Source organism: Lolium perenne, chromosome 1 (assembly GCF_019359855.2).
Source record: "Lolium perenne isolate Kyuss_39 chromosome 1, Kyuss_2.0, whole genome shotgun sequence".
Classification (NCBI taxonomy): domain Eukaryota; kingdom Viridiplantae; phylum Streptophyta; class Magnoliopsida; order Poales; family Poaceae; genus Lolium; species Lolium perenne.
Genome location: NC_067244.2, coordinates 49193836 through 49265924, shown reverse-complemented (window position 1 = coordinate 49265924; position 72089 = coordinate 49193836). Strand labels below are relative to the sequence as shown.

General features: G+C 43.2%; 3 protein-coding genes across 3 annotated transcripts; all 3 read right to left on the bottom strand.

Annotated features, from left to right (window-relative positions):
* Window positions 1-16208: 16208 nt before the first annotated feature.
* LOC127349221 (U1 small nuclear ribonucleoprotein A) lies at window positions 16209-20054 on the bottom strand. Its single transcript, XM_051374993.2, has 5 exons — window positions 19872-20054; window positions 19072-19244; window positions 18503-18596; window positions 17592-17683; window positions 16209-16725 (listed from the first exon to the last, which is right to left on the bottom strand). Exons 1-5 carry the CDS (start codon window positions 19972-19974, stop codon window positions 16438-16440), a joined length of 750 nt encoding a protein of 249 aa, XP_051230953.1. The 5' UTR covers window positions 19975-20054; the 3' UTR covers window positions 16209-16437.
* A 3599-nt stretch (window positions 20055-23653) lies between these two features.
* Window positions 23654-25441, bottom strand: LOC127349211 (WAT1-related protein At5g64700). Its single transcript, XM_051374989.2, has 3 exons — window positions 25173-25441; window positions 24952-25014; window positions 23654-24851 (listed from the first exon to the last, which is right to left on the bottom strand). Exons 1-3 carry the CDS (start codon window positions 25352-25354, stop codon window positions 23966-23968), a joined length of 1131 nt encoding a protein of 376 aa, XP_051230949.1. The 5' UTR covers window positions 25355-25441; the 3' UTR covers window positions 23654-23965.
* Window positions 25442-40163: 14722 nt separating this feature from the next.
* On the bottom strand, window positions 40164-46272 carry LOC127349201 (serine/threonine-protein phosphatase PP1). Its single transcript, XM_051374979.2, has 4 exons — window positions 45958-46272; window positions 43354-43913; window positions 43058-43249; window positions 40164-40608 (listed from the first exon to the last, which is right to left on the bottom strand). Exons 1-4 carry the CDS (start codon window positions 46157-46159, stop codon window positions 40585-40587), a joined length of 978 nt encoding a protein of 325 aa, XP_051230939.1. The 5' UTR covers window positions 46160-46272; the 3' UTR covers window positions 40164-40584.
* Window positions 46273-72089: the final 25817 nt, after the last annotated feature.

The window sequence follows — 72089 nt, the reverse complement described above, 5'->3', positions numbered from 1 at the left end:
AGCACGACGAGTGGACGGCGAAGACGCACGGCTAAACGGAACGGGGTAGAGTCCGCCATGACTTCTACCGTGAAGCAGAATTCTCCGGGAGACCTTGTCCTTAACACAGAAAAAATATCGGTGAAATTCAACAAAGACATCATTGTCACAGACAAGGCGATAAACAGAGAGAAGATTCTGACTAATATGTGGGACATGAAGGATATTATTCAGTTTTAGTTGTGAACCGGCTAAAGAAGAGTGACCAATGTGGGCAATAGACAAACCTGCACCGTTGGCCACCTGAACCTGATCCGTCCCGCCATAGCGCTCCTGCATGTGGAGACGCTGAAGATCATTTGTCAGATGATCCGTCGCCCCGGTGTCCATCATCCAGGGCGGAGAGCTGGTCGATGCCGAGTTGCCGGCACGCTGCTGGTTGTTGCCGGTGCGCTGCTGGTTGCTGCCGCGCACGAAGTCGGGGTTGAAGCGGTTCCGACAGTCATCGGCGCTGTGCCCCCAATAGCCGCAGATTTGACACTGCGGGCGCTGACGCCGGCGTCCTCCGTTCTGGCCGCGGTTGCCACCGCCGCCGTTACCACCGTAATTGCCGCCAGTTGGGCGACCGTTGCCGTTGCCGCCCGCTGGCGGTCCGTAGGGCTGGGCGTGGCCGCCCGCCGGCGACCCATAGCCGCCTCCACCGTTACCGCCGTAAGTCTGACGGCCGCTGTTGCCCCCGCCGTAACCGGGCTGAGAGCCTCCGCCAGAGAAGGCGGGCAAGGGCACGCGGGGCTGCCAGGGAGCACCACCACGAGCAGCAGCATTGGCAGACGAGGCCCACTCCTCGGTCTCAGCCAGCTGTGACAGCTGCAGGCCCTCGTAGTTCAGGACCATGGAATAGAACTCGGCAGCAGTAACCACCCTGGTGATCATGTTCAGGGACGCCGCGATCGGATTGAAAGCGGAGCCGAGGCCGGTAAGCATGTAATCGATGATTTCATCGTCACGAAGAGGAGACCCAGCGGTGGCCATGGCGTCAGCCAGAGCCTGCACCTTGTGCATATACTCGCTTGCGGTCGCATCGCCCTTCCGCAGTCCCTGAATTTGGCGACGGAGATGCCTGACTCCAGCGCGGCTCTGCGCGGAAAACATGGCTTGGATTGCCGTCCAAGCCGCGGCCGCCGTCTTGCAGCCGAGGAGCTGGCTCGCGATCTCCTCAGTCATGGAGGAGAGGAGCACACCCAGCACCTTCTGGTCCTGAGTCCACCACGTACCATACGCGGGGTTGTCAACCTGCCGAGCGGCGTCGCCGGTGCCCTCGGTGATGGTCTTGGCTGGCGCCGCCACCGTGCCGTCGAGATAACCATGGAGCGAAGCCCCGGAGAGGTTGGTGAGCGTAAGAGCACGCCACAGAGCGAAGTTGTTGCGATCGAGACGAATCCCAACAGTGGGAACCGTGGGAGCAGCCGTCGGCGCGGGCGGAGAGACAACCGGTCCGATGACGGAGAGCTGCATCGCTGCGCTAGAGGAACCCATCGGAGAGGGCGGCGGCGATGAGATCGGATCGGGAGAAAGGAGACCCGTGCGGCGGCTGTAGGCTCTGATACCAAGTAAAAACACACGTTTTAGGGTTTTCGTGGATGAAGCAACGTGCTCCCCACCTCTTCTATTTATATACTTGGCAGGTTACAATACAAGGCACATACGATACAAATACACACGTATGTGGACCGATCTCTTAACAAAATACTCTTATCTTTATGAAACTTTTCAAATAAGGCACACAACACATGTCGCAATTGGAGAGAAACAAACTAAACTTTGTAAAGAGTGATTTTTAAAAAGGTTTGCCAACTATTTTGAGCCTGGGCCTTGTAGCAATCGGTTGTGTACACCATGCCACACACAAAGTATGTATGACCCCTTCCCTAAAAAAAGAAAGTATGTATGACCCCTCGGGTGTTCCTATCTTTGGATGAGTATTCATGGATATTCTTATTTTCAACTAGCAAAATTATCCAATCCCACAAAGTATTGGTCATGGAACTACAAGCAATCATAGCTTGATGTTTGGTGTGATTGAGCTCTAGTTTTTGCTTCTTTTGTTGTCGAAGGCCAGAATCTTATTTGCTGAAAACGTGTTTAGGAATTCTTCCCTTCAAAGCTATGTTTGGTGTGACTGAGCTCCATTTTTTGCTTCTTTTGTTGCTGAAGGCCAGAATCTTATTTGCTGAAAACATGTCTTCTTGATAGGCGCTTCCGTAGTTTCTAATCACTTCTCTTTGACCAGGATAGCCATTCAGTGCGAACCAAAGTATTGTTTATTGATAAATACAAGCCGGAAGACAAATGAATCTATCGCACATACACATGTTGAAAAACAACTCAACATCGTACACACCTCAATTTTGCAATCCATGTGACTATTCATCTTATAGAAGTGATTCCCCTACCAGCCACTACTCCTATCTTGCTTCCCTCTGATTCATCCACATCAACAACAGTTTTCTTGCAAATTATTACTAGTTCAAAATCATCTCCCTCGTGTTAGACTAGTTCGGTTTATATATAGCTTTAGGTATGCATACCGCGCATTCACACAAAAAAGGTATGCATATCGCCAACCTCGTGGCTTGAGAAGAACCGACTATACCATGTATGCCATGTACCTACCAACTGGTACATCCAAAATCTTGGATATTATTTAAGATAATTTGCACACCCTAGCCAGCAGTACATCAACAAAGATGTGGGTACTATATCAGTATGCATAACAACGTTAAGCCTAACGAATGAAACCAGAAAAACTTCGCCAAAGTACTAATCGCATGTTGTGGTATAGAGTAGCGTATGCAGGGTTGAGAAGCATCGGTAATCTGGTGGACCTATATATCTCGTAGCACAATGGGTAACAAAATTACTCATGTAGCAGCTAGAATCATCGCGGTAGCAGAAGGATTGAAGGAAGCCATGTTGACACGATGTGATCAAGAAGAGTCAAGACTACTAGTCGCCAAAGTAATTCCACACGAGTTGCGTTCCACTAGTCTTGTATCCCAAATCGTATAAACAGAACAATCTGTATTTAGAGTACTCCAAGTGATGGATGGTTAGATTTGGAGAAAAAGACTATAGTCGACTATCTTTTCCATAGGAAAGACACTGAGCTTCCCATTGTTAGTATGACTATTTAATCATCATAATGGATTAATAGTTCTCGAGCTCATAGCACAGGTTATTAAAGCCGCAGTGTTGTTACATATTGTGCACATGCACGATCTACAGTAGTTCTGTCAGGATCCGAGAAAACTTAACTTTACCAAAGAGGAAAGGTGTTTTGAATCGGAAGATCCGAACACAAGCAATTTGGACGCTTGAGTGATTCCTTGGAAAAAATAATATGTCTAAATACCGAATAGTTCACCCACACCCATGTGTGGGTGTACAAAATCCACTCTCTTACATTTTTTTATGTCATCACAAATACTACCTCTAATTTGAAATGTAAACCTTTTTAGAAAGATAATTTAGCTTTCTATGAAAAGACTTACGTTTCGGGACGGAGGTAATATCTAACCCACACTGTTCTAACATAACTTAGTTTACGGCTGTGCTCAACTTGTGTGGGAAGCGACAGAAATGGAAAAGGTAGGTTAGATGAAATTGGCAAAAAAATATTTAGATAAGAAAGATTATCAAAATCTGTCATGATGCCATACCCAGCGTAACTGCGGTCAGCATAGCGACTTGGCCGCATTCGTGACCGCAATCTTCATCACACTCTTAGCATTGCGCCTTCGTCGTCGTGTACTTATGGCGCATGCAGTTTGCATCCCAAGCTTCTTGGGTCCACGTTTCCGGCTTCGTTTTTTGCGTCGGTGCCTTGCACGGCTTCGGTAAGGATGCCTTCGCGTCCTTCTTGGCTGGCGCTTTGATGTCCGCCTAGCCGTTTGCCTTCTTGGGATCTTTCGGCACCATGTCTACGAGGGGCGAGTGCGTGGCGGTGGCGGCGGCGACGAGGTCTGGGTGGGAAACTGTCACATCGGGATAAATGATAGGCGCATCACAGCGGACGGGATAAATGATAGGCGCGTCACAGCGGACGGGATAAATGATAGGCACGGTAGGAAGAATATGAAATGATATGAAAATTTGAAATATGATCCAGCAGTTATGTCACCGACGCGACGGGTCCGCCACTCGCCCCGCCTCTTCATGTTGCGTCTGACGCATCCTCAATGGTCACCTGGGACGGGCTCGGGACGCCGAACACTCTATTGAGCCACGTCGGACCGAAGTCGGCCTTTGTAACGTGCGGCTGGGGCGGTCAAATGTTTGATAATCGCTTTGACGAACGGTTTAAGGGACGCGACGGGAGACATAGGAAGATCTACCAATTGTGCCAAAACGAAACTAGTACAGTACAACATTACAGCCCAACCTATTACTTCTTCGCGTGTGTAACGAGCATTTGGTTCTCTTCAATTTTGTAGCCCTGAAGAGCGTTCATGGCTGTGGTCGCCAGCCCTTCGTCTCCATACTCCGCAAAAGCGATACCGGGCTTTGCTTCGATCATCCTCACTTCCTTGAACCCTGGGTACTGGCAAAAGAGCAACTGCACTAACACGGCGGCCATGTCGTGCGGGAGATTTTGGACGAAGAGAATGCTGTTTGGCACATTAATCTCTGGCATCAAGACCCTTGGTCATGACAAAACGAGAGAGCTGTACAAGAAAAGGTCAAGCGTGTAATGATGTGAAGAAAACTAAGAAAAAAATACGTGAAAACATGCCCCGTCTTAGACCATGTACTATGTAGATGCGATTCAAGAATAGAAACGATTCGACTTGATTCAGCTGCTATGTATGGAATCGATTGTGGCAGTAAATATGGGACCCAATTTTCTGCAGGAAATTGCTTTTCCTTTGTCTGTTTCTGCACATATGCTCTCCGTTGCTCCTCTTCCTATCCTGTGTCAGGCTGGACAGTATATTTTATTGCTTAGCATCGCTTTGAAACCGAACCAACAAAATGCGTCGCTTCTTTCTTCTGACAACAAACATCGATGCTCTACTATGTATTGAACCGCATCATATGCCTCTTTGGTTCGCTTTTGCTACACATAATACATGGCCTTACTACCTTTTTTTGGAATCCCGTTCTAGTTACTGGTCGTACATAGGACGCACAAATTTTGCACGAATTTTGAGTAGGAAAGTGCTGGGCGTCCTCCGGGGGATCTGATTCCCCAGCCCCCGGGTCCCCAGCCGTCGGATCAACATCATGTACGGTCAGATTTGCATGTAGCAAAAAGAACACCTCCGGTAGCAAAATAAACACCCCGGCAGCAACTGTATGTAGCAACAAACGGTTCACCCATGAAACAAAAGAAAAAGTCTGAGCTCGCCGTCGCCGGAGACCTCGTCGGAGACCCCGTAGCAAACATATTAGGCAGATGTAGCAAACCCACAAAATAAATTTGTAGCAAATTTTTTATTCATATGTTGCAAATCTTCTAAGACATCAACGGACACCTCGCCTGCAGCCGGCAACAGCACCATCCGAGCTTGCAGCAACTCCATCCGTCTAGGACGGCAATGCCAGAAGCCGCTAGTAGCAACGCCCTATGCCTAGGGTAGCAAAAGTAGGCCTACGCCCGTAGCAAAAATCCACCCTCCGCATGTAGCAATGTCGGACACCTTAAAAAGCAAAACCGGCATCCCCAAATAGAAATGCCGCAGGCCTAAGGCAGCAAAACTCCTAGCGAAGCAGAGGAGCGCGAGATGGAGGCGGCTTCGGGCAGGCCATGGAAACGATGGGCGTAGAAACTCGTGGCGAAGGAGCAGCTTGGGGGTGGGACGCGCCGGCGGAGGAGCAGCACAAAGGACGGACATGAGGAGCAGCTCGGTGGTGGGGCGCGCTGACGAACGAGCAGCACGGAGGACTGATAACCCACAACTATAGGGGATCGCAACAGTCTTCGAGGGAAGTAAAACCCAAATTTATTGATTCGACACAAGAGGAGGTAAAGAATACTTATAAGCCTTAACAACTGAGTTGTCAATTCAGCTGCACCTGGAAAAGCACTAGTAACAGGGGTGATGTGAAAGCAGCACTGATATGAGAGCAATAGTAACAGTAACACAGCAGCAGTAACAGTAACACAGAGGCAATGGCACCAGAAAATAGTTGATACTACTTCCAATGACATATAGAACGAGTATATGATGATAAGAGATGGACCGGGGTTCCCAGCTATCTACACTAGTGGTAACTCTCAAATAACAAGTAACCAGTGTTGGATGAACAAATTACAATTGGGCAATTGATAGGATTGAAATAGCATTAAGACAGAACATCAAGATTATTAGTCATGTAGGCATGCTTTCCATATATAGTCATACGTGCTCGCAATGAGAAACTTGCATAACATCTTTTGTCCTACCAGCCGGTGGCAGCCGGGCCTCTAGGGAATCTACTGCTAATTAAGGTACTCCTTTTAATAGAGCACCGGAGCAAAGCATTCACACTTGATGAAAACATGTGATCCTCATACCTACGCCTTTCCCTCTAGTTATCCCAGTTGCTGTCACTCTGGGGTCTCGGGTTCCGGACATAGACATGTGCAAACAACTTGTAGATACAATCTAAGCAATAATTATAGAGCTCAAATCTAAGATCATGCCACTCGTGCACTAGTGATAAGCATTAAACACAACAAGATTGCAACAACAATAACTTCACAAACTTTATAGATAGACTAATCATAATGTAACAATTCATCGGATCCCAACAAACACAACACCGATTACATCAGATGGATCTCAATCATGTAAGGCAGCTCATGAGATCATTGTATTGAAGCACATGGGAGAGAGAGTACCAACTAGCTACAGCTAGAACCCGTAGTCCATGGGGGAACTACTCACGGAGCATGATGGAGGCGGTGGCGTCGATGGAGATGACTTCCGGGGGCACTTCCCTGTCCCGACGGCGTGCCGGAACAGAGATTCTATCCCCCGAAACGGAGTTTCGCGATGGCGGCGGCGCCCCTGGAGTCTTTCTGGAGTTTCGTCAATTGGTATCGGGTTTTTAGGTCGCGAGGGATTTTATAGGCGAAGAGGCGGCGCAAGGGGGTGCCTGGGGGGCCCACCCCATAGGGCGGCGCGCCCCCCTCTTGGCCGCGCCAGCCTATGGTGTGGAGGCCCTGGGCCTCCTCTCCGTCTCCCCCTTCGGTGTTCTGGTCCATCTCGGTGAAATAAGATGTTTGGCTTTTGTTTCGTCGAATTCCGAGAATATTGCCCGAACAGCCTTTCTGGAACCAAAAACAGCAGAAAACAGGAACTGGCACTTCGGCATCTTGTTACTAGGTTAGTCCGGGAAAATGCATAAAATCATTATAAAGTGTGAGCAAAACATGTAGGTATTGTCATAAAACTAGCATGGAACATCAGAAATTATAGATACGTTGGAGACGTATCAAGCATCCCCAAGCTTAGTTCCTACTCGCCCTCGAGTAGGTAAACGATAAAAAGAATAATTTCTGTAGTGACATGCTACTTACATAATCTTGATCATACTATTGTAAAGCATATGAGATGAATGAAGTGACTCAAGGCAATGATCTATAGTTTGCTAATAAATAGATAACATATAGCAAAACTTTTCATGAATAGTACTTTCAAGACAAGCATCAAAAAGTCTTGCATAAGAGTTAACTCATAAAGCAATAAATTTTTAATAAGAGGTTTGAAGCAACACAAAGGAAGATTTAAGTTTCAGCAATTGCTTTCAACTTCAACATGCATATCTCATGGATATTTGTCAACACAAAGTAATATGATGAATGCAAATAAGCAAGTATGTAAGAATCAATACACAGTTGACACAAGTGTTTGCTTCTAAGATAGAAAGAAGTAGGTAAACTGACTCAACATAAAGTAAAAGAAGGCCCTTCGCAGAGGGAAGCAGGGATTAAATCATGTGCTAGAGCTTTTTAAGTTTTGAAATCATATAGAGAGCATAAAAGTAAAGTTTTGAGAGGTGTTTGTTGTTGTCAACGAATGGTAATGTGTACTCTAACTACCTCGTCAACCAGACTTCTAAGAGCGGCTCCCATGAATGACGTTATCTCTACCAGCAAGGTAGATCATCCCTCTTCTCTTTTGTTTACACATGTACTTTAGTTTCATTATTGATGACACTCCTCCCAACCTTTTGCTTACACAAGCCATGGCTAACCGAATCCTCGGGTGCCTTTCAATATTCACATACCATGGAGGAGTGTCTATTTGCAAAATTAAGTTGCTTACTGATGGATCAGGGCAAAACATGTGAAGAGAATTATTAATGCAAGTTAATTAATTGGGACTGGGCACCCCATTGCCAGCTCTTTTTGCAAAATTATTGGATAAGCGGATGTGCCACTAGTCCATTGGTGAAAGTCTGTCAAAAGTAAATGATAAGGTCGAAAGATAAAACACCACATACTTTCTTATGAGCTATAAAACATTGACACAAATAGGAGATAATAGCTTTTGAATTGTTTAAAGGTAGCACATGAAGTATTTACTTGGAATGGCAGGAAATACCACATAATAGGTAGATATGGTGGACACAAATGGCATAGGTTTTGGCTCAAGGTTTTGGATGCACGAGAAGCATTCCCTCTCAGTACAAGGCTTTGGCTAGAAAGGTTGTTTGAAGCAAACACAAGTATGAACCGGTACAGCAAAACTTACATAAGAACATATTGCAAGCATTATAAGACTCTACACTGTCTTCCTTGTTGCTCAAACACTTTTACCAGAAAATATCTAGACCTTAGAGAGACCAATCACGCAAACCAAATTTCAACAAGCTCTACGGTAGTTCTCCACTAATAGGTTTAAACTACATGGTGCATGAGCTTAAACATGATCTACTTGAGAGCTCAAAACAATTGCCAAGTATCAAATTATTCAAGACAATATGAAGCATTTTCTGTTTCCAACCAAATAGCAATAAATGCAGCAGCTTTTAGCTTCGCTATGAACATTAAAATAAAGCTAAGAACACCAGTGTTCATATGAAAAAGCGGAGCGTGTCCCTCTCCCACACAAGGATTGCTAGGATCCGAATTTATTCAAACACAAACAAAAATAAAAGCACACAGACGCTCCAAGTAAAGCACATAAGATGTGACTGAATAAAAATATAGTTTCAAGAGAAGAAACCTGATAAATTGTTGATGTAGAAGGGGATGCCTTGGGCATCCCCAAGCTTAGATGCTTGAGTCTTCTTGAAATATGCAGGGATGAACCACGGGGGCATCCCCAAGCTTAGACTTTTCACTCTTCTTGATCATAGTATATCATCCTCCTCTCTTGACCCTTGAAAAGTTCCTCCACACCAAACTCGAAACAAACTCATTAGAGAGTTAGTGCATAATCAAAAATTCACATGTTCAGAGGTAACACAATCATTCTTAACACTTCTGGACATTGCCCAAAGCTACTGGAAGTCAATGGAACAAAGAAATCCATCCAACACAGCAAAAGAGGCAATGCGAAATAAAAGGCAGAATCTGTCAAAACAGAACAGTCCGTAAAGACAAATTTTTTAGAGACACTGGACTTGCTCAGATGAAAATGCTCAAATTGAATGAAAGTTGCGTACATATCTGAGGATCACGCACGTAAATTGGCAGATTTTTCTGAGTTACCTACAGAGAACCCTGCCCAAATTCGTGACAGACAGAAATCTGTTTCTGCGCAGTAATCCAAATCTAGTATCAACCTTGCTATCAAAGACTTTACTTGGCACAACAATGCAATAAAATAAGATAAGCAGAGGTTGCTACAGTAGTAACAACTTCCAAGACACAACAAAACAGTAGCAAAATAAAACATGGGTTATCTTCCAAGAAGTGCTTTCTTTATAGCCATTAAGATGGGCTCAGCAATTTTAATGATGCTCACATAAGGATGAGAGTTGAAGCAAAGCGAGCATCAAAAAACAAGCTCAAAACACATTTAAGTCTAACCCACTTCCTATGCATAGGAATCTTGTACACAAATAAATTCATGAAGAACAAAGTGACAAGCATAGCAAGATAAAACAAGAGTAACTTCAAAATTTTCAGTATATAGAGAGGTGTTTTAGTACCATAAAAGTTTCTACAACCATATTTTCTTCTCTCATAATAATTTTCAGTAGCATCATGAACAAACTCAACAATATAACTATCACATACAGCATGCTTTTCATGATCTACAAACACATAATTTTTATCAAGCTAAAAAATAATGGGATTAAAACTTTCAAACCCACTTTTTAATAATCTATAACAAGATGATTGATCATTCTCAAAAGATATGGGACTCCTAGATAAATTCAAGACCTTTCCAATCCCATTTTCATTAGTGGTATAATTAATATTATCAAGTAACATAGGACCATCATCTAGAGCTTTATCATAAACATTTGCTAAGCAAAACTCTTTAGTATCATGCATTTCGATATCAGGCACAAACAAAGCATTATCATAACATTTATCAAAATAGCATGGATTATCATAGATAATAGTAGCATAATTATTCTCACAAGTTTTACTCATAGGGAATATTTCAAGAGAATCCACAGGAACATAACACTCATCCTCCTTTGGTAAGCATGGAGGACAATCAAATAGTGTAAGAGATAAAGAGTTACTCTCATTAGAAGGTTGGCATGGGTAGCTAATCCATTCTTCCTCCTTTTGTTCATCACTCTCCTCCTCTTTTTCATCCAATGAGCTTTCAGGTTCATCAATTTCTTCTTTCACAGGTTCCTGCAAATTGTGAGTGCATTCTTGTACATTAATTAATCTCTCTTTATAATCAATAATATAAGGATTATCACTGTAACTTTCTATGCAAAAAATTAAGGATAGAAGAGACATAATCTTTAAGGTTCTTACAAGCAACACAAGTTTCATAATTTTTAGACATGAAGGATTCGATCTCAGAAGCTCCCATAAATAAGATAAATTGTTCTACCTCTTCGAACCCAAAATGAATATAGTTAATCCAATTATAGTTCTTAATTAAAACTTCTTCACTAAAGCCACATTGGAATTTCAGATGTTTAGTATCCTGTTTAGAGCAACAATTTATATCATGGCATTTAAGCAAGATTTTAGCAATTGTATTCAATTTTTCTAACACGGCACTCATGACTTTACCCTTTCTTGATTCTCTATAATTCATATATAATTCTATAAGCTCCATACAGGTTGTGGGTTCTTCCATTGCAACAGTTTTTAATTTTTCGGTTTTTCAAATTTTTATGGATTTTCGGGTATATAAGAAAAAATAAAACAAGACAAAAACAAACTAGACAAAAGTAAACTAAGCAAAACAAAACAAAAACAGAGAGAGAGGTATAGTGTACTCCCCAGGTGAACTTATGAGTAGAGCTATGCCTCCCCGTCAACGGTGCCAGAAAATAGTCTTGATAACCCACAAGTACAGGGGATCGCAACAGTCTTCGAGGGAAGTAAAATCCAAATTTATTGATTCGACACAAGGGGAGGTAAAGAATACTTATAAGCCTTAACAATTGAGTTGTCAATTCAGCTGCACCTGGAAAAGCACTAGTAATAGGGGTGATGTGAAAGCAGCAGTGATATGAGAGCAATAATGTGATAACACACAGCGATACTTGATAACACAGAGGCAATGGCACCAAAAAATAGTTGATACTACTTCCAATGACATATAGAACGAGTATATGATGATAAGAGATGGACCGGGGTTCCCAGCTATCTACACTAGTGATAACTCTCAAATAACAAGTAACAAGTGTTGGGTGAACAAATTACAGTTGGGCAATTGATAGGATTGAAATAGCATTAAGACAGAACATCAAGATTATTAATCATGTAGGCATGCTTTCCATATATAGTCATACGTGCTCGCAATGAGAAACTTGCATAACATCTTTTGTCCTACCAGCCGGTGGCAGCCGGGCCTCTAGGGAATCTACTGGTAATTAAGGTACTCCTTTTAATAGAGCACCGGAGCAAAGCATTAACACTTGGTGAAAACATGTGATCCTCATACCTACGCCTTCCCCTCCAGTTATCCCGATTCTTTGTCACTCTGGGGCCTCGGGTTCCGGACATAGACATGTGCAAACAACTTGTAGATACAATCTAAGCAATAATTATAGAGCTCAAATCTAAGATCATGCCACTCGTGCACTAGTGACAAGCATTAAACACAACAAGATTGCAGCAACAATAACTTCACAAATTTTATAGATAGACTAATCATAATGTAACAATTCATCGGATCCCAACAAACACAACACCGATTACATCAGATGGATCTCAATCATGTAAGGCAGCTCATGAGATCATTGTATTGAAGTACATGGGAGAGAGAGTACCAACTAGCTACAGCTAGAACCCGTAGTCCATGGGGGAACTACTCACGGAGCATGATGGAGGCGGTGGCGTCGATGGAGATGACTTCCGGGGGCACTTCCCCATCCCGACGGCGTGCCGGAACAGAGATTCTGTCCCCCGAAACGGAGTTTCGCGATGGCGGCGGCGCCCCTGGAGTCTTTCTAGAGTTTCGTCAATTGGTATCGGGTTTTTAGGTCGCGAGGGATTTTATAGGCGAAGAGGCGGCGCAAGGGGGTGCCTGGGGGGCCCACCCCATAGGGCGGCGCGCCCCCCCTCTTGGCCGCGCCAGCCTATGGTGTGGAGGCCCTGGGCCTCCTCTCCGTCTCCCCTTCGGTGTTCTGGTCCGTCTCGGTGAAATAAGATGTTTGGCTTTTGTTTCGTCGAATTCCGAGAATATTGCCCGAACAGCCTTTCTGGAACCAAAAACAGCAGAAAACAGGAACTGGCACTTCGGCATCTTGTTAATAGGTTAGTCCAGGAAAATGCATAAAATCATTATAAAGTGTGAGCAAAACATGTAGGTATTGTCATAAAACTAGCATGGAACATCAGAAATTATATATACGTTGGAGACGTATCAAGGACGGACATGAGGAGCAGCTCCGGGTGGGGCGCGCGGGCGGAGGAGCAGCTCCGGGGTGGTGCGCGCAGGCGTAGGAGCAGCACGGGCGCCGGCGGAGGAGCAGCTCCGGGTGAGGCGCGCGGGCGAAGGAGCAGCTCCGGGGTGGGGCGCGCCGGCGGAGGAGCAAGCCGCATGCGGGCGCCGGCACAGGAGCAAGGCGCATGCGGGCGCGTCGGCGCATTGGTCAACGGTGTCGCCTCTCCTTCGAGGAGAACACGATGCAGGAATCTCGTGATGGAGGATAAGGATGGGAAATAAAGGTAGTGGACCCCACCTCGCCTATTTTTTCTCAGCCAGAGAGGACACGCGTCAGCTCCGCAAGGCGGAGGACGGGACGAGACCGATCCCCCGGGGGAATCAGATCATTTTCCTTTTGAGTAGTGTCTACTCCCAGTTCAATCTCAAGCTATCCTTAATATGTTGAATGCCAATTTTACTAAACCAAATTCTGCAAGTAGGGAACCACTAGCTTGATATATCCAAGCCGGAAGCTAAAAGAATCTATCGCACATACAGATGTTGAGAAACAACTCAACATTGTACAAACCCTCAAAATTTCTAACCCATGTGACAATTCACATTTTGAAGGCTTCAGAGACGTAGATCCTGTAGAAGTGATACCCCTACTAGAAATTACCCCTATTTTGCATCCCTCTGATTAATCCATATTACCAACAGTTTTTCTTGCCTAATTATCAATTCCCAAATCCTCTCCCCCTTGTTCAAGGAGTTGGGTTTATATATCCGACTCTCCCGAACCTTGTGGCTTGAGGAGAACCGACTACACAATGTATGCCATACTGCCATGTACCTACCAAATGATACATCCAAATCTTGGATATTAATTGAGACAACTTGCATAACTCTAGCCAGCAGTACATCGACAGAGATCTGAACTATATGGTAAACATAACAATGTCGGCCTACAGAGTCAAAGGGGAATGGAAAAAATGTTGCCAAAGTAATATGTATCAATATCACTCTGTGCATGTTGAGGTGGGTAGCTACACAGGATTGAGACCCATCTGTAATCTCGTGGAGGTATTTTTTTCTTGATAGCATCATCTCGTGGAGGTATATATCTTGTAGCACAATGTATGGCCAAATTACTCATGTAGCATCTGGATTCTGTTTGTAGAGGAAGCCTGTGGAGTTGGCAGTTGTGATGGAGCTACTAAGAGCATCTCCAGTCGCGTCCCCCAAAGCGTCCCCCAAAGGGATTTGGGGCGCGCCGGACAAAAAAAGCGTTCCAGCCGCGTTCCCCAAAGCCCATTTTTGTCCGGCGCGGCCCGATACGGTGTCCGGCGCCCCGAGCCCGTCCCCGTCCCACAGGGGACGCTCCGGGGACGCCGGACACAACGAAAAGCGAGGCGGGGAGTGGCGGGGCCGACCCGTCAGCCGCACAGGAAGGCTAAAACCCCGTCGCCTACCTTTGGTCAAGCGACGTTAATGGCGTCCCTGTTTTCCCAGGCGACGCAGGGACGCGTCTCGTCGTGCATGGCCGCGTGGCCGTCCGCGCCGGAGTTATTGTGTGCAACCACCCGCTGCCGCCGCTGTTTTAAGACGCCCTGCAGTTCTCGCCGCTCATAATCCCTTATCGTCGCCGCCGCCTCCCCCCCTCCCAGATCTTCTCCTCGCCGCTCAAAAAATGTCGACCTCGTCCTCCCGCAAGATCGCCGCGGCGAACGGCTTCGGCCGCGGCAGCCTCACCGTGGCGGAGGCGTGAAGCGCCACCACGCCCGGTATCCAGTCCCGCCGGACATGAGGCTGCCAAGCAGCGGCGGCTGGAAGATGGCCGTGAACGGCATTGGCGTTCCGCCGCCGCCGAAGCCGCGCACGGACCAATGGAGGGACGCCATCAAGGCCCGTCGGGCTCAACTCACCGCCGAGGAGCGGAGGGATCCGACATGGGCGGTCAACGACAACGACGCCTGGTGGACGTCGTACTTCCAGGCGAAGTGCGACGTCGAGATGCACAGCACCGACAACCTCGTCGGCGGCCCCAACAGCTGGAACAGGGAAGGCCGCGCCCCTGCAGGGCGTTCGGGCGCACCCTCGAGAACGTCATCCGCGGCCTCCGCACCGGCGCTCCCCGGCTGGAGATGCCGTCGTCGCCGCCGCCGTCTCCTCAATGGCAGCCGAGGAGGACGACGTACTCGTCCTCCTCGCACTCTTCTTCCTCGGGATCGGCGCGATCGACGCCGTCCTCGTCGTACCGGTCGGCGCCCTACACCGTCCCCAAACGGGAGGTCAAGGAGGAGCCGGCGACGCCCGTCAACACGAGGCGTGGCGGCAGCGGCAGCGGGCGGCAGCAAGGGAGGCGCGGCGGCGCCCTCCTCATCCCGAAGCCGGAGGTGAAGGAGGAGCCGGAGGAACCGTCGCAGGCGGCGCTGCTGGCGGAGTACGAGCGGCGGCCGGCTCATCGCCGCCAGCGACGACCCCGAGGACTGCCCAGGGCTGCGGGCGGCGTTCTTGGCGTCCATGGACGACAAGGACGCCTGGAGGGGCGACCTGGACGCGGCGATCGCCATGTCCATCCGCGACTCCGGCAAGCCGCTGGTGGACCTCACCGACGACGGCGAGGCAGGGCCAAGCGGCTTGGTGAAGGACGAGCCCGTGGACGAGCCCGTCGACGAGCGCGTCAAGCAGGAGGTCGTCACCGACGAGATGTATAACTTCCAGCAGTACTACGACGCCTCCGGCCGCCGCAAGTGGTTCTAGATTAGGTTTAGTTTTAAAGTTAGTCAAATTTCGTTCGAATCTATGTAAGTTTGGACGAATCTAATCGAATCTAGTTAAGTTTAAAATTTGCGAAATTTTGTTTGGGGGACGCGACTGGGGAGCGACGTCCCCCAAACGCGGCACAAACGAAACACGTCCCCCAAACGCTCAATCCGGCGCGGTTTGGGGGACGCGACTGGAGATGCTCTAACTTCCTCTATTCCTAAATATAGGACATGTTGGTAAGTTAAAACAGAGGGGTAGTTGCCGATACTACTTACACAAGAATTCGGTCCACTAGTCTTGTTGCCGATACTACTTACTCCTACTCAAGAATTCGTTCCACTAGTCTTGTGACCTAAATCGCAGTGCACATGCACATTTAGTAGTTCACAGCTGTGCTCAACTTGTGTGGGAAAATAGCTGACAGAAATGGATAAGGTATCTTAGATGAAATTGGCAAAAGATATAACTAGATAAACAAGATTATCACAATCCACAGCGTAACTACAAGAATACATGATCACGAAAATAGCTTCCAACCATGGGCACATAAGCACAGGTGAGCAGTAAATTAATTTACTTGATTATATCCATGGAGCGAAAATATCTTCATAGTCTACCTTACATATGAAGATCTACCAATTATGCAAAAAACAGAACTACAACATTACAGCCCAGCCCATTACTTCTTCGCGTATGTGACAAGCATTTGGTTCTCTTTAATTTTGTAGCCCTGAAGAGCGTTCATGGCTGCGGTCGCCTGCCCCTCGTCTCCATACTCCACAAAAGCAATACCAGGCTTTGCTTCGATCATCCTCACTTCCTTGAACCCTGGGTACTGGCAGAAGAGCATCTGCACCAGCACGGCGGTTGTGTCGTGCGGGAGATTTTGGACGAAGAGAATACTGTTTGGCACAATAATCTCTGGCATCATGACCCTCGGCCCCGCACCAAATGGTAGCTGAGAGAGCTGTAAAAAATGGTCAAGCAAGTAATGAATGATGTAAAGAAAACTACAAAAATTACATATGTGAAGAAAAGATGTCCTGTCCTAATTACTGGGTGTATATATATTGGGTCATGGCTATTCGCAGCTAAATCTCAAGATGTTTCTTGAAGCCAAATAGATATCCTCAGTAGGTGCAATGCATATTTTACTGAACCAAATTCTGCAAGCAGGGAACCACTAGCTTGGGCACAGACATAAAAACTCCATCCCCCAGAAAGATTGACAAAACAGCAGGTAAAGACGATAAAACAAGGAAATTTGTGTCCCGGAAAGTGTCTTTGGGTCCCGAGCTCTAGTGATCCCTTTGTTTACAAAAAAATAAAGAATCATATTTATAGGTTTCAAAAAATCTGAAAATAAATCTGGACATAGTCAATGATGAAACCTAAAAGCCTGCAACATTGCATTGCATAATTCCTAGTACTGCGGGATACACAAAAATGAAAAAATCTGATAAATTTGGAGATTTGAAATATACATACTCAGATCCACACATTTGTCATTTTTGTGTAGCTCAGAATACGAAGTATTTAAAATTAATATTTTGCACTTTTGTGGGATAAATCATTGGCTACATCCATATTTTCAAATAAATTGAACTTGTATATGTGATTTTCGATATTTTTTAAAACAGGTTCACTGGTGCCAGGGAGGCAAAAATCTCCACTCATGTGAATATGGTCAGCCACCTCCCATATGAAGTAGCAAGGTAGGGTACAAGAACAATTTCAAACATTCACTATAGAGGGTTTCTGAGAGAAATCACATAAGAAACGCAAAACAAATAAATAAGAAAAAACATTGCTAATCAGTTCCACAACACCTACCGGAGGTGCCCCATAAGCACCAGGATAGGCATTCATGCCTAAGCCAGCCTGGTTAACATCATGATGCTGCTCACGCTTCTGCTTCTTTTCAGCTGCATTATTCCAGAATAAAGTAAACTAGTGAGCTCTGTTCATGAATATAAAAGATAGCCAAAGTTGCCATAAGTCCATAACTAAAACTAGCTAAGGAAGTTCCTCCCAGCACATAGCTTATCAACAAAGAGTCCAAGTATGTAAAGCTAAATCTAGTGAATTGAGCAGAAAACTGATATCAGATTGCACGACAGCAGCTCACTGACCTTTGCTTCTATTCATATTTTAAAAATGTAGTAGAAGTAACAATAAGTGCAAGAGAAGAGTAAAGCAGGATTACAAAAAGAAATGTTGAACAAGAATTTTAGACAATCTGAATTCTCTAAGAAAGTAAGTGCATCTATTGAGCTGGGTTGGAAATTTGCATTCACAAATGTAACCTATTTTTTTGTCAAAATGGGGTACTGAGGACTACCATCAGCTGGTAACTTGGAATCAGGAACCAAAATAAGAAACTGTCTCATTCTGGCAGTTTTTTATTTTTTTTTTACATTTTGGTAGTAGTGTATGTCCCACAAACATGTGCAAAGTTTAAAACTATGACAGTGACACCGATACCTCCTCAAGCCAATCTATTAGTCTGGTTAAACATCCATCCATGACTACATGCAAGGGTGTCTATCTTCAGCACATCTTTCAGTTAAGTTTTACGAAATAACAGAACATACAATGTTAAGAATTGACAGGCTATGTATCAAATAAAAGAAAGTAGAGCAGATCAAGATAGTGCTGAGGGGCTAAAGTAGTGCTACACCTAAGTACAACATATCAGGACAGCTGCGAATATGGAAATATAAGTGCATTAACCGGAGTCTTACGTTTTTCATCACTCCTCTTCCTTTTCTCTCGAGGCACAAAGGTGCCATCAGCTTTTGCTATAACGTCCGACTTTGTCTTGGCATATTGAATCCTCTGAAAAGAAACAGACAAGAACTCATGAGCAACAAAAAAAAGTACAGCTTCAGAAGCCAAAATACAATGCAGAGGAGCAGATTAGATAAAAGGTGTGTATCATAACGAAATGAGAGATTAGAACAAGTCAGGAGTGGTTTGGTATTGAATAGATGCATCCACTAAGAGACTTGGTTCGTATAAATGATATATAATCTAAGTACAACAAGCTAGCTTATTAGACCACCCAGACATAAAGTTGGTCAGAGCAAAGCTTGCTTGCTGCCTTAGAAACCATAATCCTATAAATGCTAGTTTATATTAGATAAATCATAATCCTATAAATGCTAGTTTATTACATATGTTTTTTTTTCTCTTTGCATGGCATTCATAAGCTCTAACTATGCTAAGAACAATACGGTACTGTAACAATCATATCAAATTACAGGATAACCAAAGCTGCTAAAACAATTCCGCTCTTAACTCACTGTCTCACCATAGGTTTGTCATAAAAGGGAAAATCTTGCATCCCCTTCAAAGCCTTGGTTGCTGATTCCACATCTTCGAACACAACCCATGCCTGCCCTTTATGCTTCAAAGTCTTAAAAGCAAGCACATCGAGAATTTTGCCAAACTGAGAGAAAACAGCCTTGAGGGACTTCTTAAGCTCTGCAAGGAATTCAGAACAACATATTTAGCTACGCCAGGAGGCTGCATTGGTTTACAGAAGTGAAACTAACCAAGACAGAAGAGAAAATAGCAGCATGAGAGAGCAGCCATAAGTCATAACAACTTCCAAATTTAGAGATTTAGTACATTGCTTGCAAAGTTGCAAATTCTTGTATTCGTTTGTGAACTGGAACGGAATCTTGCTTTCATAATCCATACAAAGATTCAATTCTGCTAGCTCCGTAGATCGAAGAAAGAGAATTATCCTCGGATTAAGCAGGTTCCAGATCTCTAACGCCAGCGCACGCAAAATCACTAATCCACAACATAGGGCATGTGCAGCACTGCTTCATGAGACGAAGACTGTCCCCGCCGCAAACCAGCCGGTCACGAGAGACAGAATTACATCAACCGGCACCAGCATGTCTGGCAAAACGCCTCTAGGGTTTTTAGGTCCACGAGGAGCACCACGGGAAGGTGAAATTTTCACTTGCCCGGAACAAAGGAGAACCAGAGCTATCAGATGCATTACACGGTAAACAAGAAATTCGAAAGAGAATCTCCCTAGGGTTTACACAGCAGGGGGATGCGGAGGAAGACAAGAAGGCTCCAGCAGGGGAGCGGTACCTTCGAGTTTGGTCTTCTCGTTGAGGTTGTTGATGTAGATGGTCACGTTCGGCTGGACGCCGTTCGCTTCACCGCCGCCGCCGGCCCCCGCCTCGCCGCTCATATCGTCGTGGAGCACGCGCCGCCGCTCTGGAGCCTCCTTCTTTCTCTAGCCTCTTCTCTCTTGTCTGCTCTTGATTCAGTTTGGGCCTTCCCAGTGCCTTCATAAGGCCTCTCTTTTCAGCCGGTTGGTTGGGCCGCAATTTCCCAAATAGTAACATCTTTAGTTTTATAATCCTCTGAACTTTTTTTTTTAGCTTATAGTCCTTTGAAGTCTCTCAAGCAAAAATAGTTATTTCCCTCACAAAATAATTACTTTATCCATCCATAGGGAATAGTGATAGTCCTCTACGAAAATATTGAGCGGAATAATATTGTTTTATTTACCGCTACGAAAAATTCTTTGCAATACATCGACATTCCTTTAATCTGGATCAGCCCCTTGTTCTGAGGCCCTAGGGAATGTTGTAGAAAAAGAGGCGTCATCATCATCATTCTTTTTCAATGCATCAGCTCCAACCCACGGAGCTTCCTAATCTTGTCATGCCTCAAGATTAAATGTTTAAAACATAAGCATGGATAATTAGTTTGGCCTGGGATCTTATCAACTTCCCTCCTAATCAAGATCTAGTTCGAATCGTCAAAACTGTGTAGCATATAGCTTCCAAAACTGTAACTGGACATTTCTGCTAATTGGTAGATATTTAAGAATCCACCAAAAAAATACTAAGAAAAATGTTCGGCCTGGTATTTGCTCCTATCTCTCTCCCTACTATTTCCGAAACATATTTAGCAGTTAAGCATTCTCTTTGTCATATTATCTTGTGTCGCTATGAACGTTGTGGCAGACCAGCCAGAGCTCGATCTTGATCTTTAGAGGGAAATACCTTTGTTAATGGTAGAATACTTGATATGCTTAGGATGACGTGTATGTATATATATAGTATGCTAGCGCAAACCCATCCATAGAGAAGGTAACTTATGCATGACATTTTGGCATAACAACATGAGTATATATTCACAGGGATCGCATGGGGAGCGAATTTCCGGAATTCCCACGATCGAGCGATTCTATCTTACAATATTCATACGGTTATCCTTTTCTTGTTTTTTTTATAATTCTTTAGGCCAATAGGAGTCTTCTAGATACTAGGAGTCTTGTGATTAGTGTTCAAAAAATATGTTGTTCGTTTTGTTGTTCTTTCGTCATGTTGATCTTGAACTTCTGTAGTTAGCTTAAGCGTTTGTAGGTTTTTGCCCTGTAGTGGGTTCTCGATATCGACTTCCTGTCAGCGGGTTTAGCCTTTTTCTAGTCCCCTTCTCGTCTATATTTTTTCTTGTGTAACAATGCTTTGAACTTTGTATTTCCGTTATAACAAGTAATGGAAGGGAGGGGGTAGCCTGTTTTGAAAAAGGTCCAAAGGCTGAATTGGAAGGACCATATAGATGATATGAAACTACCTTTATGATGATTTAGGTCAGTAGGATTCTTCTAGATACTAGGTCCAAAGGCTGATCTCGATCCTATCAGATTCATCTGATACATTGCTTGTACGCAGGCACCCCACCCCACCCCAACCCTAACCTCTCCCGCACCCCACCCTCCGCTGCCGCCGGTAGCGCCGCCGGGGCAAAGTCCCTCGGGGCGTGGCGGCGGCGGGGGCCCTCCTCGTCGCTGCGTGGAGAACAGCGGCCGGATCCGACCTCCTCGATGCATGGAGGAGCAGGCGCGCGTGGGATGGGCGACGATGGCAGCGGCCCTCCTCCCGACGGTTGTCCCCTAGCGGACCGGCCGGCGCGGTTGGGATGGGCGGCGCTGCGGTCTCGCTCCTCCCGTCGGCTTCCCGCAGCACTCCGGCAGGGGCTGGTGGTGGGCGGCGGCCAGGCCCTCGGTCTGCGCCATGCCATCCACCCCCGCCTCTCGTCGGTGCGTGGAGGCAATCTCGGGTTTCTTCCACGACACGAGGGCGCCCGGGGCAGCAACCTTGGGTTCGACGGAGGAGGTGGCCTCTTCTTCGCCGGAGAGGTTCGGCCTGCGGTTGGTGGTGGTGGATTTTTTATCCATCACCACCATCCGGCGGTGAGATGGAGGAGCATGGAAGCCGGCGATGGTGTCGCCGGTGGGGGGTTGGATTGGCCAGCCCGGGATGGTCGCCGACGTGGGGGTCCAACCTGAATAAAGGCGGCGGTCCTAGGGCCTCTCTTGCGTGAAGAGGAGGACCTACCGGAGGCCTGGACTCGTGATCTGGCCGGAGGGTTGAGTTCCGGAAGGCTCCGCCGGTGAATGTAACAGTGCTTTGCCTGGAGTTTGCTGAATCGGAGGTATTCGGTCATGCGCACCCATGTGTTTATTCCGACCATTTGGTTCTGGAGGGAGCGGCGCGAAGCTCTTTTTCTGTGTTGACATCAAGTGACTATGGATCCATGATGAAAGTCGGAAGAAGAGAATTTCATGAAGGCCGGAGGGGAGGACTAGCTAACGGAGGTTCAAGTCTCCGCGCTGTTGAGGGGCCTGCTTGGTGTCCGGGCTTCACAACAGCGGTATGAAAGTGGGGGTGACAACACAGGTGAAGCTCAGAGTCCTACCTTTCAGGGTGAAAACCCAAGGTCCGGCCTTAACTGGTTGTGCCTGGCAGTGACCTTGGTGGAGGTATTGTTTTGAGAGCGGGGACTATCTTCAGGGTGAAAACCTAAGATCTTTGATCGGGCGACGACGGTGTTTGAGCACTGTTCCCTTCTTGGAGGCGTCGTTTTTTGGAGAGTCTGTAATTCAGGTGTTGTCATGGCGGTGGATGTATTACTATTGTTAGGCCCGAGATACTGTAGCGGGACTTTTGTTTCTTAGTTTTCTTTTCCTTTTTTTGGCTGTGTGCATCCGTAGTGCCATTAGGGTGGTGCGTGTTGCAGAGGCTGGGTGTAATTGGTATCTCTTGATATTAATATATCCCCTTTATCGAAAAAAGGTCCAAAGGCTGAATTGGAAGGGCCATATAGAAGATAGGAAACTACATGTAGTATACACATGACCATTTATCGATTCAATATTTTCCCACATTAGCACAAACAATTTGAGGGTTAGATAAGTTTTCACAAACTCCGGAGCCTCTTTGGTTCTTAGGAAACATAGAGGGAAAGGCGGAAAGCACATGAGTGGATTTTTTTCCTGATGTCATTGTTCATTAGTTTGGACCAAAGGAACGGAACAATGAGAAACATAGGGAAAATTCTTTTAGAGACAGTTTGGTTCGCAGAATCTCTAAAACGTAGGTATTGAAAAATTGTAGGAATAGAATGCCCTGGCATGTTGAATCCTACAACATTTGAAAACACATGAATGTATGTTACATGTTGTTTGATTGTGTTGCCGGAAAAATACATGCCATACAAACAACGAAATTTTCCATGAGATTGGAGCTAAGTGAAATTCTGTTATCGAACTGTATAAAAAGTTGACCATAGGAAACATCTCTAATTCTGCATGGTTTCAAATCCTACGAACTAAACAAGCTCCATAGGAAAAATTTGTAAGGAAATGATATCCTCCAAAATTCCACCGGAATCTCTTTGGACCAAATGAGCTCTAACCGGCACACATAGAAACCATACACACCAATTTTGGCTGCAAAGAGCGCGTCCAAACTCCATGAAAGTGAGCACTAGTTTGAGGGGGTAAGTGGACAATTTTTTTTCCTATTTTCGAAACCCTATTGTAGACTGTGAGTCAAGACTCAAGAGCAGAAACATGCGGCGGTACAACTTTTTTTTTTTTTTTTGAGAGAACGGCGGTACAACCTGCCAAGATAAAATTACATGTGAAGTTGAATTTCGGCATACATCAGCAGTCGTCCCTCTGCGCACGTGCGTTCCAGCACTCGTATGATCGTTCAGAAGTTCCCAGTAATTAATACATGTCCTCGTGCTACTGTACTTTATCAGGCGAGTGGATTAACATACTCCAGTATACTGTGTCACTCTCCAGATCAGTCTCGTGAAACTAATCACTCGTGATCGGCCTGCCGCTTCTCTGTAACTATGTATGTATATACTTTTTGTAGCTACACCTGTGAATCCAGCTTGATCCTCTTCTCCTCTAACTTCACCCCATCCATGTTCATGTCACCATCACTAGCAGCCGATCCTTGTTTCACGGTGCAGATTATTGCTGATGCATGATCTAGACAAGGCGAGGGTGGCGGCGGCAGCTCCTTGCTCTTCCCCCAGAGCACGCTGTACAGCCCTGCCACGAGCAGCGCCCCGCCGAGGATGCTACCGAGGTGGACGACCTCGCCGAGGAAGAAAGAGGAGCAGAACACGGTGAGCAGGAGGCCCAGCGGGTTGGACATGGCCAGGAACACCGGCCCGCGCTTCTCGATGCACCACGCCTGCAGGTAGAAGGACACCCCGGTGACCACGAACCCGGAGTACGCCACGGCGACAAGCCCCACGTCCAGCCGAAGTCTCCACACGTCCCGCCTCCCGGCGGTCGCCGCCGCCGCCAGCGCGAGCGACTGCGCCGTGCTGAGCAGGCACTGCAGCGCCGTGACCAGCAGCTTGTTGGGGTACTCCTTGAGGAGGCGCGCCTGGAGCACGATCCAGAGCGACCACGTCACGTTTGCCAGGAGCATCAGGAACGTGCCCTTCATCCACTGCCCCTGCTTGTTCCCGACGGCGGCGTGCGCGTGGCCGGCGAAGGCGCGGTGGTGGTTGAGTGGGCTGAGCGGCGGCCCCGCGTAGAGGGCGATGACGAGGACTCCCGCGATGCAGAGCGCCACACCGGCCAGCTTCGCGACGCCCGAGGACGCGCGGAGCTTGATGGCTTCGAGGTGGAGGAGGACGGCGAAGAGGAAGGTGATCACCGGGATGGAGTTGCTCGTGGCGGACGCCACGGTCGCGGAGGTGTACTTGAGGCTCAGGTTGTGCAGGTTCATGCTCACTGTGCTCCTACAACACGTACGTACGAGAGCAATACATGTTATACATACACACGTGTGTATGATCGATCTCTTTGAACTAACAGCAAGAATCAAGAGCGATATCTTACCCGAGTAAAGCATACAAGAAAATCTTAGTGAACAACCACAGCGACATGGGTGGCGCGTTTCTCCTGCATGCAAAACCATTACAACATTCAGGGATCACAGTATCGGATTCAAACAGGGATCGACAGATTTTAGGTGAACTAATTACATGCATGAATATGCATACACACTGACGTTAACTGTTAACTATGCCTTGATCGAGTAATTATGAAAGTACCATTACCTCTCGAGGATGATGGCGAGCGGCACCAAGAGAAGAGTGGCAGCGGCCTGGCGGTAGAAGATGAAGACGAAGGAGTTCATGCCGCCGTCCAAGGCCGCCTTGGACACGACGTACATGCCGGTGTAGATCACCTGTATCACCATGGCCACAACATAGGCCTTCTTCCCTGCATCCGACGACATGGCTTGCTACACCTGTACCTGTACTTCCCTCTGATTGATCGACTCCCGAGCTGAGAGGTTTTCTGTGGTTGAGAGACAAACTAACTTAATGAGTGCGCCTTATATAAAGATCGATGGAGAATGCATGTATGTCGATGTTTCAGAGGAAAGTACAGTAGGTATTAATAGCTTTTTCTCTCTTTTCTTTTTGAGATAATGCTGGCCTTTTCTCTATTGTATTTCTGCAGTAATATTAGCTTTTTTGCTGGCTCTCTGTGATTCACACATATTATTTGTTTGCCCAAAGAATGATATCTTTCATCTATTTTTTTTTTTCCTTTGAGAAAGATTTGATGTGGTTGCATGCATAACACTTGCGTTAGTGCTTATTGCTCATTCGGGAAACTAGCTACCTATAGCAAATGGGTAGTGGTGCACTCATTTAGATCTTCTGCTGCCAAAATATCTGTGATCACTCGTTACTGATGAGAAGTGTAAGAGAATATGGCAGCTAGTTGTGTCTCGTAGAAATGATTTTCTCCCCATTGGGGGATAGATTTCCTCCAATACAAATCCACCCACCAAAGTGCGTTAAGAATTCTAACTATATATGGACATACTGTCTTCAAGTTGCAATCGCACTTTATGTTTCTTCAAACACATTTTCTGAAATAACCCATTTAACATTCACGAAATAAACTGGAAGTTCGGTGTATGTTGAGCCAAAAACAAATGTATTATGTACCTCCATTCATTATTTCCTATGCACTTGGTGCCCAGTTTATACCATAGAATAATTCTTAAAATCTCATGGCAAATATATCTGAAACTATATGGATCAGTTATATATGCATGCAAGAAGTATTTAATTTACCATTGAAAAACAACAGTGGATTTCAGATATTACCCAATAAATTCACATTTTTGACACAAATGGCCCATTTAGCAGTTTATCATCTCGATTACCCCTATTTCGTGAGACGCCTGTCAGTTTTTCCCTTCTAAGAGTTTCCGAGATATCTGTAATGTGGGTTTTCTGTCGTTATGTTCAAGTGCCATGCCCCCGCGCCAAACAAAGTGGAGTGACTCAACAAATTTGGCCGCGGGAGGGAAAACCTGGTTCAGGAGCCGCAATGTTTCGTCTAAGTTGGTCCGGATGAGGGGAGTTGGCCCAGCTTTGGCACAAGAACAAAAAAAAAACAAGAAAAAAACTGCGACATGGCACACCCCATGTGCATACATGGCCGATAGATTGCTCCAATATCTTGGAAGGGAAAAAAATTGGCAAAAACTTTCACTAAGTGGGGTAGTCCAAATGAAATGCTCAGTGGGGGTAATTCATGAAAAAAATGTAAAATCAGGGGTTACAAATTGGAATTCACTCTATAAATAGTTTTATATACTATTTGGTTGCATTTGGCACTATAATCATCTCATTTTCCATAAAAACAGTTGCTTGTTTTGTGGCTAAGTTAACTCCTTCTTATATATTCTGGTGCCTATGTTTCCATAGTAGATTATAAAAATAAATTTAGAGAAACCAAAGTGAACATCCATAAATTGGACCAAAGATTATCTAGAAATATAAATCCTTGAGTACTTAGAAAGAATGGGACACTATAACTTGTTATGCATATCAAGTTTGCTAACTTAGGCAATGGTGTTAGTTGTGTCAAACTAGAATAATTATAACTCTTTTGGTTGTATCTTCATAGGACTACCCTCAGTGGAGGTTGTAGAATTCTATGGGAGGAACGATACCCTCGTTGGAGGGTTCGGTTGCGTGTTATATGGGTGGAAAGAGCCTCCACCGTGGCCTGGTACAGATCGGGTACGTATCCAATTGGTGTACTACACCATATTGGATACATGTCATTATACATGTCTAATACCCCCCTTAATCTGAACCGGACTAAGGTTCAGATTACGTTTGAACTCATCTACTTTCTTGGTACATAAAGGTTTTGTAAAACCATCAGCAATCTGATCCTTGCTAGAGATAAACCTAACATCAAGTTGCTTGCGAGCAACCCTTTCTCGAACAAAAAAGAAATCAATTTTAATGTGCTTGGTGCGTGCATGAAAAACGGGGTTTGCAGATAGATAGGTGACACCAAGATTGTCACACCATAGACTTGGTCGTTCACGAAGAATCACACCAAGTTCACGAACAAGAGCTTCGAGCCAAATAAGTTCAGAAGTAGCATCGGCAAGAGCTTTGTATTCAACCTCCGTACTCGATCTGGAGACAGTAGGTTGTTTTCTGGCACTCTAGGAAATGAGATTAGGACCAAAGAAAATGGCAAATCCTCCAGTAGATCGTCTGTCATCAAGATCACCAGCCCAGTCTGCATCTGAATGCGCACTAAGTAGTGTAGAGGGGGACTTGAGGAAGGTGAGTCCAATACTGCGAGTGCCATGAATATATCGAAGAATTCTCTTGACATCCGTCCAGTGAGAAGTGGTAGGGGCATGAAGGTACTGACACACCTTATTCACTGAGAAGAAAAGATCAGGCTTGGTCAGTGTCAAATACTGTAGAGCACCAACAATGCTTCTGTATCGAGTAATATCCTCAGAACCAAGTGGAGAACCTACAGTCAGTGTCAGTGTGTCTGTGGTAGATAGTGGCGTTGGACAAGGGGTACAGAAGCTCATACCAACTCGATCCAATAAATCTATAGCATATTTCTCTTAATTCAGAATGAGAGCACCAGACTGTCGATGAACTTCAAGTCCCAAGAAAAAATGAAGGTCACCAAGATCCTTAAGAGCAAATTCCGAGCTCAAATGATGAAGTAAAGCTGAAATGGCTTGATCGGAGGAGCTCGTCACAATGATGTCATCGACATAGATAAGAATGAACATAGTGATACCTTTCTGTTGGAAAAGAAAAAGTGAAGTATCGGCCTTGGATGGAAAAAAGCCAAGCATGCGAAGCTTGGAACTAAGACGGGAGTATCATGCTCGAGGTGCCTGTTTAAGACCATACAACATTTTGTCAAGCTTACAAACATAAGTTGGATTAGCGGAAGACTCAAAACCAGGTGGTTACTTCATATAGACCTCATCTTCCAGAACACCATGGAGAAACGCGTTCTTGACATCGAGCTGCCGTAAACTCCAACCTCGTGAAACTGATATAGAAAGGACAAGCCGAATTGTTGCAGACTTGACAACATGACTAAAAGTGTCTTCATAATCAATACCATACCGATGTTTGAATCCCTTGGCAACAAGACGTGCTTTATACCTGTCAATTGTACTATCCGCATTTTTCTTGATGTGATAAACCCATTTGCAGTCAATAATATTGCGACGAGAGTTTGGAGGAACAAGATGCCATGTGTGGTTAGCAAGTAAAGTATCATATTCATCCTGCATGGCAAGCTTCCAATGTGTATCTGTAAGAGCCTCAGAAAAATTTCGTGGTTCTCCTGTAGATGTGAGTAAAGCATAGCGAATAGTACCATCGGTATATTTTTTCGGTTGGCATATACCTCGTTGTAGATGGGTTTGCACCCGAGCAGCAGGAGGAGGCTGCACAGAAGATCCAGACGGGGGAACAGGAATCTGGGCCGGATCTGCATGCAAAGCTGAGCTGCTGATGGTGGCAGGGGCACCTGGTCGGGTGATGATGAGGGAGCAGGGTCCCCAGGCGACGTGGCAGATGCTTGTTGGAGCGGAGATGCCACGGTTGGGGAGACAGGGGGCAGCTCGGGGGACCGCGTAGCAGGGGAGGGGCAGCTCGGGGGACCGCGCAGCATGGGAGAGGGTCGGCTCGGGGGACCGCGGCGACGTGGCGCTCGCGGACCGGGCGGACGAAGGAGATTCCGTGCCAGGCGCGTCAGGAGAGTGGGGCCACGGTGACGAGACGCGTGTGGGAGTGCATCGACTGTCGTGCTCAGGCGAATCTGCAGCAGACGCGGCAGGAGAGTGATCCAAGGCAGATTCTGCATCATCGGGATCAATGCAAGCTGCTGTTGTTTCATGTGCTTCGGCTGTAGCGTCATTTGATGTGGTGTTTGCACTGTTTCCACCAGAATTTGGCCCAGAATTGTGTGCTGTAACCTGCAGTGGATCAACAACAGGAACAATGTGCAAATATTGATCATTAGCATGCACACCCCTATCATCAGAAACCGGTGGTGGTGTAGTGTCTGGGAGAAGCAGTATTTCTTCGCGTAGGCGACGACCGGCATTGGGATGAAGAGATGCAAACGGGAAGATGTTTTCATCAAACACAACATCTCTAGAAATATAGACTCTACCCATACTCAAATCTAGGAATTTTACTCCTTTATGACGAGGGCTATACCCAAGGAACACAGAACGTTTGGAACGAAAGGAGAGTTTGTGTTTGTTGTAGGGACGGAGATTGGGCCAACATGAACAACCAAAAACACGTAGAGGCTCATAGTTAGGTGTAACTTGAAGAAGCTTTTCGGTGGGAGTAGAAAAATTGAGCACCTTTGTAGGAAGAAAATTTATGAGAAAAGTGGCTGTGATAAAAGCATCATCCCAGAACTTGAGTGGCATGGAAGCGTTGGCAAGCAAAGCAAGACCAACTTCAACAATATGACAGTGTTTACGCTCAGCAGAACCATTTTGTTGATGAGCATGGGGACATGAAACATGATGAGAAATACCAACTCGTTGAAAAAAGCTATTCAATTTTTCATATTCGCCACCCCCAATCAGTTTGCATGGTGATAATCTTGCGATTAAATTGGCGCTCAACATATTGTTGGAAATCAAGAAACACTTGATAAACATCAGAACGTTTCTTAAGCAAGTAGATCCAAGTAAATTTACTAAAATCATCAATGAAGCTTACATAATATGCATGTTTGCCTACAGAAAGAGGAGCGGGACCCCATACATCAGAGAAAATCTGTTCCAAAGGAACTGTAGAAACACTAGTGGATACAGGATAGGATAGCTGATGACTCTTAGCCTGTTGGCATGGATCACATATGTAAGAAATTATTTCTGGAGAATATGAAAGATTATTCTTCCTAAGAACTTGCTGAACAATAAAAGAGGATGGATGCCCTAAACGATGATGCCACGTAGAGGATGATGGCTTGATGGTGACTAGTGCATGCTTGGATGAACCCGATGAAACTGGAACAAGGGGATATAAGCCACCATGACAGGGACCTCTAAACACGACTTGCTTGGTTGCCTGATCCTTAATCAATAAAAAGAAATGGTGAATTTCAACAAAGGCATTATTATCTAGGGTAATTTTATGTGCAGAAAGAAGACTCATGGAAGCATCAGGAACATGGAGAATATTACGAAGTTGTATAGAACTATGGGGGTGTGCAATGTAGAATGACCAATATGTGCAATGTCCATACCTTGTCCACTAGCATTATGAACTTGATCACGCCCTTGATATGTATCATGAACACTGAGTTTGTTGAGCTGGCCGGTGACATGATGTGTAGCCCCTGTATCAATATACCAATTTGTATCTACTCCATATGCACCTTTGGTGTCCTTCGATGTGTCATCATCATCATTATCATCACCATAACGCCACCAACATTCATCTGCGGAGTGACCCTCTTTCTTGCAGATTTGACAGAAAACACCGTCCTGCCACGGTGACGCAACACGACCATGTTGATCCTTGCGCCCCCCCCTTTGGACGGCGACCTTGAAGTTGATGCCGCGCCGGTTCTTGGCGTCCTTGAGGCTGCTGGGGCGGGCGAGGGGTCGGTATTGGGTAGGTGGAGCATAGGGCGTAGGTGGGAGAGGAAGAAGGGGTGGCTGATAGGAAGGCGGGGATAGTGTGATTGGTAGGGCATCATGGGAGGTGGATAGGGGGAATAGGGAGGTGTATATGGCTGTTGTGGTGGGTTGTAGGGAGGTGTATATGGCTGCTGTGGAGGGTTGTACGGATGTGGCTGTTGCGAGGAGTACCCATATGGAATGGGAGTGGGTGGTGGCCGAGGTTGTCCTCCCCCAAACGGCTGACTTGGACGGCGAGGGGCAGCATTAACCGAGGACATGAACGATGAGCCTAATGATTGTCCAGTGGAGTGCAACATAGTATCACGAGTCTCACATGACAACAACTGAGAACACATGTCATTGAGGGAAGTGGAGGGAACATCATTGATGGCAGCCACAAGTGCATTGAAATTCCCATCGAGACCATTAAGAATATAGTCTTTCAACTCATCATCATCAACAGGTTTGCCGGCAGCAGCGAGTTCAGAGGCATATCCCTTCATCTTGGTGATGAATTGTTGAGCAGTCATGTCCTGTTTCTTTGTGTTGGTACGAGCACCATGGAGAGTTGTAACCCTCGACTTGGATTGAGAGGTGTAAAGTTCTTGAAGAGCACGCCAAACATCAGAGGCATGTGTACAGCCAAAAACATGGGGAAGAACTTCTTCGGAGAGGGAATTGACGAGAAAGCTGACCACCTGTTGATCTCGGGTAATCCAAGTATCATAGGCAGGGTTGGGTATGGACACCTTTTTCTTGTTTTCATCTTCAGCCTCAAGAACCTCAGGCGGAGCAGAATCTGACCCGTCAAGAAGACCCATGACACGGGCGCCACGAAGGGAGGGGAGCACCTGGGCGTGCCAATACAGAAAATTTGCATGGGTCAGCTTGGTGGTTGGCGACGCGCCGATGATGGCCTCAGCAGTCATGGACGAGGAGGACGCCATGAAGAGGATCAGTGTAAGAGGGTTTAGGGTTGGGAGGGTGTGGGTTCTGGTCGGGCTTTGGGAGGGAGGGTTTTGGGAAATTGGAGATAGCGGGAAGGGGAATCGGGAGAGAGACCAGAGGTCGACGTCCTGGTCGTGGAGGGTCGTGAAGATCGTGGAGAAGACGACGGTGAGAGAGATCACCGGCGGCGGTGGCGGCTAGGAGGGAAGGGAGGGGCCTGATACCATGTATAATTCTATGGGACGAACGATACCCTCGTTGGAGGGTTCGGTTGCGTGTTATATCGGTGGAAAGAGCCTCCACCGTGGCCTGGTACAGATCGGATACGTATCCAATTGCGTACTACACCATATTGGATACATGTCATTATACATGTCTAATAGAGGTATCATATGTAACATCATGCATATCATGCGTGTAATAAACTGACGCATCACTATAATTAATGATAAGAGAGATCATGGTGTTGTCATAGATAGATATACTGTGTCATGGAATGCATACTAAAAAAATAAATTTCAAATAGATCTTATGCATATTTTTCATTTTTTATAAATCAATAAATATAAAAAGACTTATGATGCTAGTATGTTATACTATGCATTATAGTAGTATCATATGCATATAAGATACTATGCATTGTAACTAGCGACTTGTCTAATGCGAACTTTGGAGTTAATAAAAAAAATTCCACAGATATCGTAAAAAACCTAGAGTACACATACGTGGATACATTAAAAAAAGAAATAGCTACTTGGAAATAAGGTTTTGGCCCTTAGAGCATCTCTAGCACATACCCCATCTCCCATCTAGCTGAGCCGCATCGTGCTGATATGGTTAATTGCATCTACTTATTTTGAGCGAACAACATGAGCTACCAAACATATATCCCATTCAAAAACCGCAAACACGATTTCGTTGATTTTGGCACCAAATTTTTGAACTAGTTCATCTGAGTTTTTACAAGATTTTGCAAAGGAGGAACTAAAGGTTCCTAAAAAACTACATTAGCTAGCCCGAGTCGACGTTGATCGCCGGGAGTGGAGGAGGCACCCACGTCGCCGCCGAGGAAAAATTTGCCTCGCTGTCATGCGCGCCGCGGCCGAATGCGGGTTGCGGCAGGAGGAGGCCGAACTACGCGGGGGAGCACGTGTTGCATCAGGAGAGAGCGCCACGCTTGCTCGGAGATGCACGCCGTGCGCTTGGCCTCCGTCTGCAGCGCTTGCCTCGCTAACGAGGACCCACCACGATTAATGTCGTCGCCACAGTTGAAATTGGGCGGCACCATCGAGGGAGGTGGTGGAGGGGTGCGTAGGCGGCGACCTACGGCGACGATTTGATTTGGGTTGTGAGAATCAGCGGCGGTGGCAGGAGGGAAGGAGAAGAAATGAATGCGGAAGTACCACATCCAAATCCAAACCCTCGCACCCGGTTATATAGGGATTTCGCGGGCCACTATCGGGTACCACCATCGCGAAACTCGCTGCAGGCTAGGATGGTGTATCTGTTCGGGCCAATTTTATCCCAAACCATAAAAAACTCGGATACGGGATAGAATGGGGTATCTGCTAGAGATGCTCTTAGACGCCCAAATGGCGATTAGGACTCAGAATTAGGAGCCATTGCTGCAGATGCTCTTAGGTGCGTCGCTTGGTGGAGGCCACGGGCTCAGTTTATTAACGTAACAAGCAAACCGAACATTAACATGACTCATTGGTGGCGAATAGATAAGCTACGAATTCACAGGTCGCCTAGCTAGCTTCTTTATTAGTCCCTAAAAAACAGTTTTTCTAATTAGTGTGCTGAATCAAATTTGGAGAAAAATATCTAGGCATACGTCGGAAGCATTTCTGGCCTTTTATAATAAATAAATGGTATATTGCGGTTATAATAACTAATTAAGTTGAGAACCAATTCGTTCAAAGTGGAATAGCTTGCATATAGCCGTACCGGCAGACCAGAGAGATCGAGCGCACCAAGCACCGTGAATTCATGTCATATTTGCAATAATAGCTAGCTAGGTAGCATGCACAAAGCATATTACCATTCATTTGTTGGGTTCTCTGACATTATTTATTTATTTTTATCTCCATCCATATCTCTGGTCCATATCTCCCGAAATGACATTCATGACTGTCAATTCGATTCCCTCTTTCTGCTAGTGTTTGTGCTGGTTTTAATTTAGTTACAGGTGGTCAGTGCTTCTTTTTCTTAAGAATCCCGTGGTAGTTATGCATATATATTGGAATGAGTTGACGACTTGAAATATGTAAAAAAATATGTTGCTCCAAGGAAAGGATGGCAAAGATTTTGCTTCTCCGTTCTTTTTAATATGAAAAGATCAAGAGGATTCTTATGTTGTGACAAATGACATAAATTAAGGAGGAATTTAACAGACGAATCTTATTTTGCAAGCAATTAACAAAATGACGGGAATAACTTACTTTGCAATGAATCAGCAATGATATCATTTCATGAAACTTGAGTTTTATTTGAAGTGTCAATTCACATATAACAAACTAAACGAACTTACTTTCGGCATACTGGTCTCATGATTACTTGATTGACACTACACATTAATATATTGGTTTTGCTAATTCTCATTCAAGTGACAGTTAGGTTAGAGTTCATTCAACTCTAGATTCATGTGGCATGTAAGTTGCACATGGGTAGCAGGTGAGATTTTCCCAATTACATATAGGTTAGATGCATGTAAGTTGTAACTAGGATTTTCTCAGTTGCACCGGTAATTGTAACTAGGATTTTCTTAGTTGCACCAGTAATTGTAACTAGGATTTTCCAGTAACATATGGGTTGGACATAAATTGCAACTCAGATTTTCCAGTTGCTTGCAACCCAGTTTTTTCCAGTTACACATGAGTTGCAAGTATAATTATGTGACGTGATATAAGTGATAATTAAGCTAATTCTTATTCCACTGAGCCATAGTCTTTCGTTTAATATATGTGTCCAATTATTCATTAACGCTTTTTACAATAATGGCGCTGTAGTTTTAGTTACTGGAATGGTGAAGCCGTCATGTCTAATATGTACCTGTCAATGTCGTCTTTTAATTTGATCCAACACTACTACGCTTAAATCTTGTTTGCTTGATAATGCATATACGAAGTTTCGGACGCATTGTACATGCACGTATTACGTACTCTCTTGGTACAGTGAAAGCTCACCAAAAAGAGTTGTCTATGAATTATATAGTTTGGTTTCATAAGCCAATAAAAAGATGGATTACAAGCAGTAGGGCAGTTGACACTAGTTGGTTCATGCATGTAAGCTATATATCTCTACAGAATGAAAATTAGCCATCACCCGCGAAAAACTGCTATGACCTCAGTAGTATTTCCATGTATGCCACGCATCCAGAACGCACAAAGAATTCATCAACATGCAGAACACATGAAGAATTGATCGAACTTACCTGGAATTGCTTACCTATAGCTTCGACCCCAAGTATGTGCTTATTCTTCCGGGTGAGAACACTCGTTCAATGTCGACGTGTGTGGGTCATGGTCTTGTTGAAGATGGTTCAGTAGTTCAGCCTCAGGGATGAAAATCTCGATTTACCTTGTTGGACTCATTACCGGTACACATGCCATGTTTTTTTCTTGAAGGCCTTTTCTTGATGTTGCACTTTCGTTCTTCGGCTGCGTGCATCGTTTTGATGCAGCGGACGAGGTTTCAGCCTTCATTTTGGAAAGAAAAAATGGCATAATACTGCTATGAGGTTATTCCTTTTGAGATGGACTTGAGCTTTTCTTATCCTTTTGTTAACCGATTCGGTCGGCTTGGTTCTTGTTTGGTATAGTTGAATAATCAATAATCGATGCAGAGGCTAGTGCTCACACCCTTCTCTTTAGAAAAGGTATATTGCATGAATAGGTTGATTAATGGTTAAAAAATGCATGTTGAGCTAAATTTATTAAGATGGCATGTAATTTATTAAATTAATATAACATGATTTTACAAAATACATACACCCAATCAGCGTGGTTTTCAAAAGTTGTCATAGACATCTAAGATGCATATGTAACAACAACAAACATCGCATGCAGCAGCCATGTTAAACCTCATCCGACAAGTCAGAAGTTCTCACCTTGTCCATGACGAGCTAGGTTTTCAACCTACTTTCCACGACCGCTCATGATGTTAATTCGATGTCCTGGTGGTCCATGAGGTGCCACATAATATTTCGCTTTAGGTACTATATGGTCGTTTCCCTTTTCAAAATAGATGTCTTTTCGAATTGGGTGCCTATTATGAGTGATTGAGGTGTTCATATTGCCTCCAATTATCTTCATGTACATATCCTTCTTTTTCTCATCGGAGCCTTGGCTAGCTTACCTCTTTTGCTCATTAAAGCAATGCATTCAAACACAAAATGTGTTAAATTATTAGGTGTTTTCTAGATTGCATTAACCAACGCATGATAAAATAGGGTCGAATACAATGTCTATAACACCATTATATATAAGTGTAGACAAAGATAACAATAAGACTAAGAGGATATCTATTTTGGAACGGGGCTAGTATAAAGCATGAAATAAGGTTATAGCGACATGCTACGTGCAGTGTCATGCACAGTTCATGAGTACATTTCTTCCCTTTGGAAATCATGATCATCTTCACTCGCAAATGAAGCACGTGCTTATATACATGCATATATATAGATATGCTGCGCATACGCGTCTGCCACGTAAAATGTTTATCAAGACTAGACAGCAAAGAGAACGAAAAGATTAGTTAAGGCACGTGCAGTATGCATCTGTGTTGTGGTGTGAACAAAACCCTCGGTCCTGAAAGTTTGGTTTAGCTAAAGGCTCTTTATTTTGGTTGCTTTATGTAAGATAATTAGATGGGAAAGCTGAAGTTGGAGCATGCATTATTGTGGCCGTACGTACCTCGTGTCGTGGAACCAACCTATGGATCTATGTTATGTACTACATGTGTTGGCCTCTGTAGCCATCCTATGGACGATCCAGCTTTTGTCCAAGTATTTGTCACATGCTGCCATTCATATGCATATGTGATATATGCATCATTTTTCGAAAATGGGTACTCAATAGAACATATCTAAGACCGCACAAATATATGTTACAAAGTCACACTCATGTTCGGATACGACAACAAAGTTCATGGAAGATAAAAGACTAGCTAGATGGATCCAGCCGAAGGTCACGCTGCCACTCATGTTGAAAAAAAAATCTCTCGTCGTACTCTTCAACCGTGAAGATACCTCCGTAAAGAGGTCTCGATGCTCCACCGCTGCAATGGCACCCAAGAACGGAGTGTAGTTGTGCACCGGTAAATGATCTGCATAAAAGAGGAAGAAATATTATTGAAAATCTTGTCATTTCTACATAGCCATAGGGACCAAATAATTGCAATCTCTCCCATCCTAATAAGACGCTTAAACCTTACATCAACACCATTGAGCTAGTTGCCAAATATATTGACAACGCTACGGGGTGGATATAAGGTAGATCATATTTGGACGGCTGACCATATAGACCTAGCAAACTTACATTGAAAGAATAAGTGTTTGATAGTCTCATCATGATAACAGAAAACACACTTTTTTACTGTCAAGCCAGTTGCGTTTGGCAAGATTATCTTTAGTCAGAATAACCCCATGACGAAGATACCATGTAAAGACTTTTGTTTTAAGCGGTATCCTCATCTTTCAAATTTTTGAATTATTATCGACCGGAATATCATGCTAGATAAGAGCACTGTACATGGAGGCTACTGAGAATGAACCATTCTGGTAAGATTCCAGTGAAACACATCCGCTCCCTGCATCAATTGAACTAACTCAAGACGTTGTAACAATTCCTACCAATAGGTTTGTCTGGGACCAATGAGACTTCTTCTAAACGCCACATTTGGTGGGGAAATTTCCATCACCTTAGCGATAGTATCACTTTTGTGACGCACGATACTATACAATACCGAATATTGTTCTCGGAGCGTGGTATTACCTAACCATTTATCCTCACAGAAACGAATTTCCGATCCATTGTTAATAGTGAAAGATCCATATGGAAAGAAATACTTCTTTGTGTCCATAAGCCCAAAAATGGGAATCTACCGGTTTTCAAAGAACCTAAGCCAATATATTTTCTCTTGAGAAGTGTTTGCAATAATATGTGATATATGCATCGTATCGGAGATGGGAGAAAAAAAAGAAACGGCGACCAAGGAGCAAGAAAGGAGATCGCAAAGTAGGAAACCTACGCGCAAAAGTATATTAAAGCAACGGTGGACGTTTCGATGTACGTACACGTGCTGACATGCCTTGTCCATCGAGCAAAAGTACATATCGATCAAGCTAGCTAGCAGGCTGCTTTCGAAATATAAAGATCAATCAAGCCAGATCACTGGTCTGAGAGAAAATGCGCGTGCGGTATGTTTCATATCGAAGCACTGTGTGATGGGTACGGTGCATGCGCTTGTATGTACACATGCATGATGTGTATAGCAAGTTGCACAACAGCTTTAGCACTTTACCTTAAAGCTACGGTGTATGCGCGTATAGATATAGAAGTGCCTGTTAAAATCCTACTTATACTTTATTTTTATACTTCTAGTGTGATTCTTGGTATGAAATTTGCGCTAGAAATATTAAAATGAACTATAAGTAAAATTTTAGTGATAACTATAAGTAAAATTTTAGTGATACCTCCTAACACCTTATGCGTGCACACATATATCTAGTATGTTGATTGAGAAGACACCCACACAAGCAGGAATGCCTATCATTGTAAGCTAATCAACCAATGATGGATGCCAACGTCCATGCACGTTTAGTTCATGCAGACATCCCATACGTATATCTACGGTCATGTATGCTTTGTTTTTTAATTGAGTCTCCTTTTACTCTAATCTTTTCATCCATAAATAAGTGTATTACTAGCTTTTGTTTTAACTCTAATATTTTAAAGTTTGATCAAATTATGAAAAAAGTGACTACATTTATGACACCAATTTAGTATCACGACTATGGCTCATTGATTTTATTATAAATTCATTCTAAGACATACCACATTAATATGAGACTAGTACTGCATTAATATGGAACTAGTCAAATATAGCCAGGAAGCTTGCACAAATCATGAACTGCAGACGGTGGATGCAGCACTGGTAATTACTGCCACCGTGATGAACATCATGATTAAACGTGCGCGTCCGTGGTTTGTGAAACTGTGATCGGCTGCGTAGGAAGCAAGTAGAGCAAAAAATCATGGAGATATATGATTACCAACTGAAATGTTTTTTCTAAGAAGCATTGCATTGTCAAACTAGCAAAGAAGCCTTGTAGCAATATTGTCAAAAGCATAATTGATTGGAAGTTGTAACACAGGACACACATAATTGATTGCAAATTATAACACAGGGCACACCATGAATCCAAAACTGTATATAATCGGCTATGTCAACATCAAGTGCTACTGGAAATAATGATAAGTACCTCCTCAGTATTGGAATCTTCATATTCTGCTATAGCTAGAAGCATGCATCAAAGTTGTCGAGAAACATAGGTCTCCCAGTAAGTATTGTTAAAGTGGCAACATTGTTGTCGGAGGCAATATTACAGAAACCAGGGTACATGTGAGCAATTTTTTCGTAAAATAAATATTAATAACACTGAACACACCGTTCCTGATAACCTCCACAAAGGTGTGCACACAACTGTGTCGTGTTCAGCATTCTGTATCTATTCAGATAAAGCTGAAATAGACATGTATGATAGTGCTGTCTCCAGAAGCAGAAGTAAATAAATAAATATGTAAATGCCCTTTGGCATCGGTGGTTTAACAAGATCATGTGTTCCCTAAAATCTAGTAGACACAAAATAATATATACTTTTTCAAATGAAGTCGTTATAAAAAGTTGTGTTATCTCTAGAAACCAAAGCAGATTGTAATAGTACCAATTAAAGAAGGCATATTGTCATGCTTTTCTGGAATTCAAATCCACCTCAAACAAATAGAGAATTCACTTTCCTCTGTTCACTCCATTGTCAGATTTTATCTCTACTGCAGAAAGCTCACCATTATATAAAATGGTAGATTAGTGGACCAAACATGAAGAAATGAAAGGAGAGAAGAAACAATAGATAGAAGTCAGAAGCCACATCGTCTGAGACCTTTCTTCACAAACCACAGATCGTACAGAAGAAACAGTTGGTTGATACATCAACTACAAACATCAGTCAAATAGTACACGACAAATAAAACTATCAAAAAAGGAAAGCTATCCACATCCACAGAAAAATATAAATCACAAAAGTAACTATAAAAAAGATGCTGTGCCGGCAGGAAGAACAGTCAGAACAGATGGTGCTGCTGAATCCGGACTAATTCTGTACAGAAGAGCGAGTGCAGAAACAATTGACATTTACCAAATGCTCAGCAATAAAGGTGGTTAAGCAAGATGATTGCCTGGTGGATGCATATTGCCACGCCCCGGTGGATCTAAACAATAGATCAGATCACCCCCTTCGAGCTGACAATAATAATATTGAAGGAATTTGATGTTCTTCAGGCGCTTTCCGCAATTGCTGGCTGTTTAAATAAAAAGGAAAATACAATCAGTTACCACGCTTGAGACCAGAAAAAAAAAAACCCACTTGTTTCAAGTCTAACCAAGTACCAGATAGTTTATTCACCATACGTTACTCAATGTAGAAACTACTATTAGTTGCATCTTTAGTGGTTCACATGTAGCTATATTCGATGCTCACGGTTAACTGCCCAAGATATGTAACATTGGAGGATTTAATGTATGGACTTGGTGGGTTAATTTAGATGAGGTCAACTGTAATCTTCTAGATATCATTTTGTATGCCATTCTGATCTGGTATATGCGGGAATAGCACAGCATCAACCTACTTATCCACTCCGTTGCTCAACTAACAAAGATGCTGAAGAGATCAGTTAATAACAGTGGTGGTAATACTTCCGCGAAGTTCCCATATGCCCATGGTTTATTCAAGAGCTAACTAGTTAGTTATATAGAAACAAAAGAGAGATGGCATCAGATGTATTGGCATACTGTAGAATTTCAGACTGCAGCTATTGTATGTTCATTAAGGCAAAGCTTGGTGAGTCTAGACTATGGAAGAATTTACAGAACCATAAAAACACAGGAGATCTTGTGCCATTCATTTTTCTCAGGAATTCACACTTGGACTATGCTAATGTGCGAATGTTCTCTCGGCAGTGTTGAAATAGGATGTTAGGTTTATAGCTTCTTGTGCACACTTTGATATTATCAAATGGACAGTGCTGAGGATCCTTCGGAGGCTCAGAGCCTCGGAACCTCCGGGTTCCCCGTCGTCAGATCCTTGCACATCTACGGTCAGAAATTGGAGGTTGACTAGTCATAGGGACCCACTCCCACGTGCATCGCTTTGTCTTCAGAAAAAAAGAGAAAGTACTAGTCCTAGCACTTTCGCATCCGCTCCCCTGCCGCTCGCCTCCCGGCCGTGGAAAGAAGCTGGAGTCACCTGCAAGGCTCGTCGCAGCAGTTCGCCGGCGAAAAAAGCTCTGCCGCTTCGTAGCGTTAACCCCTCCTCCGCCCCGAAAAAACATCCGAAAAAGCTTCATAAGAAAAAGAGCTGCGGCACCTCTCCTCCGAGAACCATGGCCATCGCCGGAGAAGACGGCCGCGGTAGCATCACACAGCCGCTCACCTGTAGCTCTGGCAGCAGCCATTTGCAGCTCCCGCGCTGACAGGTTGAAGCACCGTGGCTCGCTACTTGAATCTCGTCAACTAGGCACTTGCAGCACCGCCGCCCGCAGCCTTGAGCTCCGCCGCCAGGCAATTGCAGCACCGCCGCCTGCTTCCTGGAGCTCCGCTGCCACGCAATTGCAGCACCATCGCACCTGTTTGCAGCTTCGCCGGCAGGAAATTGCAGTACCGTCGCCCGCTCCTTGTAGCTCCGGCGGCATACTATTGTAGCACCGCCGCTTGCTAGTTGCAGCTCCACCGGCGAACGATTGCAGCTCCACCGGCCACAGGTTGTAGCTCTGCCGGCAGACAATTGCAGCTCCGCCGGCAGACAATTGCAGCTCCACCGGCGGGCAATTGCAGCACCGCCGCTCCCTGCTTGTAGCTCCGCAGCGACCTCGTCGAAAAATGCGAGATACCGGCGCCAGCGGTGAAAGATCCGTGGAGACTGCGCCGCCATGGATATCCAGCGAGGTCGCCGTGGTCATGGGGATCCGGTAAGGTCCCTAGGGTACGGGGCGGTCGCGGGGGTGCGGGTGTCCGGCAAGGTCCCAAGGGTGTTGGGATCTGGCGTCTTGCAGAATATGGCGAGGGGTTGGTGCGGATTCATGGAGGGGAGAGGCAGCCAGCAGGAGGTGCCATGGCGAGGAGGAGAAAAGCGGGGCAGAGAAAGTCTGAGCCAGAACAGCGAGAAGAAGCGTCGCTTTCGTATGTGGGTCCCGCATGAAGTGTGTGTCGCAAAGAAAAGTTGGACTACTGGCGGAAGGAAGACGTTCGGTGCCTAGCGATGCAGATCGGATGGCCGCGCGTCCGGAGGTTGCTAGCGCCCGATCCTCCGACGGAAACAAAGCCTTTTCCTTATCAAATAGCTAGAGTACACCGAGCATTATAGCCAAACTTTCTTTCGTTCCGTAAATCATGGTTCCTATTTTCCTGATATTCTAGTCAAACATGATAATGAAATGACAAACGCTTGGGTGTTCCACAATAAACATGATCACTCGCAACTCGCAAGTAGTTTCCGATAGGATCAAATATGAGGCACGTTTATGGGTTTTGGCGGGTGCAAGCGCTTGGGCGATTTGATGCCGGGAGAGTAATCCTTGTAATAAACTACTTTTATGGTCTTGTAAACCTTCTCCTTAATTAATCAAATCGGGCAAAGCCTTTTTTGCCCCCATTTAAAAAAAGATAATGAAGTGACAAAACATTCTATCTCTAATGGTTCAACTTCTAGTACCATAGACAAATATGAATGCTATCTCAGGCTAGCTGATTTACCTTATTCGGAATTTGTCTTCTTACACGTGGTGTGCCTGGTTCATTTGGCTTCAATATTTGAAATGAACACATTAGGTTTTCATCTATGCTCAGCAGAGCACCTACATTATCGAATTCCCCGCAATAATTTGGAGCTGAGAAGATTGTGACTAATCTCCTCTGTGCGAAGAACTCATAACCATCTTCTACCACCTAGGGGCATTCATAGTAATGCAAGAATCGTGAGATAAATCTTAACAATAATAATAATCGGAGTTCTCTAAAAGAATAAAAACGAAGAGCAAGTTTTCACAAACCTGATGGGCTCGGCATATAAGATCAAGATCATTCTTCTCCAAGAACTCTATAAGTTTATCTGCGCCAAACGTATATGAAACACCTCTGTCGCTCTCCCCCCATCCTTCTCCACTGGGGCTAGGATCAGACCAAAGCAAATCACACAGGAGACCGTAATCAGGAATTTCAGCCGGCCTCTCAATATCCTTTATTTGGTCTAGGTTATCCAGTTCAGGTGAAAGGCCACCATGCATGCACAATATCTTGTCGTCAATGAGTGCTGCAATAGGCAGGCAGTTGAAGCAATCAGAGAATATCTTCCACAGCCGAACATTGAACCTCCTCTTGCATTCATCATAGAAACCATAAACTCTGTTGATTTTTGCATCTTCATGGTTCCCCCGTAACAGGAAAACCTTGTCAGGATACCTTATTTTGTATGCCAGCAGCAAGCATATAGTTTCCAAGCTCTGTTTGCCTCTATCTACATAGTCTCCGAGGAATACGTAAGTTGAAGTTGGAGGATAACCACCCAAATCAAACAACCTCAGAAGATCAACAAATTGACCATGAATATCACCTGCAAGGTATCATCATAACTCATAAGGCTAAGAGTTCTCTGGCATGATCTGCAGATATAATTTATAGAAAAAATGAAAAAGTAATAGAAGATCGATGCATCTTTGTCCAAAAGTAACTCCTTACCACACAAACGAGATCACCTGACAGACATAGTAAACAAAGCTCCGTAGCAGATAATGTGTAGAATGGTAAAGCTAAGCAAATTGTACTTGCAATATTCAATCTCATGTTTTATTTCAAATTTTCCCAAAGCTATGCCAAGGTGGTGTTGATTGTTGTCAGGATGGAATCTGGTAGGTGGATCAAAGAAGACAGGAGAAGCAGAGGTTAGCCCGTGGAATAATTTGTGAACTCATAGCCGGTGCAATTGAGAATGTTATCAGTTGGGGCCAACCCGTGGATCAAAGAAGGCAGGAGAAGCAGAGGTTAACCCGTGGAATAATTTGTGAACTCGTAGCAAGTGCAATTGAGAATGTTATCAGTTGGGGCCAAGAGATAAACAAGAATGGCCACTTCTCAACAAGAACCATTTATAGAAAGTTGGTCTTCAGGAGTTGCCAGTGACAGAATGGTTGATATGTAGATTGTGGTCTGCAAAAATCCCGATAAAGATCAAAAAAAATCTCACGCACGTCTTCAATAATGATCTCCAATTAGTTGTTCGGTTGAAAGAAGGAATTGACCAGGGGTGAGTTATCATGTAATATCATGTCAAAGTAGGGACCATAAACCATATCTTGTTTCTCTGCCCAATTGTCTGTTTGGTGTGGTGTCTTTAGGAAAAAAAACTCACTGGGAGGTAGCACCTCAGTCTCTGGAAGATTTCTTTGTTCAATGACTTGGTCTGGGAAGAGTGCATGCAAAAGAACTGATGATGTGGTATGTGAAGCTGTGCCTACATATTGGGCATTATGGGAAGTTCGAAATAAAAAGACAATTGACGGTAAGCACCATACAGACATTTTGAATAAAATTGTTTTGTGGAGAAGGCAACTCACACATTGAACATCAAACTTATGTTGGTTAGTGGAGTGGAAATAGGGATAATGAATTTCTGAGGTTTTATCATCAAGTTTGTCTTGGTGTGTTATAAGTAGGTTTGTAGCTTAGGGTTAGCAATTTTCCTATCACTGGGTTATTTTAGTTCGGTAGGGTGTGGTGCATGTCCTCCTGATGCTACTTTGTATTTCGTGGACACCAGAGGCGGTACCTTTTTTTTTGTAAAACCCTGATTATTACATTTATTGTTAGCCAGGTCTGAACCCTTTGATCTTAAATTTTATTCACTAGCTATGTGTGCAAGTGGAAATGAAATTTCTACAAGGAATAATGTATAGACAAAAATAGCATCTTGACCAGACCCAGGCGTAGAACAAAGAACATCACTATGTATCACGAAGTGACCAGCACGTGTAAACACATTCAATGGGCGATGAGAAGTGACTGGACCATCCATTGTGCCCATCATTGACCAATAACCCTACCTCATTCTGATTTTATTTTTACAGCATCAAATTAACTCATGATTCCATCGCAAACCCACATGCCGTCAGCCTAGTAAAGCAAATAAAGTCTGCAGCCAAGATGCGAGCACATATGACTAAGCTTTAGCTTGTTTAGGGGTTTCAGCACAAGCTTACCCCACCATATAGAAGGCTTATGCTTGCCCCATGTTTTAGCCAATGTTGGCAAGAAAATAAACATGATTGGTCTAAGGAACATGGGCATGCCAAATTTTGGCAACCAGTCCAAACAGTACCCAAAATTCTGGTCCTGGCCAAAGAATTGGCAGGGTTGATTTTGGTTAATGATTATCTAACACCGATGGAGCTTAAATCAGGGATTCTCATTATGGTGCCAAGAGAACATCTCCCTATCCATCATTTTCGTATCCCCAGACTTCATAAAGCAGCACCAACATGTACCTAATCGCGCCATGACTCTCCACATCGCCAGGGAAATTAGCAGCAAAAACTACGTCTACGCGCAACCGGAAAGGAGCGGTCAAATACTATAATACAGAATATTTGATTGATAATCACCGCAGATCTTGACGGGTCCGCGGATTTGGAGGAGGTTGGGCTGGGAGAGGAGCACGCGCTTGGCGTCGACGCAGAGCTGCCGGATCTCCGCCTCCGACAGCTGCACCTGGCGCCCGCCGCGCCCGCCGTCGACCAGGCGCCGCACGATCTCGTCCACCGCCGCGCCCTCCATGGCCCCCATGGAGGCCCGGGTCATCATCATCTTCGCTCCGCCGCGTGCCCCTCTCTCCGGCCGGCCGGCGACGGCGAAGGGGGAGAGAGAAAGGGTGGATTGGAAATGCTGGGTGTCGGGAATAGTTGCGTTTGGGACGGCGACGAGCTTAATTTAATCGTTTCGGAGCGTTCAAAGCCGCGTGAAGACTTGCCAGCCGTTGATTCGGGGATGGACGGCGCACGATTCGTGGTTGAAGCCTTCCGCTCTGGTGGTCGCTGCTTTTTTTCGTCGCCGTCGTTGCCACTGTCTGTCGATGGAGAAAAACAACGCTTTTTTGTGCTCCCTATTTTCTGCTTCATTAGGCAAGTGTCTGCGCGTTGACGTGATAAGTGTCCGTTGTCTCAAACAATGTCATTAACATACGTTATTAGTTGTGCATGTTCTAACAAAAAAGCGATAAGGTCTTCTCTTCTTCACTCTCATATTACTCAGCGGTACTATCTCTAACTCTACCATTCCATGCTAAGTCTTCCCACTTGGCGTTTACCACCAACTCCATGGTCCACGTGGCATCGCTCTCCTGCACTGCGACACTTTGTTCTCTAGCATAAGTTTTACTTGGTCATGAAACAATAGTCTTGACTTAATTATTATATAATAAGAGGACATTTACCTTGGTGTGTCAACTTCAATTGATGTAGTTTAGTAGTTGTTCCAAACCGTTGCTGCCAAGTCCCGTCTAGGTTTGCAGAGCAGATCATAGTTGAAGTAGTCGGCCGTACAAGCGAGGCAATCGCAAATGTGGAAAGCAAAGAGACACATAAAAATAGTAGGATCTGATCTATATTATTGATTGGTGTACTCTCTTCATACAGTCCATAGATATATAAAGGGGGGTGTTGAGAGATAACATATGTACACATGGTTTCCCAACACTCGGTCTAATATCTCGTAGTATCTATGTTTCAACTCTCAAAACTCCAAAACCCTAGAGGGAAATATGGAGAACTAGTACGTATCATACGTACTCATGTTGCATGAATTGCCTCATCAAAAACCTCATTGTGTGAAACATCAAGAGAACCCACGCAAGGGAAAAAGAATACTATCCACTCAACATCAGGTTCAGTACTCGATCGTCGGGATCAGGATTTACATACGGGGATGTGAAGAATCTCTGCAGTCACCTAGCCACTTAAGTTGGACTAAGCATGCCTATATACTTTTATATACATCATGCTTCTAATAACCATTCATCATCATCATTGCCTTGTCATGAAAATAAATAGAAATCCAAACTTCTTCTTGTTATCTGATGAGGGCATCTATGCACCTCCTAGTGTTCCTATGAAGGAGGAGATGAAGCCCAACTTCGGGACTCCACCAAGCTAGAGACGGTCCATGGAGGTGACTGAACCATGTAGGTACTTGGGGCCGGTTGCATGTTTTATTTGTGTCCATGTTATTTTTAGCCAGGTCATGTTATGGTCCATCTAGGATTTATTTATGTTTCGGTTTAGGCCTGTGCAACCGACTAGTTTTGGTCTCCTATATAAAGGAACCAGCGGCTAGGGTTTAGGGGAGTTCAAAATTTCGAGTTTAGACATCGAGTTGTGTCGACGTGTGTATCATCCCTTTGGAGACGGCGCTGCCGTGTATCCAGTTGAATAAAGTTGCATGAAGGTTCTTGTGTGCATCAAGAATTATCAGGCTGAGGTTTGAGGCGTGTTGATCATCATCACGTTGCTTGCTAGAATCCGTTCCTCTTCTTCAGGTTACGTTCATCGCGTGATTGGGAGATTTGTTATCTTGCTATTTTGTTGACTCTTTGTGAAAGATTTGGCAAAACTATACGGATCATAGGTTGATCCTTATCATTATCTTTTTTATCTAAAAAGTACATCTCATAATAATGAGTATGTTAAATCTTTCGAAAACTTCATCCTCCAATGTTTGGCAAGCTCCTACTGCTGCTAGGTTAGCATATGCCAAATCACGAGACAATAGTAGCTCATTGCTATTTTTTACTTTGCCTTTTAGCTATTGTGATCATATTTCTTTGATACGCCTCAAACACATCTATAATTTTTTATGCTCCATGCTTGTTTTACACCAATTCATATATGTTTTGTTTACACTTCGTGGCACTTTATGCATTTTCCGGAACTAACCTATTGACAAGATGCTACAGTGCCAGTTCTCTGTTTTTTGTTGTTTTGTATTTCAGAAAAGTTGTACAGGAAATATTCTCGGAATTGGACGAAACAAAAGCCAAAATTCCTATTTTTCCCGGAGCGAAGACATAATCCAAGGAAGAGACGGAGGAAGGCCACAGGGTGGCCAGACCATGCCTAGGCGCAGCCTGGCCCTAGCCCGCGCCTAGGGGTGGTATGGGGCCACCAGGCCTCCACCGACCTCGCCCTTCCGCCTATAAACACCCCCTGACGCAAAAACCCTAGAGGAATCAGCCTCCATCCACGAAAATTTCTGTAGCTCCGCCACCGTTGCAGACAAGATTCGGGGGACAAAAGTCTTTGTTCCGGCACCCTGCCAGGACGGGGAATTGCCCAAGGAGACATCTCCATTGACTCCACCGCAATCTCCATCGCCATTGCTGACTCCCATGATGAGGAGTGAGTAGTTCTCTCCCGGGGCTGAGGGTTCAACCGGTAGCTATGTGGTTTATCTCTCTCTCCCATGGTGGGATCTTTATGTGATCATGAGCTTTGTAATCTAGATGTCATTATGCTATTCAAGTGAATTTTACTTATGTGATCTCCGGAGACTCCTTAACCCACGTGTGTAAAGGTGACGGTGTGTGCACCGTGTGGGTCTCTTAGGCTATATTTCGCAGAATACTTGTTCACTGAATTATGATTTGAGTTGGATGTCTCTATGAAATTGTGGTGAGTTAGTACCTCCTATGAATGCTCAAAGTGACTGAGTGGGGTGTTCATTAGTACTTGGAAATACATCTTTAAGATTTGCTTTTGCAGCCCTACGCGGTGAATTAGTGTTCGTTATCCAGCCGGAGAGTAGTTCAGAGTAGCATAGTGAAGTGCTTATATTTATATTCCTTTATGATATCATTGTTGAGAGTGACCAATAGTGAAAGTATGATCCCTAGGCCTTGTTTCCAAACATCGAATCACCGTTTATTTACTGTTTTACTGCTTGTTTACTTGCTGCCATATTTTTTTAAGATTGTTATTACCACTCATATTCATCCATATCACTTGCATTTTACTATCTCTTCGCCGAACTAGTGCGCCTATACATCTGACAAGTGTATTGGGTGTGTTGGGGACACATGAGACTTCTTGTATCATAATTGCAGGGTTGCTTGAGAGGGATATCTTTGACCTCTACCTCCCTGAGTTCGATAAACCTTAGGTGATCCACTTAAGGGAAACTTGTTGTTGTTCTACAAACCTCTACAATTGGAGGCCCAACACTGTCTACAAGAATAGAAGCGTGCGTAGACATCAAACTCTTTTCTGGCGCCGTTGCCGGGGAGGTAAGGTAAAAGGTACTCACATCCTATGGCTACTAAGTTTTTTAGTTGCTGGTGAGTCCTCGGAGTTATTTCCTTTAGATTCTGCAATTACATCTTTTTATTTCTTGTTTTTATTTTCACTAGTTAGGCTTAATAGAAAACAACAACAAAATTAGAGAGCTTTATAGTATTTATCTTGAGTTAGGACATGAGGTGTTTGAAGAGAAAATTAAAAAACCTATGAAACTTTACTCGCATGCTAATAGTAATGTTATTGGTATGAATGCTGTGAACACTATTATTGCTAATACTATGAAAAAGTCTAAGCTTGAGGAAGCTAGTTTTTATGATATTTTTAATCCCCCAGCTTTAGAGGAGAAAATTTGCTCTGATGATATTTTAGCTCCCATATGTGATAATTATAATGATGTTTATGATATCTTAAATCAACCTACTGAAATATTCCTTTTAAAATACCTATGATTTTTTTTGAAAAGGTCATGGATGAACGTTATGCAGGGGATGGAACAGTCCATCCAAGTGATCACTTGTCGAAACTTAAAGAACTTTGTGAGTTGTTTAAAGTTACAGGTTTATCAAGGGAAAATTCCATGAAGAAATTATTTCCATTGTAACTTAAGGACAAAGCAAGGGAGTGGTATCAGCTACTAAATTATCCTCATCATTTGGAGTGGAAGGAGCTTTAATCTCTCTTTTACTTTAAATTTTATCATCCTCATGAAGTGCATATAGATTGCATTAAGTTTTTCGCTGAAACTGCTGATTTTCAAGAACTTAGTGCTAAATATGGTATTGATCCTAAAATTATTGTTGATTTCTGTAGAGCTTTTGCTTCTCATATTAATGTTCGTAAAGTAAATTGGGACATGTATCATGAACCTTATAAAGACACTTGCATGAAAACTGAAACTGTTATTAATGATTGCAATACACATGCTCAAACTTCTGAAAGTACTATTTCTTATAAGCATGTTAATTTTTGTGGAGTACTTAGACCTTATGAAAAGAATCAAATCGAAAAAGAATATTGTATCCATCACAGGAATGAAAAAACTAGAATGTGGGACAGGGCTTTAAATTATCTTGGTAAAAAAGTTTGTGCCCTCTACCCTTTTGTTTGTGAACTTTGCTATGAAGTAGGTCATTTCAATTTTCAATGCTCAGGCCATGATAATAGCCTTTCGAATCCAATGAGTACTGCAAATTTGTATCGTGATGACATCATCACTCCTAATCAACATGATGAACTTACATTATTTTTGGGGTGTGAAGAGTTATCAAGAAAAACTTCTTTGGTAGATATGAGTGCTCTTGATATGAATAGCTTCCTACATGGATGTCATCTTTATTGTGTTCATAATTGCCATGCAAATTCTTACATACAAAATATTGTAAAAGATGAAACTTTACCAAAATATGGCAGGACTAATATGTGCTTTGCTCTTATTAATGAAAAGGAGAAATCCTCCAAAGTTTCTTCTATTGTTTCTGAGAATAAATCAGGATATGTGGAGAACCTCCCTTTCAAGCCTCTCCCTCCTAAGAAGAAGAAGAGAATGAGGAGTAAATGGAGAGAGGAAACGGTATTTTCTCCTAAACATGATGCTCCTATTATAGTTTTTGATGAGTCTGAACTCGATGATGTTCCTATGCCTATTACCTATAGTAGTGATCATGATTGGGAAAAGCACACTACTTTGATATTAAAAATCTCTTTGGTACCAATTCTAAAAATGATGATGTTAATAATTTCTGTACTATTATTACTATCCATATTCCTTCCAATGATGATATATTTACAAATGAGCACACTTTGGAAGATAACTACTTTATTTCTTATGATGATACTATACCTCCGATATATGATGATTACAATGATGAATGTGATATTTTCAGTCCACCTACTATTGAGGAGAAAACTAATATTGATTACAATATGCCTCCTATATTTGATGATTATGGTGATGAGAATAATGATGATAGCTATTTTGTTGAATTTGCTCCCACTACAATTAATAAGAATGACTATGCTTATGTGGGGAGTAATAATTTTACGCATGCGACTCATGATAAGAATGTTTTAGGTGATAGTTATACTGTTAGTTTTATTCATGATGCTACTAAAAGTTATTATGAAATAGAAAAATATGGTTGTAGAAGTTTTCATGGTACTAAAACATCTCTCTATATGCTAAAAGTTTTGAAGTTACTATTGCTTTATCTTCCTATGCTTGTCACTTTGTTCTTTGTGGATTTATTTGCATACAAGATTCCCATGCATATGAAGTGGGTTAGACTTAAATGTGTTTGATATTTGCTCCCTGATGCTCTCTTTTCCTTCAATTCATAATTCTTATGTGAGCATCTTCTCAAATTACGAGCCTAGCTGAAAGGCGCTAAAGAAAAGCACTCTTGGGAGATAACCCATTGTTTTATTTCTGTAATTTTTTATTTTGTTGAGTCTTGGAAGTTATTACCTCTGTAATAACCTCTTCTTATCATTTTTATTTTGTTTTTGTGCCAAGAATAGCCTCTAATAGGAAGAAAGTAAGATTTGAGGAAGTTGCTGTCCAGAAAATAGATTTTGTGATGTTACCATAAAATTCGTATAAATATCCAGAGTGGAATTTTGAGCTGCCATTTTTATGCATATTCCCCATGTTATTATATAACTTTAGTTAGTTTACCACTTTTCAAGATGAGCAATGTAGGATTTTCTAAAAAATCGATATTTACCTGATGTTCTGTTTTGACAAATTTCTGCACTATTTGCATTCGCCTCTTAAATCTCTTTTTTTTAGTTTTTTTTTATCAAAGAGCTTTTTGAAGAGTTGCTACAGTAGATAATGCCTTAATATATGGTTGATATATGTTATTAATAAACCCAAGTGAATTTGTTTATTTTAATTGTACTAATGCTGCTAATGAAGAGTTGTGTGAAGTTTTGTATGAAGGAAGTTTCAAGTGTAGGGAGAGAAGAATGATGTGATGAGATGAAGAATGGACAAAATCTCAATCTTGGGGATGCCCATGCACCTCAAGAAATATTCAAGAGGTACAAGCGTCAAAGCATGTAACATCCCAAATTTTAAAACAAAGAAGAAAATAAATTTCACTTATTTCAAATTTTGGAGCCAACAAAAACTTTAATTGAACCACTTGATATGCATAGTATTCAAGTATGTATGATGTAATTTTTGCCATGATAGTTTGTTTGATGTATTGAACATGTTTCTAAACCCTAAACCCTACCCTTTTCAACACCAAAGAGGAACAAATAAAAAGAAAACAAAAGAAAAGGAAAAGCATATGTGGGCATATAGCCATAATTACAAATCTTGACCTATGCCATTTGTACTTTAGCTAAATGATTTGAAACCATTACTAAACCCAATATAACACTAAATGAACCCTAAACCATGCCTAAGTGAATCAAAGAGAAACAAATAAAAAGAAAAGAATATAAGAATATCAACTCATATGAGCCTATGGCTATTTTTGTAAATATTTAACCTAGGTCATTTTACCTTGTGCCAATGGTTTGGAAACATAACTAAACTCAAAATAATAACATTTGAATTAAAGAAATGCAAAACAAATCAAAAGAAAAATCAAAACTCACTCACATATGATAATGGTCAAATCTGCCAATTTTAACATCTTACCTACTTTGAGCCTCTGTATTAAGAGATTTATAATCTAGACTTGCTCAAATCTTTGCACCTCATCCAAGAACTCATCAAGAGGATCATCTTTGGTAAAGACCAACCTTACAAATTCTTTGTCAATTTCTTAATATAATCAAGCAAAGTTGCAACACCAAAGAAGATTTAAGATCGTACTCATTTTGGATTTTCTCAAACCTCTTCCATTTTTCGAACCAACACCATCAGGAGGTGCCAAACATTATGTGAGACACGCCCATAAAATTTTGTGCCAAAATTCAAAAATTAGCTTCTTGCGGCCATTGTGTCGAACACTTGGCATGAACTAACCTGCCAACTACACACATGCTATTAACCAGCAGGTTTTAGACTAAACCATCACACCTATTGTCATCATTGACTTCTCCTTGCATCCTCTGAACAATGCCAGGAATTGGTACCACTGCTCCTTCATGAGAATGATCAAAACCCAGACCATGTCGAGGCCTATGTCACTCACCATGCCATCATCATCTCCACTCCTCGCTGGTCCCTCTCACCATGTCCTTGAGCTCGCCCCCACTCTCCTGCACCTACTGATGCATGCCATCGATCGAGGAGACGCCTGCAACAGCCAGCACACGACGCGCCCAGGACGCCCAGAACACGCTAGAGCGCGCGTGGACACGCCCTGGACGCGCCAGTACATGACGTCGCCCCGCTGACTCCATCCTCCTCTCACCTTCAACGCTCGCCAGTAGACGCGCCACGCCACCAGCTAGCCGCCAGACATCTCCTCTCTCGCTCCCCCGCCGTGTCGCCATCGCCATCGTCACCGTCCTCCGCCCCGGTACTGCGAGGGCGACGATGTCACCCGCACGCCCTCGTCCACCATTTTCAACGCCATGACGCGCGTCGTGCCCGCCCTGACCTAGTGAACAGTTCCACGTCCTTGCCTTGCCCCTTCGCCGCCCCGAACGCCGTCGTCACCACCGCCATGCCTGTGAGCCGTAGCACCCCCTCGACCCTATAAATAGAGCGCTCCCCTGGTCATTTCTTTCACACCAATCCATTTCTCTCCTCTCAGAACCTCTCCTCGAGCAGCGCCACCTCCCAATTTCACCCGTAGCTCGCCAATTGCTCGCCGGAGTCCGCGGAGCCGCCGTAGAAGGAGCCGTCGACTGGAGCCGCCCCAGGAGCTGCCACTTGTACCATGAGAACCGCCGTCATTCGCAACCTCGCCCTGCTTCCTCGCCGACGACCGCTGGAGCTCCGGTGAGTCGCCGACCCCCTAGGCTCGCCACGGCCAGGGAAGGATCTCGTCGGCGATGACGACGATCATGCGTCGTTGCATCGCGCTCTAATCCTGTGGCTCTCCGCACGCGTACCGTTTCGGTGATCGAAGACCCGCTGACATGTGGGGTCCGCTGTTAGGCGGCCCGCTGCGCACTGGAGCACAGTTGGGCCGGCCCGTTTAGTTTTCCCGCGCGAGCCCACAGTTTCAAATTCGTTTAAATCGTTTAAATCTAACTTCAATACTGGTGCTTGATTCAAATTTAAATATAACAAAATCTACTAATCAAAAATTGATAAATTTTATATTTTTGCAAAGCTTATGAAATTATATAGCAAACCCCACTGGTCTCAACTCTTGATTCATTATAGATCACTTGCAATAAAAATAACAAGGCAGGAGGTTTTCAGATTTCAAACAGTTTTATAAAATCAACCATGAATTATTTTGAGTTGATTCCAACTCTCAAAAATCACATTTCATATTGTCTATCTGATGGTTGTTTCAAATGATCATGGGATAGAGCAAAATAATGGCTATGTGGCCATTTTTAGTCCAATTAAATTCCCCAATATTATTTATTAAATAGTATGAGAGGTATCCTCTCATTTAAATCAAAGTCCTAAGTAATCCAATATGAGGTGATGACCTTGGCCTATATAACCTCATGTTTAATTACTTAATGATATTAACTTGTTTCCATAGTAGTGTTTAAATTGCATGAGGTGTAATACCTCATTTAAATCATTTTCCCCAAATGATAATTATAAAGTGGTGACTTTGGTCAACATGAGTTCATACTTTACTATTTGAGGATATTAAATCTTAGTAATATTCAATGAGAGGAAATTATTTCTCAAAGGAAATAACTAGAAACCCTAATCAATATTTCAATGAGAGGAAATTATTTTTCTTAAAAGGAAACAAAGCCAACCATCATGTTAAGAATGGTGTGATGCTAGATTAGCTTGAGTGAGCCACTTGATTGTTAAGTACTTAAGTATTGTTTGGTGATTGTTACCTCGTATCCATTTATAGACGCTAGTACCGAAGGCTACGAGGAAGAGGAAGTCTTCTACGAAGAAGAAGAACACTTTGATCAATACACCAACCAAGGCAAGCTATTACCAATGCAAGTTCTACTATTGCCAAGTTACTAGTGCAAGAGACTATGGCACTAGTATTGGTATTTAAAGTCTTATTCATCCAAACCCAAGTTTTATCTTGTTTTAATTTTACTTTGTTTACCAAAGCTTTTTATTATAAGTGACATTGGTCTAGAGGTAGAATACTACCAGAACTTCAAACTTAGCCTAGAGAGCTAAAACTTAGTTAGCACACCTCATGATTAGTTGCTAGTACTAAACCAAAATTCACTACTCTAGATGGGAACATATGAATCAAATGATTTTTGAAAACCTTAGAATGATGAGTCATTCTATTGAAAGTTTTGAAGATGAATATGACTTGTGAATGACATGGTGAATTTTACAAAAACTGATGGTTGGGTTCGGATGCGATACCATTCCAATTTTAGAGTACCCCTACAATACCTGATCATGGGTAGGGCTTAACTGGAAATTTATGTGCTTTAGTATGGGTTCCCTCTAAACAAGCGTCATATGGGTTATGCCGAGGCTGCCTCCGTTGAAAGTGACATGATGTGAAATGAGGTGAATGTCCTACCCAACCCCTGTGCAGTTCCCAGGATGGCGGTTTTCCATGGCTGGGAGGCCAAGCTCATGGGGAGATGTGCCTATACTAGGGTATGTAAGTGAAAGGTTATGGTTGGTAGTCCGCACACTGAGTGTGATAAATCAGGGCCAGTTACCCCTGACGGATTATTGCAAATGTTGTGGCAAAAGTGTGCGACCTCTGCAGAGTGTAAACCTATTCGAATAGCCGCGCCCGCGGTTATGGGCAGTTGGAAAGGCCATACTGTTCCGTCATCAGAACTTTTTCAAAAATGTTACATGTGACTGGTGACTTGTGACTTGAACTTGAAAGGTGAATTTGACTTGAATAACAACAGAGTTGTGGGAATGACACTAATGTTCCCACTTGAGTTAGTTAGGCAAATAAAGAGTCTTTTACTACTGAAGTGCTTATGAAATAAAACTGGCTTTATGCAAATGAACCTAGAGCTTAGAACCCCCTGACTATAGTTGATAGTGCTTACATTAGTATTAGTTTGCGATTACTTTAAAGTACTCATGGCTTTGTCCCTGGCTATTCAAATGGCCAGACTATGAAGAGGAGCACCAGTACCAGGAGGATGGATAGCGGGACGTCTATGATAACTAGGACTACTCCTGACGTCAAGTGTTGCCTATCGAACAGATGGACCGCTACTACGTTTCTTCCGCTATGTGCTATGTAATTGATCATTAGATCAACTGTTGTATTAAGACTGGATCATGTGATCCTTTGATGTAAGACTATTATGGTTTGTAATGAATGATGTTCTGTGATATCAATCTATTATTTCTCGCAAAAACAATATTCCTGGGATTGCGGTGTATGGCATAATAGGCATCTAGATTTAAAAGTCTGTGTGTTGACAAGTTGGTATCAAAGCCATTTTTTGACCTTAGGAGGCCCTAGTTAGAATGGACGTCTGAAAAACTTAGTTTCAAAACAAATGAAGTGAATATTTATGAAAACTTATTCTCACTCTTATCCTTGAGATCTTTTCAAACTGAGAAATCCATGCTCTACTTTTCCTTGTAATTCTACATAAAATTTTACACACTTGATCACTTCTCTAACTTACTCATCCTAATTACTCACAGATGGAGTACCACTATGAGTCCTATCAGCTTGGCCACGGAGGAGACCTAATGATCGAGAAGAATTTGGAGCAACTAGTTGAATATTTAGGACGCCTGTATCCCGAGTTCTTTGGAGTGCCACTCAATAATCAGTCAGGGAGACAACCTCAATGCGAAGTTACTGCAGATCTGAGAGGCAAATTGGGAGCCCCAATTTGGGAAACCATATGATTTTCTGTAAAGGGAAACACTTGGAAGGAAGGAATAGCCAAAGCCATGCAGGAAGCAATTGCCCGTCTGTGTGGACAAAATGTGAACAAGATCAAGAACACTCGCTTCTTATACTACCCAAGACATGATCCCATGGGAAGGCCAATCACCACGCCACCACACCCGGAGATGAACCACTATGTGGCATACCTGGACATCATGTTGTACAAGACCCGCAAGGAGTTGGACAACGCTCGCATTTTTCGCCAAGCACATTACCCATGAAGGCGAAGAACCTACCATTCCTGATGAAGAGTAGTATTACTAAAGCACTCGCGTAGGTGTGAGTTTGTATCTGTCCCCTTGTATCGTAGAACGAATGAATGGTTCTTAAAACCAACAGTGTGTTAGCTTTGTAATGTGTGATGATTGGTATGAATGAAAAAGTGTTGTTGGTTTTTACCCCCTCAACACTACTCAAGTTTTGAAACTTTTTAAACTTTAAACCAAACAAACCATAGAAAATTCCCTCTTATCTTATGATCTACCTCAAATATTCAGATGGCCCCTCCAACCCGCAGCACCAACCAAGATGCAATGCTGCAGATGCTACAGATGATGATGGCAGATAGAGAAGTTGAAAGAGCTGAGCGACAAGCCAACCTTGTCGTACTACAGCAGCTAGCCCAGAACAACCAAGGCCATGGACATCAGGATCATCCTGGATCCAAGTTGAAGAATTTCAAGAACACTAACCCTCCCATGTTCAGCAAGACTGAAGATCCGCTAGATGCAGATGACTGGCTCCAATCAATGGAGAACAACTTGGAAGATGCAGGAGTTGAAGCTGCAGAGAAAGTACTGTTTGCCACCCACTACCTGTCAGGACCTGCCAGAGCCTGGTGGACCAGTGCCCGTGCAATGAATGCAGGACAAATGATGACCTGGGAAGACTTCAAGCTCAAGTTCAGCAAGTACCATGTACCCCAGGGTTTGATTAAGAAGATGAGGGATGAGTTCCACGAACTCAAACAAGGAAGGATGTCCATGGTGGAATACCGTGAAAGGTTCCTCACTCTGTCTAGGTACGCCCCGGATGAGACCGACACAAACGAGAAGAGGAAGGAAAGATTTCTGAATGGACTGCACGATGAGATGCAGACTATACTTGTGAACATCCCCTTTGCTGACCTGGAAGCCCTTGTAGACTCTGCCATCCAGATGGAAGGAAAGCTCCATCAAGCCAATGAGAACCGCAAGCGCCGTATGATGAACCAGAATGGACCCAGCAATGCATAGAAGTACCGCAACAATTCACCTGGAGGATTTGCCCCAAGACACAACAAGCCACCTGCTCAGATGTTCCGTCCAAACTTCACCAACCACAATGGAGGACACCCGAAGCTCGGAAGCAACAACAACAACAACCACCCCAACAACAACAACAACAACAAAAACAACAACAACCATACCGGTAACAACAACAACGCCAACCCTGCCCCAAGGACTGGAAGCAATGCTACCCCCATTGCCCCAAAGGACAAGTCAACTGTGACTTGTTATGAATGTGGAGTTGTGGGTCACTACTCCAATGAGTGCCCCAAGAAGCTAGAAAAGACTGCTCCCAATACCGCTGCACCTGCTCAGCAGCAACGCCGTGTCTCAACTGGAAGGAACCCGAACAACCGCAACGGTCGTTTCTACCGTATGAATGCCACAGAAGCTCAGGAAGCACCCCATGCCATGCAAAGTATGTTTTCCTGTTAACCCAATTGCCCAATCTCTCTTAGGTTCCTAACTTTTCTTAAATCTCGGGATGAGATTTTGTTTAAGGGGGAAGGGTTTGTAACATCCCAAATTTTAAGACAAAGAAGAAAATAAATTTCACTTATTTCAAATTTTGGAGCCAACAAAAACTTTAATTGAATCACTTGATATGCATAGTATTCAAGTATGTATGATGTGATTTTTGCCATGATAGTTTGTTTGATGTATTGAACATGTTTCTAAACCCTAAACCCTACCTTTTCAACACCAAAGAGGAACAAATAAAAAGAAAACAAAAGAAAAGGAAAAGCATATGTGGGCATATAGCAATAATTACAAATCTTGATCTATGCCATTTGTACTTTAGCTAAATGATTTGAAACCATTACTAAATCCAATCTAACACTAAATGAACCCTAAACCATGCCTAAGTGAATCAAAGAGAAACAAATGAAAAGAAAAGAAAATAAGAATATCAACTCATATGAGCCTATGGCTATTTTTGTAAATATTTAACCTAGGCCATTTTACCTTGTGCCAGTGGTTTGGAAACATAACTAAACTCAAAATAATAACATTTGAATCAAATAAATGCAAAACAAATCAAAAGAAAAATCAAAACTCACTCACATATGATAATGGTCAAATCTGCCAATTTTAACATCTTACCTAATTTGAGCCTCTGTATTAAGAGATTTTTAATCTAGACTTCCTCAACTCTTTGCACCTCATCCAAGAACTCATCAAGAGGATCATCTTTGGTAAAGACCAACCTTACAAATTCTTTGACAATTGCTTAATATAATCAAGCAAAGTTGCAACACCAAAGCAGATTTAAGATCATACTCATTTTGGATTTTCTCAAACCTCTTCCATTTTTCAAACCAACACCATCAGGAGGTGCCAAACATTATGTGAGACACACCCATAAAATTTAGTGCCAAAATTCCAAAATTAGCTTCTTGCGGCCATTGTGTCGAACACTTGGCATGCACTAACCTGTCAACTACACACATGCTATTAACCAGCAGGTTTTAGACTAAACCATCACACCTATTATCATCATTGACTTCTCCTTGCATCCCCTGAACAATGCCAGGCATTGGTACCACTGCTCTTTCATGAAAATGATCAAAACCCAGACCATGCCGAGCCCTATGTCACTCACCATGCCATCATCATCTTCACTCCTCTCTGGTCCCTCTCACCATGTCCTTGAGCTCGCCCCCACTCTCCTGCACCTACTGATGCATGCCATCGACCGAGGAGATGCGTGCAACAGCCAGCACACGACGCGCCCAGGACGCCCAGAACACGCTAGAGCACGCGTGGACACGCCCTGGACGCGCCAGTACATGACGTCGCCCCGCTGACTCCATCCTCCTCTCACCTTCAGCGCTCGCCAGTAGACGCGCCACACCACCAGCTAGCCGCCAGACATCTCCTCTCTCGCTCCCCTGCCCTGTCGCCATCGCCATCGTCACTGTCCTCCGCCCCGGTACTGCGAGGACGACGACGTCGCCCGCACGCCCTCGTCCACCATTTTCAACGCCATGACGCGCATCGTGCCCGCCCTGACCTAGTGAATAGTTCCACGCCCTTTCCTTGCCCCTTCGCCGCCCCGAACGACGTCGCCACCATCGCCATGCCCGTGAGCCGCAGCACCCCGTCGACCCTCTAAATAGAGCGCTCCCCTGCTCATTTCTTTCACACCAATCCATTTCTCTCCTCTCAGAACCTCTCCTCGAGCAGCGCCAGCTCCCAATTTCACCCGTAGCTCGCTAATTGCTCGCCGGAGTCTGCGGAGCCGCCGCAGAAGGAGCCGTCGACTGGAGCAGCCGCTTGTACCAGGAGAACCGCCGTCGTCCGCAACCTCGCCATGCTTCCTCGCCGACGACCGCCGGAGCTCCAGTGAGTCGCCGACCCCCTAGGCTCGCCACTACCAGGGAAGGATCTCGTCGGAGATGATGACGATCGTGCGCCGTTGGATCGCGCTCTAATCCTGTGGCTCTCCGCACGTGTACCGTTTCGGTGATCAAAGACCCGCTAACATGTGGGGTCCGCTGTCAGGCGGCCCGCTGCACACTGGAGCACAGTTGGGCCGGCCCGTTGAGTTTTCCCGCGCGAGCCCACAGTTTCAAATTCGTTTAAATCGTTTAAATCTAAATTCAATACTGGTGCTTGATTCAAATTTAAATAGAACAAAATCTACTGATCCAAAATTGATAAATTTATATTGTTGGAAAGCTTATGAAATTATCTAGCAAACCCCACTGGTCTCAACTCTTGATTAATTATAGATCACTTGCAATAAAAATAACAAGGCAGGAATTTTTCAGATTTCAAACATTTTTATAAAATCAACCATGAATTATTTTGAGTTGATTCCAACTCTCAAAAATCACATTTCATATTGTCTATCTGAATATGTAAAAATATGACATGGTTGTTTCAAATGATCATGAGCTAGAGAAAAATAATGGCTATGTGGCCATTTCTATTCCAATTAAATTCCCCAATATTATTTATTAAATAGTATGAGAGGTATCCTCTCATTTAAATCAAAGTCCTAAGTAATCCAATATTAGGTGATGACCTTGGCCTATATAACCTTATGTTTAATTACTTAATGATATTAACTTGTTTCCATAGTAGTGTTTAAATTGCATGAGGTGTAATACCTCATTTAAATCATTTTCCCCAAATGATAATTATAAAGTGGTGACTTTGGTCAACATGAGTTCATACTTTACTATTTGAGGATATTAAATCTTAGTAATATTCAATGAGAGGAAATTATTTCTCAAAGGAAATAACTAGAAACTCTAATCAATATTTCAATGAGAGGAAATTATTTTTCTTAAAAGGAAACAAAGCCAACCATCATGTTAAGAATGGTGTGATGCTAGATTAGCTTGAGTGAGCCACTTGATTGTTAAGTACTTAAGTATTGTTTGGTGATTGTTACCTCGTATCCGTTTATAGATGCTAGTACCAAAGGCTACAAGGAAGAGGAAGTCTTCTACGAAGAAGAAGAACACTTTGATCGATACACCAACCAAGGCAAGCTATTACCAATGCAAGTTCTACTATTGCCAAGTTACTAGTGCAAGAGACTATGGCACTAGTATTGGTATTTAAAGTCTTATTCATCCAAACCCAAGTTTTATCTTGTTTTAATTTTACTTTGTTTACCAAAGCTTTTTCTTATAAGTGATATTGGTCTAGAGGTAGAATACTACCAGAACTTCAAACTTAGCCTAGAGAGCTAAAACTTAGTTAGCACCCCTCATGATTAGTTGCTAGTGCTAAACTAAAATTGACTGCTCTAGATGGGAACATATGAATCAAATGATTTTTGAAAACCTTAGAATGATGAGTCATTGTATTGAAAGTTTTGAAGATGAATATGACTTGTGAATGACATGGTGAATTTTACAAAAACTGATGGTTGGGTTCGGATGTGATACCATTCCAATTTTAGAGTACCCCCACAATACCTGATCATGGGTAGGGCTTAACTGGAAATTTATGTGCTTTAGTATGGGTTCCCTCTAAACAAGCGTCATAGGGGTTATACCGAGGCTGCCTCCGTTGAAAGTGAAATGACGTGAAATGAGGTGAATGTCCTACCCAAGCCCTGTGCAGTTCCCAGGATGGCGGTTTGCCATGGCTGGGAGGCCAAGCTCATGGGGAGAGGTGCCTATACTAGGGTATGTAAGTGAAAGGTTATGGTTGGTAGTCCGCACACGGAGTGTGATAAATCAGGGCCAGTTACCCCTGACGGATTATTGCAAATGTTGTGGCAAAAGTGTGCGACCTCTGCAGAGTGTAAACCTATTCGAATAGCCGCGCCCGCGGTTATGGGCAGTTGGAAAGGCCATACTGTTCCGTCATCAGAACTTTTTCAAAAATGTTACATGTGACTGGTGACTTGTGACTTGAACTTGAAAGGGGAATTTGACTTGAATCACAATAGAGTTGTGGGAATGACACTAATGTTCCCACTTGAGTTAGTTAGGCAAATAAAGAGTCTTTTACTACTAAAGTGCTTATGAAATAAAACTGGCTTTATGCAAATGAACCTAGAGCTTAGAACCCCCTCACTATAGTTGATAGTGCTTACATTAGTATTAGTTTGCGAGTACTTTAAAGTACTCATGGCTTTGTCCCTGGCTATTCAAATGGCCAGACTATGAAGAGGAGAACCAGTACCAGGAGGATGGACAGCAGGACGTCTATGATAACTAGGACTACTCCTGACGTCAAGCGTTGCCTGTGGAACAGATGGACCGCTACTAAGTTTCTTCCGCTATGTGCTATGTAATTGATCATTAGATCAATTGTTGTATTAAGACTGGATCATGTGATCCTTTGATGTAAAACTATTATGGTTCGTAATGAATAATGTTCTGTGATATCAATCTATATTATGTCTCGCAAAAATAATATTCCTGGGATTGCGATGTATGGCATAATAGGCATCTGGACTTAAAAGTCCGGGTGTTGACAAAGCATCCCCTCTTCATCACAAAAGCAATATGTCATCTTTCTATGCGCTATATTTTTATTGCTTCATACACTATGTGTTATTCTTGGAGCGTCTTTATTTTTGTTTTTTGTTTTGCTTGTTGTAGAATATGGTTGGATCCTATCATTGTTGTGTGGAAGAGAGACACACTCCATTTTAATTGCATAGAACGCTCTAGTTTTCCCTCTTATTGTTCTGCGAGTGTTCTAGTTTTCTAGTACTGCGTTTAGCTCCTGGTTTTTGATTTTAATTTTGTTCAGAACTCGTTAGTATGTTTTATTTATGTATGATTATCTCTCTGGTACATATTGATTTTCATCTCTAAGAGTTATTTCAAATAAGTTGATTGGTGTTGGATACGAGTAAAATGTTCCATGACTATAGTGACGCAAAAGGAAGCTTGTCTAGACTGTGGCATAGACTTTGGCATGTGTAACATCCCAAATTTGAAAACAAAGAGAAAATGAATTTCCCTATTTCCAAAAATGAGAACCAACAAAAACTTTTATTAAATAAGGTGCTATGCATAATACTCATGCTTAGATGTTGTGCTATTGGCATGATGATTGTTGGTATGCTTATCAAATGTTCCTAAAACCCTAAACCTTACTTTCTTTTCACCATCCAAGATAAAACAAAATAAAAAGAAATTAAATAAGAAAAGAGCTCATGTGAGCTTATGGCTAGTTTTGCAAATAATGAATTATGCCACGTGATACGTCTCCGACGTATCGATAATTTCTTATGTTCCATGCCACATTATTGATGATATCTACATGTTTTATGCACACTTTATGTCATATTCGTGCATTTTCTGGAACTAACCTATTAACAAGATGCCGAAGAGCCAGTTGCTGTTTTCTGCTGTTTTTGGTTTCAGAAATCCTAGTAACGAAATATTCTCGGAATTGGACGAAATCAACGCCCATGGTCCTATTTTGCCACGAAGCTTCCAGAAGACCGAAGAGGAGACGGAGTGGGGCCACGAGGTGGCCACACCCTAGGGCGGCGCGGCCCAGGCCTTGGCCGCGCCGACCTGTGGTGTGGGGCCCTCGTGTGGCCCCCTGACCTGCCCTTCCGCCTACTTAAAGCCTCCGTCGCGAAACCCCCAGTACCGAGAGCCACGATACGGAAAACCTTCCAGAGACGCCGCCGCCGCCAATCCCATCTCGGGGGATTCAGGAGATCGCCTCCGGCACCCTGCCGGAGAGGGGAATCATCTCCCGGAGGACTCTACGCCGCCATGGTCGCCTCCGGAGTGATGAGTGAGTAGTCTACCCCTGGACTATGGGTCCATAGCAGTAGCTAGATGGTTGCCTTCTCCCCATTGTGCTTAATTGTCGGGTCTTGTGAGCTGCCTAACATGATCAAGATCATCTATCTGTAATTCTATATGTTGCGTTTGTTGGGATCCGATGAATAGAGAATACTATGTTATGTTGATTATCAATTCATGTCTATGTGTTGTTTATGATCTTGCATGATCTCCGTTATTAGTAGATGCTCTGGCCAAGTTGATGCTAGTAACTCCAAGAGGGAGTATTTATGCTCGATAGTGGGTTCATGTCTCCGTGAATCTGGAGGAGTGACAAGAACCTCTAAGGTTATGGATGTGCTGTTGCCACTAGGGATAAAACATTGGTGCTATGTTCGAGGATGTAGTCACTGATTACATTACACGCAATACTTAATGCAATTGTCTGTTGTTAGCAACTTAATACTGGAGGGGGTTCGGATGATAACTTTGAAGGTGGACTTTTTAGGCATAGATGCATGCTGGATAGCGGTCTATGTACTTTGTCGTAATGCCCAATTAAATCTCACTATACTCATCATAATATGTATGTGCATGGTCATGCCCTCTTTATTTGTCAATTGCCCAACTGTAACTTGTTCACCCAACATGCTGTTTATCTTATGGGAGAGACACCTCTAGTGAACTGTGGACCCCGGTCCAATTCTCTATACTGAAATACAATCAACTGCAATACTGTTCTACTGTTTTCTGCAAACAATCATCTTCCACACAATACGGTTAATCCTTTGTTACAGCAAGCCGGTGAGATTGACAACCTCACTGTTTCGTTGGGGCAAAGTACTTTGGTTGTGTTGTGCAGGTTCCACGTTGGCGCCGAAATCTCTGGTGTTGCGCCGCACTACATCCCGCCGCCATCAACCTTCAACGTGCTTCTTGACTCCTACTGGTTCGATTAAACCTTGGTTTCTTACTGAGGGAAACTTGCCGCTGTGCGCATCACACCTTCCTCTTGGGGTTCCCAACGGACGTGTCAACTACACGCATCAAGCAAATTTCTGGCGCCGTTGCCGGGGAGATCAAGACACGCTGCAAGGGGAGTCTCCACATCCCAATCTCTTTACTTTGTTTTTGTCTTGCTTAGTTTTATTTACTACTTTGTTTGCTGCACTAAACCAAAATACAAAAAAATTAGTTGCTAGTTTTACTTTATTTGCTATCTTGCACTCTATATCAAAAACACAAAAAAAATTAGTTACTTGCATTTACTTTATCTAGTTTGCTTTATTTACTACTGCTAAAATGGCCACCCCTGAAAATACTAAGTTGTGTGACTGCACAACCACAAATAATAATGATTTCCTATGCACACCTATCGCTCCACCTGCTACTACAGCAGAATTCTTTGAAATTAAACCTGCTTTGCTGAATCTTGTTATGCGAGAGCAATTTTCTGGTGTTAGTTCTGATGATGATGCTACCCATCTTAATAATTTTGTTGAACTATGTGAAATGCAAAAGTATAAGGATGTAGATGGTGACATTATAAAATTAAAATTGTTCCCTTTCTCATTAAGAGGAAGAGCTAAAGATTGGTTGCTATCTCTGCCTAAGAATAGTATTGATTCATGGACTAAATGCAAGGATGCTTTTATTGGTAGATATTATCCCCCTGCTAAAATTATATCTTTGAGGAGTAGCATAATGAATTTTAAACAATTGGATAGTGAACATGTTGCTCAAGCTTGGGAAAGAATGAAATCTTTGGTTAAAAATTGCCCAACCCATGGACTGACTACTTGGATGATCATCCAAACCTTTTATGCAGGACTGAATTTTTCTTCGCGGAACCTATTGGATTCAGCTGCTGGAGGTACCTTTATGTCCATCACTCTTGGTGAAGCAACAAAGCTTCTTGATAATATGATGATCAATTACTCCGAATGGCACACGGAAAGAGCTCCACAAGGTAAGAAGGTAAATTCTGTCGAAGAAACTTCTTCCTTGAGTGATAAGATTGATGCTATTATGTCTATGCTTGTGAATGATAGGACTAATATTGATCCTAATAATGTTCCATTAGCTTCATTGGTTGCACAAGAAGAACATGTTGATGTAAACTTCATTAAAAATAATAATTTCAACAACAATGCTTATCGGAACAATTCTAGTAATAACTATAGGCCATATCCTTATAATAATGGTAACGGTTATGCTAATTCTTATGGGAATTCTTACAATAATAATAGGAACACACCCCCTGGACTTGAAGCTATGCTTAAAGAATTTATTAGTACACAAACTGCTTTTAACAAATCTGTTGAAGAAAAGCTTGGGAAAATTGATATACTTGCTTCTAAAGTCGATAGTCTTGCTGCTGATGTTGATCTTTTGAAATCGAAAGTTATGCCTAATGAAAATCATCATAATAAGATTGTTACTACAGCAAATGCCATCCAAGTTAGAATTAATGAGAATATAAGATTGATGGCTGAATTGCGTGCTAGGTGGGATAGAGAAGAAAATGAAAAACTAGCTAAAGAGAAAAATGTAGCTAAAGTTTGGACTATTACCACCACAAGTAATGTTGACTCTTCACATGTTGCTGCACCTCCTACTATTAATGGTAAAATAATTGGTGTTGGCAATGTTTCTACTCCTAGTGCAAAGCGTACAAAATTGCCTGAAATTGCTAAAAGCTATTTGAAAGCTGCCTGTGATAAAACTGCTGAAATTTTTTCCAACCTTGGGGATGATGATCCCATTGCTGTAGCTCATAATGATTTAGATTTTGATGATTGCCACATCTCTGAAGTTATAAAGTTCTTGCAAAAACTTGCTAAAAGTCCTAATGCTAGCGCTGTAAACTTGGCTTTCACAAAACATATTACAAATGCTCTCATAAAAGCTAGAGAAGAGAAACTAAAACTTGAAACTTCTATTCCTAGAAAGCTAGAGGATGGTTGGGAACCCATCATTAAAATGAGGGTCAATGATTTTGATTGTAATGCTTTATGTGATCTTGGTGCAAGTATTTCTGTTATGCCTAAGAAAGTCTATGATATGCTTGACTTGCCACCATTGGAAAATTGTTATTTGGATGTTAATCTTGCTGATCATTCTACAACAAAACCTTTGGGGAAAGTTGATAATGTTCACATTACCGTTAACAATAACCTTGTCCCCGTTGATTTTGTTGTCTTGGATATTGAATGCAATGCATCTTGTCCCATCATATTGGGAAGACCTTTTCTTCGAACTGTTGGTGCTATCATTGATATGAAGGAAGGTAATATAAAATATCAATTTCCTCTCAAGAAAGGTATGGAACACTTCCCTAGAAAGAGAATGAAGTTACCTTTTGATTCTATTATTAGAACAAATTATGATGTTGACACTTTGTCTCTTGATAATACTTGATACACACTTTCTGCGCCTAGCTGAAAGGCGTTAAAGAAAAGCGCTTATGGGAGACAACCCATGTTTTTACTACAGTACTTTGTTTTTTATTTTGTGTCTTGGAAGTTGTTTACTACTGTAGCAACCTCTCCTTATCTTAGTTTAGTGTTTTATTGTGCCAAGTAAAGTCGTTGATAGTAAAGTTCATACTAGATTTGGATTACTGCGCAGAAACAGATTTCTTTGCTGTCACGAATCTGGGCTGTTTTCTCTGTAGGTAACTCAGAAAATTATGCCAATTTACGTGAGTGATCCTCAGATATGTACGCAACTTTCATTAAATTTGAGCATTTTCATTTGAGCAAGTCTGGTGCCTCGATAAAATTCGTCAATACGAACTGTTCTGTTTTGACAGATTCTGCCTTTTATTTCGCATTGCCAGTTTTGTTATGTTTGATGGATATTTCTATTCCATTGACTTTCAGTAGCTTTGTGCAATGTCCAGAAGTGTTAAGAATGATTATGTCACCTCTGAACATGTTAATTTTTATTGTCCACTAACCCTCTAATGAGTTGTTTCGAGTTTGGTGTGGAGGAAGTTTTCAAGGATCAAGAGAGGGAGATGATACAACATGATCAAGGAGAGTGAAAGCTCTAAGCTTGGGGATGCCCCGGTGGTTCACCCCTGCATATATCAAGAAGACTCAAGCGTCTAAGCTTGGGGATGCCCAAGGCATCCCCTTCTTCATCGACAACATTATCAGGTTCCTCCCCTGAAACTATATTTTTATTCCATCACATCTTATGTGCTTTGCTTGGAGCATCGGTTTGTTTTTGTTTTTGTTTTGTTTGAATAAAATGGATCCTAGCATTCACTTTGTGGGAGAGAGACACGCTCCGCTGTAGCATATGGACAAGTATGTCCTTAGGCTTTACTCATAGTATTCATGGCGAAGTTTCTTCTTCGTTAAATTGTTATATGGTTGGAATTGGAAAATGATACATGTAGTAATTGCTAAAATGTCTTAGATAATGTGATACTTGGCAACTGTTGTGCTCATGTTTAAGCTCTTGCATCATATACTTTGCACCCATTAATGAAGAAACACCTAGAGCTTGCTAATTTGGTTTGCATATTTGGTCTCTCTAAGGTCTAGATAATTTCTAGTATTGAGTTTGAACAACAAGGAAGACGGTGTAGAGTCTTATAATGTTTACAATGTGTCTTTTATGTGAGTTTTGCTGCACTGGTTCATCCTTGTGTTTGTTTCAAATAAGCCTTGCTAGCCTAAGCCTTGTATCGAGAGGGAATACCTCTCATGCATCCAAAATACTTGAGCCAACCACTATGCCATTTGTGTCCACCATACCTACCTACTACATGGTATTTCTCCGCCATTCCAAAGTAAATTGCTTGAGTGCTACCTTTAAATTCCATCATTCGCCTTTGCAATATATAGCTCATGGGACAAATAGCTTAAAAACTATTGTGGTATTGAATATGTACTTATGCACTTTATCTCTTATTAAGTTGCTTGTTGTGCGATAACCATGTTTCTGGGGACGCCATCAACTATTCTTTGTTGAATATCATGTGAGTTGCTATGCATGTCCGTCTTGTCTGAAGTAAGAGAGATCTACCACCTTATGGTTAAGCATGCATATTGTTAGAGAAGAACATTGGGCCGCTAACTAAAGCCATGATTCATGGTGGAAGTTTCAGTTTTGGACATATATCCTCAATCTCATATGAGAATAATAATTGTTGCCACATGCTTATGCATTAAAGAGGAGTCCATTATCTATTGTCCATGTTGTCCCGGTATGGATGTCTAAGTTGAGAATAATCAAAAGCAAGAAATCCAAAATGCGAGCTTTCTCCTTAGACCTTTGTACAGGCGGCATGGAGGTACCCCATTGTGACACTTGGTTAAAACATGTGTATTGCGATGATCCGGTAGTCCAAGCTAATTAGGACAAGGTGCGGGCACTATTAGTATACTATGCATGAGGCTTGCAACTTGTAAGATATAATTTACATAACTCATATGCTTTATTATTACCGTTGACAAAATTGTTTCATGTTTTCAAAATCAAAGCTCTAGCACAAATATAGCAATCGATGCTTTTCCTCTATGGAGGACCATTCTTTTACTTTTATGTTGAGTCAGTTCACCTATTTCTCTCCACCTCAAGAAGCAAACACTTGTGTGAACTGTGCATTGATTCCTACATACTTGGATATTGCACTTATTATATTACTCTATGTTGACAATTATCCATGAGATATACATGTTATAAGTTGAAAGCAACCGCTGAAACTTAATCTTCCTTTGTGTTGCTTCAATACCTTTACTTTTATTTATTGCTTTATGAGTTAACTCTTATGCAAGACTTATTGATGCTTGTCTTGAAGTGTTATTCATGAAAAGTCTTTGCTTTATGATTCACTTGTTTACTCATGTCATTTACATTGTTTTGATCGCTGCATTCACTACATATGCTTTACAAATAGTATGATCAAGGTTATGATGGCATGTCACTCCAGAAATTATCTTTGTTATCGTTTTACCTGCTCGGGACGAGCAGAACTAAGCTTGGGGATGCTGATACGTCTCCGACGTATCGATAATTTCTTATGTTCCATGCCACATTATTGATGATATCTACATGTTTTATGCACACTTTATGTCATATTCGTGCATTTTCTGGAACTAACCTATTAACAAGATGCCGAAGAGCCAGTTGCTATTTTCTGCTGTTTTTGGTTTCAGAAATCCTAGTAACGAAATATCCTCGGAATTGGACGAAATCAACGCCCAGGGTCCTATTTTGCCACGAAGCTTCCAGAAGACCGAAGAGGAGACGAAGTGGGGCCACGAGGTGGCCACACCCTAGGGCGGCGCGGCCCAGGCCTTGGCCGCGCCGACCTGTGGTGTGGGGCCCTCGTGTGGCCCCCTGACCTGCCCTTCCGCCTACTTAAAGCCTCCGTCGCGAAACCCCCGATCGAGAGCCACGATACGGAAAACCTTCCAGAGACGCCGCCGCCGCCAATCCCATCTCGGGGGATTCAGGAGATCGCCTCCGGCACCCTGCCGGAGAGGGGAATCATCTCCCGGAGGACTCTACGCCGCCATGGTCGCCTCTGGAGTGATGAGTGAGTAGTCTACCCCTGGACTATGGGTCCATAGCAGTAGCTAGATGGTTGCCTTCTCCCCATTGTGCTTAATTGTCGGGTCTTGTGAGCTGCCTAACATGATCAAGATCATCTATCTGTAATTCTATATGTTGCGTTTGTTGGGATCCGATGAATAGAGAATACTATGTTATGTTGATTATCAATTCATGTCTATGTGTTGTTTATGATCTTGCATGCTCTCCGTTATTAGTAGATGCTCTGGCCAAGTTGATGCTAGTAACTCCAAGAGGGAGTATTTATGCTCGATAGTGGGTTCATGTCTCCGTGAATCTGGAGGAGTGACAAGAACCTCTAAGGTTATGGATGTCTTTGTTGCCACTAGGGATAAAACATTGGTGCTATGTTCGAGGATGTAGTCACTTTGATTACATTACGCGCAATACTTAATGCA

Coding starts and splice junctions, on each gene's coding strand:
- LOC127349211 (XM_051374989.2), bottom strand. CDS start 25,354: ATGTCGTCGGATGCAGGGAAGAAGGCCTATGTTGTGGCCATGGTGATA. Junction 25,015..25,172: donor CTCGCCATCATCCTCGAGAG/GTAATGGTACTT, acceptor TTTTGCATGCAG/GAGAAACGCGCCACCCATGT. Junction 24,852..24,951: donor TTCTTGTATGCTTTACTCGG/GTAAGATATCGC, acceptor TACGTGTTGTAG/GAGCACAGTGAGCATGAACC.
- LOC127349221 (XM_051374993.2), bottom strand. CDS start 19,974: ATGAGCGGCGAGGCGGGGGCCGGCGGCGGCGGTGAAGCGAACGGCGTC. Junction 19,245..19,871: donor CGAGAAGACCAAACTCGAAG/GTACCGCTCCCC, acceptor AATTCCTTGCAG/AGCTTAAGAAGTCCCTCAAG. Junction 18,597..19,071: donor CCTTTTATGACAAACCTATG/GTGAGACAGTGA, acceptor GTTTCTTTTCAG/AGGATTCAATATGCCAAGAC.
- LOC127349201 (XM_051374979.2), bottom strand. CDS start 46,159: ATGATGATGACCCGGGCCTCCATGGGGGCCATGGAGGGCGCGGCGGTG. Junction 43,914..45,957: donor CGGACCCGTCAAGATCTGCG/GTGATTATCAAT, acceptor GATACCTTGCAG/GTGATATTCATGGTCAATTT. Junction 43,250..43,353: donor TTATATGCCGAGCCCATCAG/GTTTGTGAAAAC, acceptor GAATGCCCCTAG/GTGGTAGAAGATGGTTATGA.